Source organism: Schistocerca piceifrons, chromosome 3 (genome assembly GCF_021461385.2).
Source record: "Schistocerca piceifrons isolate TAMUIC-IGC-003096 chromosome 3, iqSchPice1.1, whole genome shotgun sequence".
NCBI classification, from domain to species: Eukaryota; Metazoa; Arthropoda; class Insecta; order Orthoptera; family Acrididae; genus Schistocerca; species Schistocerca piceifrons.
In genome coordinates this window covers 925,840,004-925,900,951 of record NC_060140.1, presented here as the reverse complement: position 1 = coordinate 925,900,951, position 60,948 = coordinate 925,840,004, and the positions used below count along the sequence as shown (strand labels likewise).

Sequence of the window (60,948 nt, the reverse complement as noted above, 5' to 3'; positions counted from 1 at the left end):
TTTCCCAAGTCCAACCCCTCATACGTGTCATGGGAGATGGGCAATGGTGTGAGTAGGGCTTTGCCTGTAGAGGTGAAATACAGTGGGGACTGTGTGTGTCCCAAAACCAGTATGATAGCTGTGATGGCCCTACAAGAATCCCAAAAAACTGATGGCCAATGGAGCTCTCGTGAAGTTACAATACGCTCAGCAAGCCAGTAGTGGATAACCCACTCACTTTCAACAATCACATATACAGCTGCTGCAGTGCGAAATTCATTATGGAATTATGAAGTTGGTCTACTAAAAGGCAGCAGAAGAATCGGTTAGCCTGATAATTAACTTTTCCTTGTTTCTCTCTGCCAATACTGCCAAGTCCTGCTTTGAAAAATGCGCCAGTATTCTGTACAAGGTAAAATAAAGCCCTTGGTGGAATATAAATATTGGAAAGGGTAAAGGTATGAACTCACTGTACAGTGATGTTGGGCTGTTAGCCACATAAACAAGACTGAGAATGTTGCTGAATTTTTGTACAAATCTTTCTTCAAAGTTGACAGAATAAAGATACACCTGCATTGCTATATTGTCCTGGCCATCCGTATTCTATCTTAGGCTACTTTCTCAGTTACTCTTGAAAAGACTGGAAGGAGTGAAGTGAGTCTGTAATTAGAGACAGTTTGCTTAACTCCAGTTTTATAGATGGGTGTTTACACATATTTAAGTCAGTCAGCAAATATACCTTGCTCACGTTGACTGACTACAATGATTATTTAAGTGTAATCCTATCAAGTCAGCAAAGAATTTTATTACTCTGGTAGAAACACTGTCATACCCAGCAGAATTACTACTTTTTAGTGATATGATAAATTTGGTAATCCCCTTATAGGTTGTATTTTTTTTTTAAATTAATTTCTGTGGTGGTGAACCCATTACCTGACAAAGCAAATATAATGCATTATTATTTTATCATTCATTAGTGGGTTCAACGATTGCTGCTACTTTAACGAAGCAGTCACTGAATGGTGGTACTGGAGTTTCAACTTCTGACTGCAGCTTGTCCTCTGAAGTATGTACAACTCTCTTTTCTTAGCACAATATACTTTAATCACTGTAGTTACCAATCCATTATCCTTAAGAATGTCCATTTTTAAACATGTTTAAGGGAAAAACAATATTTATAGCATTGTAGGAATATGTTTAAGAATGTGTGGTGTTTCCAATCTACGCTGTCTGGCTTATAGTCTCCTCCCAGCATTCTTCCCATAATTTCTCCAAACTCATTGTTAACCACACTTCGATACATTACTTTTTCTGTATCTGAGCCTAATTGGCCAGCAGATTTCATTGTTAACATTTGTCCGTCAGACCACCTCTGTAGCCAAATGGTTAGCATCACTGCCTTCAATATGGAATGAACTAGTTGAACTCCTTGTACCATCTCTGGTTTTTTCTATGTGAGGAGGAATAGGGTCTGCTCAGCCTCTTGAGAGCAAACAAGAAGCTCCTTGAATAAAGAAGCAGTGGCATCATCAGGATTCATCTACTGGCAGTAATGGCTGGAGGGACTGGTGACAAGCTGATCACTTTTGTCCCATGATCATAGATCACTCCTCATACTATCTTGTAGGCAACAGTTGGCCAATCAAGACAGGCCTAAGGCCTAACCATGAATGATGTTTATGTTTTATATTTGACCGTGGTGGCCAGATAAATCATTGGCTGTCACATTTACATCTAAATAACTGCAGGCACTTGGATGTCAAAACAGACTGCTACTGGCTGGTGCATTATGCCCTGCAATCCTCAAAGAGAATTTTACTTTACTGAAATATGCAAAGCTCGGCATCAACAATTTCAAATATCCTTAATCAGTATTATATGACAAGAAATCAACATTAAAGCCTAAAAACAATGATTCATTTGTTAAATCTGCTTAATTTTACTAAGACTGACTCCAACCTGTTAAATATGCATAACCTGACTAAAGTGGCTCTAGATGCTTTATGAGTCAAAATATTTCTTACTAGCGGCCCGTAAACTTTTACTACTAATAGCTTGAGTTTTACCCATCCATCCATGTGGTACAGCATTCAAAGAGCAGTTCATAACAATATTCATCAACCTGAAGGGCCTGGAACTTTGTCCATATTTTCACCTTCCTGTCCTCATACTGTTTCTATATTAGTACAGTATTAGCTTGTATATATCAAGACGTATCAGTTCAGTTTCAGTGATTCCCATTAATGTAATACTTCTGCTGATCTTCCACTGTCCTTTTCATTTTTGAATATAACAAGTTCTTACTTTTTATGATTGAGGCTTCAGGTGCTTTGATGGAAATTACAGAAGTGTCTCCTTTAATAAACATGGCTTTGTCAAAGAAAGAGTACGGTATTTTGTTTGTTAACTAGCCATTTCAACTGTAGCTAAATTTATTCTGCAGCTCTGTCTTTCAGATGAATTTACCCTAAAAAATGCCTTAAGAATGCATTGGGAATCACTGGGGCTTGATGGATACTGCATCAGTCAAAGTGGATACATCCGGTCATTAGCTATGCAAGAAGCCTTTTACCAGAATCATTTAGGTACAAATCATGCTATATATGAAGCTCCAAAGTCATTGGTCACAGGTATGTGGCAATGCACCTCTATTATGAGCAATTTTTAAGCCATTAATTAGCTAGCTCCACAAATCATTTCATCCAGGGCACATCAAAATTCTCAGAGAGACATATGACCTTCACACTAGTGATAGGAGCACCTGCAGTTTATCTAATGTAATCCTCAATTGAATAACTGAGACTATGGTCCAAACTGTTGCTTGCAACCCTGACTGTTATTACACTATCTACTGCACAAAAGTGTGTCAAGCCCAGGTAGTGTCACTGAGCCCTGCAGTATTAGGTACCTACAAATCTTGAAATATTCTTAGGATACTGAATACATATTTGATATTTTGGGAGTACAGTTGTTGATAAGGAACTCAGAAGGTCACAACATACCTGACAGGCTGTGAGAGAGCAGTTCAGTGCCATGTGCTATTTCTGAGGCATCTTCAACACTAGACTTGGGATTACTCCATACCACACTATATTACGCCCATATACGGATGACAGGTGTATGTGCATTAGTTGGGCTTCCGAAATCACTCTTAGAAAACTTGATGTATGTCAATATTTTAAATTGGCATGGGTGCTATCACATCCAGCCCCTCAAACATTCTTCTTAATGAACAAAATGAAATGCCATTTGACATGCGACAGCCTCATTTTGAATGAGCCACCTCTGCAAAAGATGTGGGACCTAACAGAGACTGATAACACTGACTCCTTCAGAAACTTCCTCTGATAACAGAGTTTTACTTTGAGATGAACCTACTGTATCAACAGACTGCTACTTCAAAAATTTTAGATTGCTTCCAAACAGTGTTTCAATGCACTATTCCTGCTTTCAACATCAGAGCGAACAATGGAACTGTTGCACCATCACCTACTCTGGAGTAATGAACTGCTTGGCACCAACGTAAGAAAACTACGTCATTGGGGTGGAGGTGCTGCCCTTGTTGAACGAGCACTATGAAGTAAGACAACATATTGAGAGTGGAAGGATACTCATTCAGTATGCTGACGCTGTAAAATATGCCTCTGAAAAGTAAAGGTGGGACATGCCTCAATGGTGGCAGCGAATGTGCCAACTTGGTTTGGTTTCTGAGCTACAGTGCTGTCAAGGGGAAAACACTAGCCAGTCCAGTGCCCATAAATACAACTTGAGACTGATCCTCTCTCTCTGATCTGCTCAGTTGTGCCATCATTATCCAGATGTGTATGTGATGCCGCCAACACATCACTAACTTCGAGATGAAGACCATTCGTAATACACAATGATGTAGCCAAGAACATATGCGGGACTTCCGCTCCAGAAGCTACCTGGCCGGAATATTGTAGGCAGACTATCTGGACTGGTGGCTGCCTGACTATCCTGTCACTGCAATCTGGTCAGAACAGCCCAATGTTGGCATATGCCTTCAAATTCAGCTGTGCTGGAAGTTATGGATTAAACAGTGTCCCCTCCAGCGGGTTTTCAGCAGAGCTGCTGTGGGTACCGGGTGCTGTACGCCACACGGTAGTCTTCGCTGGCCACGCACTGCATTTCTGTATGTCGTGTCCCTGCCACTATGCTGATGAGGGCTGCTGCTATGATAGTTTGCTAACAATGTCGCCGGACATCACACCGCCACAGCCTCACGACTGTGACTCTGAATGGAAACTGCTGCCAACATCCCGGTGTCAGACATGTCTGCAGCTTCAACAGCCACCACTTATGGAGGAGAAGGGATTTCTGACACCCCAACATTCTGAAATGAGAAGTGTTTACTGCAATGATAGATGCTGCCACTTGTCGAGAGGGTGCTCCGGCTCCGATACCAGCACCAGCTTTGTCTTGCAGTTTCAACAGTATGAGTGCGGTGAGTGGATTTTTATAATTTTTTAGCCTTTATGTTTTGTTCTAATACATGGTTACGATGGGAAGAATTGATGTGCATGCGAATCTGCATGTGCAATTTGTAAAACATGAAGGACCTGCGGATTTTATCACAGTTTAGGGGAAATTATTGGGAGCACTAATTACAACCAGTGAGATGCCAACCATGAATCTGTCGGGTCATGAGTTGCCTTGCACAGCACAGCACTAGTTATTTGTAGCATCTGCTGACATTTGGGCACAAAGCACATCAGTGTTCAGAATTGAAGTGGTTCGCTATTTGCTGTAAGGATTGAAAGCTTTTCTTCTTCTTGTTACACCTGCTTGCTTTTAGTGGTTAACTCCGAATTTTTGGTGTACTTTAAGTGTATCTTATTTTGGGAACAGAATTTGTATAAAAGCCAGGGTCACGATTCACAAGCAATGACGACTCACAAGGGAAACTCCCCATTGCACGCCCCTCAGATTTAGTGGTAAGATGGCCAGGTGGATAGCCTATCAAAAGCTAAACACAGATCGAGTATAAAAACAGGAAGATGGTGTTCTTTTTCACAAAATTATGAACTGAAATGTAGTCTAATTAAATTAGGTGATGCTGCGGGAATTAGATTAGGAAATGAGACACTTAAAGTACTAAATGAGTTTTGTTATTTGGGGAGCAAAATAACTGATGATGGTCGAAGTAGAGAGGATACAAAATGTAGACTGACAATGGCAAGGAAAGCGTTTCTGAAGAAGAGAAATTTGTTAACATCGAGTATACATTTAAGTGTTGGGAAGTCCTTTCTGAAAGTGTTTGTATGGAGTGTAGCCATGTATGGAAGTGAAATGTGAACAATAAATAGTTTGGACAAGAAGATAATAGAAGCTTTTGAAATGTGGTGCTACAGAAGAATGCTGAAGATTAGATGGGGACATCACATAACTAATGAGGAGGTATTGAACAGAATTGGAGAGAAGAGAAATTTGTGGCACAACTTGACTAGAAGAAGGGATCGTTTGGTAGGGCACATTCTGAGGCATCAAGGGATCACCAATTTAGTATTGGAGGGCAGTGTGGGATGTAAAAATCATAGAGGGAGACCAAGAGATGAATACACTAAACAGATCCAGAAAGATGTAGGTTGCAGTAGGTACTGGGAGATGAAGGTTGCACAGGATAGAGTAGCATGGAGAGCTGCATCAAACCAATCTCTGGACTGAAGACCACAACAGCAACAACATGAACTGTTCATCTGGTCACTGATGTGTCTGCTGTTCGCCATATTCAAATTTGCGTTTGCGTCATGGTGTAAAATCCATTTGCAACAGCGAGGTGTTAAGAAGCAACCTCCAAACGTACGTACCTCCTATTTGTTCTACACAAGTACCACATGTTATGAAGCTTGCATTCTGTTTTGGCAGTTTTGACCCTTGAATTCCTTTGTCGTAACATTGTTCACACCCATTTACTTGCTGTTTTCATTTCTGTGAGAGGTCTAAGTTACATCTCACCTGCTCTCACAATTCATCAAATTTACTTGCAACAGTAATATATTCGTACTACAAGACTCAAATTCTGTAACCAGTGTATAGTATGACAACTGCCAAGACTACAAAAGGAGAACAGACATGTCAATGACCAAATGACAGTTCGTGATTTTGTGGAGGGGGAAAAGAAGAAGGGCGGGGGTGGGGGGGTGGGGGGGCATGAGGGAGATTTCAACACGGACATCCTCCTTCACAGTCCAACACCGTGACCACACAACCACGATGCTGTGGTTTTTGTGATTTGCTTGATGTTGCACATCTTGGGCTTGGACTGTTCATTGTTCTATTTTGCTTCTTTTTTCACAGTCCAGTTCATCTTCTTCCTGTTTTCATGCTTGATCAATGTACAGTTTTTGACAGGCTATCCACTGGAGCACTTCACCACTGAATTTTAAGGGGGTCTGACATGGAGTTAACCTAGGCAGGAATGGATTTAATCTCTGGTGAAACAGTTAACTGAGCTGAGAGAGAGTAATGCTGCTTTACAAATACAGGTGGGCAGTTTGAGAGCAGAGAGCATGCTTAAACACAGCAAATTAGCTTAGATGGTAGAAACAAAAGCTTCATTTGATATACCCTCTCTTCCTTTGAATTGGACTTCAACTGGTCCAGTGACCCCTTTTCAGGTAAAGCAATTGAGGGTGTGTCAGCATTTATTGGTAACTTGCAAGCTGTCAATGATACTTTGTGACTGGTCAGACAAAGTCTGTTGTTTCCCCATGGCCCAATCAATAACTGAAGCGAAGACATACGTAATGTACCATGAAGTGTTGGATAAGACACATACATTTCAACAAGTGCTGAATAGGTCCTTCCAGCTCCACCATGAACACAACAGTAGCAGATATTTTTTGGGAACAGTTCAGTGGAATGTCCCAAAAATGGAACAAATCAGTGGAAATATTCTTGAATAGGATTAGTAAAAAAGAAAAAAAAAGCGCAAACTTAGGAGATAATGCAAAATGACAAAGCGGATGAAATTAATCTGCAAGAGATAGAACACAGAGCACTAGATGCATTTTTGAACAGGCTTCCACCCATTATGTCAAGGAGAGAAGGGATGGAGAGTCCAGAGCATTTGGCTGCTTCCCCTTTACAGTTACCACGTAACTTGAGGATATGAAGATATGGTACAGGATGTGTGGGCCACATTTCAAAGCAATGCTACGACTGCAGAGCAGTAAGACATCTTGTGCTGGATTGTCACAATAAGAAACAAACTGGACGACATCATGGTAAAGGTTCGTTAAACACCAATGGGAATTCCTCAACCGCAGTACAGCATTCCCAGTAAAGCACAATGCTACAAAGATGTACGCAGAGGTGGAGTGTTGCTTGGTGGGCATGGTAAATGGTACCAAACATAAGTTTTTAGCAGGGCACAGAGGCTCACATGTCGGTAACAAATCTGGACCAATAGGGTATGCGGTATAGGTTACACAGACTAGGGGACAATGATGTGGCATCATTGCGTTCAGCATTACCCAATTTCTGCACTGGAGCAAGAATACAGGTTTTCTCAAACTAGCATTATACAAAAATTTATCTTTCGCAGCACACTATCAAACACAGTGAGACAATTTTATGCATGAGAGAGACCACTGCAAATGATAAACTGTTGCAAGGTTCGCTGAGCATGAAGGTAAAACTGAGTAAACTATGTACATAGTCACTAAGGCTCAGTTCACATGATAAAGTAATAAAACACGTGGGAAAACTAATCTGTACAAGCATGGGTACTGACATATCTAACAATATTTTGTGTTTTTAGAATCATTGTAGTACAGTGACAAATTGAACTTCACATTGTTTTGTACGTAGGAGTGTGGCGCATGTGTGGGAAGTAAATGGAGACTACATGATTCTGGTTACTGTGGATAATTTTGGCTCCAAAGAAGTGGATCTGCTGAAACAATTATTTATTACCAATTTGGGTGTCCTGGTTGAGGATGATTTAGATAGGTCCAGTGGAGATCTCTGCCACAAGCTGTCAATGTATCTGCATTACATGGAAAAGTACAGCATTTGAAAGAGAAAGACCAGTAGGTATGAAAACATTATTGATTTGGTTCACAAATTTATTCAGTCTTAGTGGACCATTACCAGAGATCCCCATGACACAGCATAAACCACAAGAGGGGTTAATCCTTCTGCTTATGGGAAACCATACATAGTACCTCAACACCTGTGACCAATAATGGAGGAATTCGTTAATCAACAGTTAACAGATGGCATTATTGAAGAGACCAATAGTTCCCAGTGCAATCGTGCTCAAAATATCAGATGGGGAAAAGAAGCGCAGGATCTGCCGCTAATGCCGATATCACAATACAATAATAGTAATGGATTCACATCCTATACCGAATATAACAGAAATGCTAGACAACCTGTGTCAATGTAAGTACTTACCCATGATGGATTTAAAGCATGAGTATCACCTGTTGATCATACGTGAGCAAGTCACAAAGAGCAACTGATTACAGAATAGCTCAACAGGATGGATGGAGAATGTGGGAACAGGCATCGACCAGTAAGTGAGGAACTGTGTGCCAAGTGTACAACATGCTAATCTGAGTACTCAACGAATACTATTTCAGAGATTATTGGATACATCCATACCATTCAGAACTGTAGGAATGGATTCTGACACGTAACCGCTTTGTGTTAATCATCATAGACCACTTTTTACATTACATTGCGATCGTTGCCCAGGACTGAAAAGAGGTTGGTCATCCATAATTCCGAAGGTTTGGTATGTGTAGGATCTACTCAATGTTCACTCCCGAAAGAGTGATTGAGAAATTTTATGAACAGGGTCGGTCCAAGGGAATGAAAACGTCACAATTGCAGAATAGTGGAATAATAGTTAATGGTCCAACTTCTGATACAGCACGCACTATGTTCCATCTCCCAGTAATCATATCACTGGAACAACTACAATGAATCCCCCAACCCTCACTGTATTACCTGGAAAGATCAATGGACATGTTGCCATACCAGAGCATTACCTATTCAAACAACATGCTAAAGCCACACTTACTTCATTTACTGGATGAACTTACAGCCATACAGGAAGGTCATACCACTGAGCTAACATTCCATCATGTATGGCAGTACCACAAGTCGTGAATAAAGGCTGTTGTATCTTGGTTTATAGTACCATTAGGGTTCCGACTGTGCTTTGTGTAACTTACATCTACTTCAAGCGGAATATATCTTGTTTCCAGTGCACTAGTTGTCAACTGACTGGGTAACCTTAATGAACCGCACAGTTTACCCTAAGATAGAGAATGAAGAAGAGGAGATACTTGCATTCATTTTGTATTATTATGTCAACCTATAAAACATTTTAAGATATTGTTTGTACAGAAATGTGAACAGATACAAATCCAGAGGTGAGATTTCTTCGAAGAAGGAAGGAATGCTCTAACACATCCTAGTCTGGAGTAAAGAACTGCCTGACGCGAATGCAGGAAAATGATATCATTGAGATAGATGTTACCTTGTTGACCATGCACTATGAAGTGGTTCAAATGGCTCTGAGCACTATGCGACTTAACATCTGAGGTCATCAGTCGCCTAGAACTTAGAACTAATTAAACCTAACTAACCTAAGGACACCACACACATCCATGCCCGAGGCAGGATTCGAACCTGCGAACGTAGCGGTCGCTCGGCTCCAGACTGTAGTGCCTAGAACCGCACGGCCACTATGAAGTAAGATGACATGTGGAATGCAGGAGTACTTACTCAGTATTGTAAAATAGGCCTGCCACCGACATTGAAAAGTGAAGTTGAGGCACCTTTCAGCTACGACAGGGCACCAGAAAAACTGACCAGATAAGGAAACCAGGCTGTATGATATCACCATTGCTCAATGGTGGCAATTGAGCACGACAACTTGCTTTGGTTTTCAGGCTACAAAGCTGCCAAGAGGGAAAAACTAGCCAGCCTGGTGCACAGAAATATGACTGGAGACAGACACCCCCCCCCCCCCACCCACCCACACACGTGTGCTCAGTTATGCCTACCTGTTCACAGTCCGTATCCAGGTGTGGACAAGATGCTGAGGGATGCCATCAATGCCAATAAATAACTTCAAGACAAAGACCATTCACAGTACACAATGATGCAGCCAGTCACCTACTCTGGGTTTCAAATCTAGAAGTTACAGGCACCTGCCTGAGCAGAAGATTTTATGCAGACTACCTGGTGTCTTCACACTGGAGGCTCACCTGCTGGGTGGCTGGCACCCTGTCACAAAACCCAGGTCCTGGCAGACCACCTACTCACTGATCACTACCCAGTGCAGGCATACATCTTCGACGTCTATAATGATGACGCCTACTGTTTGAAAATGTCCTTCACAGTACTGTATTCTACAGCCCTAAGGCAGCAAAGCAGCCTAGGTGTGGCTGCCACTCTGTAGTTTAGTTGACATCAGTGGGCGACACTGCCTGCGCAAGCCATCTCCCTGGGACCCAGCCTCTGCGGCCTACTATGCTATCCCAGAGCAAACGCCCTCACCCTAGCAGCGATCTCACCTCTGTACTTAATGTGAATAAAGGATTAATTAATTCACAGATGTCTTATATGCAGTTGCAAAGGACGCGGTGCTTCAACCTGACCTAACAGACGACTGCTTCATCACTGTTGGTTTCACCTTCTGGCCCAATAGAACGAAGTGAGACGAATGGAAAATTGACCATTAAGGTACCTGAATGGTTTGATGCTACGACATATTTCAATATATGGCTCACAAAGCTGTCCAACTGTAGACAAAGAACTCATTACTGTAAGCACATTAAGCTTCCCACTCAGGAACTGATAATGACGGCTGAACCCATTGTTATCTTTGTGAAAGTCATAAAAGCCAGTCTGTTCAAAGGACCAAATTCATATTCTGCTTTAATACTTGTAAAGAAATGCTTCAATAACAAAAATAATAACCACTTGCTTTACTTAATACTGGCTACATCAGCTTTAAAACCAAAACAAATAGCATATCACACAAAACATTAAAACTCTCTGTGGAATTATCCGGACAAGCAAATCTGAATATGACAATTCTAGCAACTAATTTCCTTCACAACATCAAGATGCGTTTCACTTCAGGACAAAATCACCCGTTAAAAGGGCAGACATTGCACTGATACTGTATGTACTCTCCGCAATCAGCCTTCATACATGACAATTGTATGGCAATGATTTAATGATGGGAATTTGTACCAGCACCTTAACCACTCTGAAGCCCTACCTGCAACTGTGGTAAAACAAAATATTTTAGCTACCTTTTCGTTTAATGTCCCTGTATCACTGGGACAACTACTAGTCATACAATAAGCCCCCCCCCCCCCCCCCCCCCCGCAATGTTAAGACTTTGCCTGCAGCTAATGTCATCATCATACAGAACTCTTTAAACTGAGATGCAAAAGTCATGGGATAGTGGTATGCACATATACAGATGGCGGTAGTATTGCGTACACAAAGTATAAAAGGGCAGTGCATTGACGGAATTACGATTTGTATTCAGCTGATTCTTGTGAAAAGGTTTCCAACATGATTATGGCTGCATGACAGGAATTAACACAATGAAATTTTCACTCTGCAGCGGAGTGTGTACTGATACGAAACTTCCTGGCGGATTAAAACTGTGTGCGGTCCAAAACTCGAACTCGGGACACAGTTTTAATCTGCCAGGGAGTTTCAGGAATTAACAGACCTTAAAGGCAAAATGGTAGTTGGAGCTAGACACATGGGACATCCTATTTCGGAAATCAGTAGGGAACTCAATATTCCGAGATCTGCACTGTCATGAGCATGCTGAGAATACCAAATTGCAAGCATTACCTCTCACCACGGACACTTAATGATTGACAGCAGTGGCATTTGCATACAGTTGCTATTACAAACAAACAAGCAACAATGCATGAAATAACTACAGAAATCAATGTGGGACATTCGACAAAGTTATCTGATAGGAGAGTGAGTGTTAATGGGCTATGGCAGCAGACAACTGACACATCGCCTGCAGCACCTTTCCTGTAACCATGCTTATCAGCTGGATCCTAGACAACTGGAAAACAGTGGCCTGGCTGGACGAGTCCAGTTTTCAGTTTATAAGAGCTGATGGTAGGGTTCAAGTGTGACGCAGACCCCACGAAGTCATGGACTCAAGATGTCATCAAGGGATTTGTGAACACAGGGTTGTTGTAGTGAGATTGAAAATTGTAACCCCCAAATCCTCCAAAAATAAATTAAAAATATACCTATTCAAAAGAGCACATAAAAAATTCACTCAATGCCTTCCTGAGAGACAATCTCCACTCCTTCCAAGTGTAGACCAGATGTGGCTTGAATTCAAAGAAATAGTATTGGCAGTAATTACCCGCCAGGTTAGCCAAGTGTACTAATGCGCTGCTTCATGGACTCGGGTAGGCGCACTGGCACCGGATCGAATCCGCCCAGCGGATTAACGAGGGCCAGTATGCCGGCCAGCCTGGATGTGGTTTTTAGGCAGTTTTCCACATCACCCTAGGTGAATACTGGGCTGGTCCCCATGTTCCGCCTCAGTTACACGGCTTGCAGACAGCTGAACACTTTCGCACTATTCCACGGATTACACTAGTCGCAGACAGTTGAGGTACACTAATTCCTTCCTGGGGGGTACGGGGGTGGCGGCAGGAAGGGCATCCGGCAACCCCTTCAGCTAACATTGCCACATCCAATTAACCATGCTGACCCTACGTATCCGCGGGAAAAACGGCACAAGTAAAAGAAAGAAAAGAAAGTATTGGCAGCAATTGAGAGATTTATACCAAATAAATTAACAAACGATGGAGCTGATCCTCTTTGATACACAAAACAGGTCAGAACACTGTTCCAGAAACTACGAAACAAACATGTCAAATTAAAACAGATACAAAATCCCCAAGATTGGCGATCTTTTACAGAAGCTCGAAATTTAATGCAAACTTCAATGCGAGATGCTTACGATAGTTTCCGCAACGAAACTTTGTCTCGAAACCTGACAGAAAATCCTGAGAGATTCTGGTTGTATGTGACGTATGTAAGCGGCAAGAAACAATCAATGCCTTCTCTGCGTGATAGCAATGGAGATACTATTGAAGACAGTGCTCCCAAAGCAGAGTTACTAAACACAGCCTTCCGGAATGCCTTCACAACAGAAGGCTAAGTAAATATTCCAGAATTCGAACCAAGAACAGCTGCCAACATGAGTAATGTAGAAGTAAATATCCTCGGAGTTGTGAAGCAATTTAAATCACTTAATAAAAGCAAGTCTTCTGGTCCAGACTGAATTAGGTTCCTTTCAGAGTATGTTGACGCATTAGTTCCATATTTAACAATCATATAAAACTGTTCGCTCAACGAAAGCTCTGTACCCAAAGACTGCAAAGTTGCACAGGTCACATCAATAATCAAGCAAGGTAGTAGGAGTAATCCACTAAATTACAGGCCCATATCATTAACGTCAATACGCAGCAGGATTTTGAACATGTATTGTGTTCGAACATTATGAATTACCTCGAAGAAAATGGTCTGTTGACACATAGTCAACATGGATTTAGAAAACATCACGCTTGTGAAACACAACTAGCTTTTTATATGCATGAAGTGTCGAGTGCTATTATTTCTGGATTTCCGGAAAGCTTTTGGCACGGTACCACACAAGTGGCCTGTAGTGAAACTGGGTGCTTATGGAATATCGTCTCAGTTACGTGACTGGATATGTGATTTCCTCTCAGGGAGGTCACAGTTCATAGTAATTGACAGAAAGTCATCGAGTAAAACAGAAGAGATTTCTGGCATTCCCCAAGGTAGCGTTAGGGGCCCTTTGTTGTTCCTTATCTATATAAACAATTTATTGGCAGGACACTTACAAAATGTAACAGATCTACTAAGAAAACTGCCTACACTAGTCCGTCCTCTTTTAGAATACCACTGCACGGTGTGGGATCCTTACCAGATAAGATTGACGGGGCACATCGAAAAAGTTCAAAGAAGGGCAGCACATTTTGCATTATCGTGAAATATGAGAGTGTGTGTCACTGAAACGATACAAGATTTTGGCTGGACATCATTGTAACAAAGGCGTTTTTCGTTGTGACAGAATCTCCTCATGAAATTCCCATCATCAACTTTCTCCTCCAAATGCAAAAATATTTTGTTGACACTGACCTACATAGAGAGAAATGATCACCATGGTAAAATAAGGAAAATCAGGGCTCGTATGGAAAGATATCAGTGTTCATTCCTTCCGCACACTATACGAGATTAGAATAATAGAGAATTGTGAAGGTGGTTCGATGAACCCTCTGCCAGGCACTTAAATGTTATTTGCAGAGTATCCATGCAGATGTAGATGAAGGTGGTGTGCAAGATGGTGGTGGCTCCATAATGATGTGGACTGTGTTTATGTGGCATGGACTGGTCCAAATGAGCTGATCACTGATTGAAAATGGTTATGTTTGGCTACTTGGAGATCATTTGCAGCCATTCATGGACTTCATGTTCAGAAAAAAATTATGGATATTTTATGGAGGACAATGTGCCATGTCACCAGGCCACAATTGTTCACGATTGGTTTGACGATCATTCTGGACAATTCAAGTGAATGATTCGGCCACTCAGAACGCCTGACACTAATCCTCAAACATTTATAGCGCTTAATCGAGAGGTCAGATTGTGCACAAAATCCTTCACTGGCAACATTTCCATAATTATGGACAGCTAGAAAGGCAGCATGGCTCAATATTTCTGCAGGTTACTTCCAACTACTTGTCACGGCAAGTTGCTCAGCATGCTAAGCAAAAGGTCTGACTCAATAATAAGAGGTATTCCATGATGTTTGTCACCTCAGTGTATAAGAGCTTTTAATAGAAAGTTGTATATGTGTGAAGTCTTTTACAGTTTAAAAAAGGATTGTTTAGTAATTACTATTGTAACCGACACCACACATATAATACTAATATTTAAACCTTGATGGCATTTCATTTCATGATTTCTTCAGGTAGGATGCACCCTATATCTGACCTCTTGCAGAAATAATGGACGGGGGAGGGGGGGGGGGAGGGGGGCGGTGGACTACCATAGTAGTATCCGACAAGTTGGGAATTTGGGTTGGACAGGATGTGTGCTTGGATAGCTGAAACGGTTAATGTGACCGCTTGTGTAAAGTTGGAAATCCAAGTTTGAGCCTTGGGCCAAGGCAGAATTTCAAATGTCACCACTGAATGAAAATGCCCTCAAGCGGCTGACTTCGCTACTTCTCTTTCATCATTTTAATGATTGACTATTGTATATGTGTGTCTGAATTACATGTCTAAAGACCAAGATTAAATAAAACAAATAAATAAATCACCATACGGATTGCTTTGGAAATAACCTTACCTGATTGGGAGAAATGTGCTTCTGTTTCAAGCAGCGTAAAAGCTACGCCGCAAAGTGGGCACAATAAAACACGAGAGGAAACTAATGCTCCCATCATTCACACAGCTGAACTGTCTCCAACAACTTCAAGTACTCCAGTCAACAATTCATGTCCACATTAAAAGGATTTGAAAATGAAAGTATTTAAACAGAAACTTGTGAATGAATTATCTGACTACATGAAGCAGCAAGATGCAGTCTGTCATACTTGGCTTGCAAAATTTCTATTGCTGTAGAGTGTTATTTTCCAATAATGTGCTATAGATCAGTACAAACAGGAGGAACAAGGTTTTTTGATCATATATAAATCCCCTTATGTACGAGAGTTGCAAACAAACCTGCCTCGTGTTAAGATGTGGATCAAAATGTTATATCTATTCGGATTTTTTTTTTGTGATCACTATGTGAATGGAAAATCTTATTTGGAAATGTGAATATAGGTCTTGAAAACAAGAAAATCATTACTCGTGTGGTTACAGCAGAATGGAGCTCCAGCACATTTTGTCATTCAGGCAAACAAATTAACAATTCTGAGATTGCTGGATTGGTCATTGTTGTTCAGGAACGTCTCCCCCATTGTAATGGTTACCACAAAATCTGGACCTTATCAGATCAGAGAAATCATTATTAGGAATAAGAAAGTCCCATGTGGCTCAACATTAGTACAAGACTAATAAAGAATTGTGGAAGTCTTTTGAAGCGTTAATGACAATGAAGCTCTGCAAGGTGTTAAGGATGTATGAAGACCTCCACGATAGTTCTAAATAAAATCCTAATGAATACACAGTTTTTAATCTAAGTTCTGCAGTACAAACATTCTATGTGCATGAGGCCTTCTCAGACACATTGTGCGTATATCTACCCTTCAAATCTTCAGTACTATTCTGCAGCACATTTTAAAATCTCTTATTCTCTTCTTGTCATGTATGCATATGGTCCATGTTTCACTTGAGTATAAGGCTACAGTCCAAATATTTTAATAGACTTCATAATACTTTCGAGGCAGGTCACATCTTTACCCTACTACAAATCACGGAGAAGAGATTGGAAAGGAATCTAAGCAGTCATTCGGTCTACACAGATCTTGAGAAAGCATATGACAGTGCCAAAAATGTATATAAGAAGTATCACAAACCTCTACGAGTCTGCGGAATATATCATTAAAGTGAGGAAATATTTCGAGAGAGGCCTTCAGAATAACTAAAGAACTGAAAGATGCTGTCTCCAGACAGATATATGTATAGAAGGCACTGAATCTGTGGTGCAGCAACTTTATCGGCATGGGGATATAAGTAGGCAACCAGTACATGTACACACTTTTCTACACTGATGATCAGGTTGTTGCAGCATATGAAGTAGAGAATATACCGTACAGGCTTAGAAAGTTGTTGGAAGAGTTTAAAGAGTGGGGTTTGAAAATAAATTTTGGGAAGATGAAACATCTATGTTGTGGAGAGGAGAGAAATAATTTGGACATGGATGCTCATCATATTAAAGTGTACAAATAGTTCCAAGTACCTCGGTAGTATATTATCATGTGATGGAAAGCGTGACAGATACCTAACAACAGATCATGCAGCGATGGTCAGCTATCCAAAACTAGATCTTTTACTTTGGTCCTCAACCAGTTCAAACGTTAATATGTATGTACACAAATCCATCATGGAACCAATAACAAGCCACGGGGGTCAGTGACCGCTAGGAACTCACAGAAAGAAGGGAAAGAGAGGCAGAGCTTTAAAAATCAACCACCTGGGAAGAGTGTGTAGATGTGGCTTCATAGTGTTATGGACAGAACAGAAGGAAGATAGCATGGTATGAGCTTGTCAAAGGAATGGAAGAAGAAGAAGAAGAAGAAGAAGAAGAAGAAGAAGAAGATGATTATGACAAAATGATGAGGACAGTCCCCAGGCAGAGAAAATCCCCAACCCGGCCAGTAATCAAACCCGTGAGCCAGAGGCAGCAACACTAGCCACTAGAACACAAACTGCAGACAGAATGGGAGAGGGCAGATTGCCCAATGCAGTACTTTCATGACAACCTTCTGGAAGGAGGAAAAGAGGAAGGCCACAGAAAGGATTGCTAAGGGGTATTCAACAAGTGACGGAAAGAGAAAAGCAATAGAAGAGTATGTTCTTCTCCTTAACTCTTTTCAAGATAATACTCATCCCATTCCCCTGGTCTTCCAGTTATTAGCAAAACTAGTTCTCATTCATAAACATTAATTCCTTTTCCAAATTTTTCATATTTACTTTCACTGGTTACACAATGTAGAGACTGAAAAGATCGCGAGGGGGTTGACAAGCCTGTCTTGCTACCTCCTCAACTACTGCCTCTAACATTTAACTCTCTAAGCTCGTCATCTCCAATGGTAAGTGATAATTACCACTAAATATCCTAAAGCAACAATTGCCACAAATCATAAACCTTACATTTAACACCCAAAATAGTACAGGTCATACTGCCTCTCAACAAATAATCGGTCCAATATGAGTATTGGCTTGTTACAGCAAGATATCATTGTAAGTACCAGCTAATGAATACACATCATCAAGTAAGGTCATTCGATAGAGATACCTATCTTAATTCAAATGTTTGAGATTGCCACTGAAGGTACATGTCAATGATATTGACCCATTTCCTGGATGGGGAAGTTAACTGTAATATCTTCAAACTCTTGTAGCAGCTGTTTGCCCCACATTAAGAACACATTCTCAATATTGCAGAAGGTATCTGAATTTTGTGTGTGAATGGAGTAGATTGGCAACTAAAACTACATTACACATACAAGTGCTTGGGGGTGAGAGGGAAAGAGGAACATAAAACCTGCCTCTCTTTAAGTAGCTGATTTGATAGTATCACTACTTATAAAAAATAGTGTGCCACAACTGTAATTATTTTGATGCACTTACTCTTGTCATTTACTCCCACTGTTTGCAGTACGCATTAACTCCTTTAGATACAAGTCCAGAGTTACATCGTTTTTAGTACTTGGACACAAACTTAAAATCCCACATACACCTGGGCAACATAAGACTGGATCTCTAAAAAAATAAAATCTATCGTACAACTCTTCAGCACTGGTGCTGCTCGAAAGCAGCAGTTCTACACTTGTCACCTGGCTGTCATGTATTTGGTTGCCACTCTAGGCATCATTTATTGAGTGTCACTTTGGACACTTGACAAAAAAAGTGTGTATTCAGTCTCTGTCCCACATATTGTTCAGGCAGTGCTTCCAAATATGGATGGCTATACTGATTGTAAAGTTTTAAATTAATCGAGGGACCCAGAAAGTGAAGAGGAATGTGACATTACTTCAATGGGGACAAAATGACTAAAGTTCATCATATGAACAACAAGTGCTTCCCAGTGGTGAGAGATAAATACATCTACTTTACTACAGTCAGCTCCACCAAGATTTCTATTACCCAGAAACCATTGTGAAATACATGGTTCGACTTCATATCTACACAAACTACAAGAAGGCTAGTTTTAGTCGAAATCTAACACTCTAGTGTACTCAGTATTTTATTATTGGTGATCTTTAAAAAAAAAAAAGTGATTCATTGAACAACCTTTTTCACTAATCATAAATATTTTTTGGAACCTAATTTTTAATAAAAATAAATACTGAGGTTTTGACTTTCTTCAATAAAATTGTCAGACACACAAAGCACAAATGTTGTATACCCCACAGAACGTTAAAACATAAAAATATTATACCAATAATAAAAAGCCTGAGCATCGTGCAACAGCATTAAATATGATTTGCATATCATGTGTATAGTTATGTACAGGAATTTTTCAAAGTTTAACTGAGGGGTGTTCAAAGTTCTCAATTTCTATGTTATGCAAAACTGAGCAACACAACACTACAGCTATTTGAGTGTATTGGTGAACAATTAATAAAATATTTATTAAGATATTGACTTTTTGGGACAATATAAGTAAAACTGTGTAACTGAATGAACAAATTTTCACACACAAATGATGCAAGATACTTCCCATGTCACATTTATCAGCTTACCTCAAAAGTATTTTCTGGCATACCTGTTGCTGGATCAGTGGTCATCAAACTGTGCCCTGTGAGTGGTTGTTGTGGTCTTCAGTCCTGAGACTGGTTTGATGCAGCTCTCCCTGCTACTCTATTCTGTGCAAGCTTCATCATCTCCCAGTACCTACTGCAGCCTACATCCTTCTGAATCTGCTTAGTGTATTCATCTCTTGGTCTCCCTCTACAATTTTTACCCTCCAATACTAAACTGGTGATCCCTCGATGTCTCAGAACATGTCCTACCAACCAATCCCTTCTTCTAGTCAAGTTGTGCCACAACCTCGTCTTCTCCCCAATTATCCAGCCCAAAATCAAGTATTTGTGCTACCCGCAGATCTCTGCCTCATTTTATAATAATATGCATGTAGCAACTAACTAGTCAAATATAAAAACATCCAACAAATATTAAGAGCTTTGTAACCAGCTCAGTAAAAAGAAAGCAAATTCTTTTTGACATCTGTAATTTTAATTGACATTGGTGAATACAGTTGTGAGCTAAGTAAAGCTGACTGCTTATCTCAGGGGCAGAAAGGTAAGTAACACTGCCACTGCAGTGGCAGCGGATGTAGGAAGGGGGCTGTTTTCTTGTTTGCCTTCCAGTGGTGACAACTCGTGGGCATTTGTGCCTCATACCGATCAGCTGCTACTGTATAAAGTTCAAACGGAAGTAACATGGATTTGTAAATGTGCATTATAGACTGTCATCTTCAAATGCGGTACATGTCTGAGCACCCCCCCCCCCCCTCCCTCCAATTTTCTTTCATGAAAATTATTTAAAACTAGTGTGTAGGTTTTTCACTGAGTCACAGCTGGAACTTTTTAATGTCTATATACAAGTTGCCATTCATCATCCAAAATGTTAGATACACTCCATACCTCCAGGTCTAGCCCACCTCACCCCCCTCCCACCCCCAACGCGCATCCTTGCCTTTACTTGGTACTACTGCTCCATCCGATAATAATGCTGGTGATGTAGTTCTTGAGGTGTTTGACACAATTTGATTTAATGGAACAACTACACCAAAAGCTTCACAAACCACATTTCCTTTGCCCATTACTAAACAGTTCAAAAAAAACTTAATTTTAGTTTTGACAGACCTCTGCTGACATAGTTACTAGGCATTGCCAATTCAACTGAATGTACCTAAATTGACACTTTTGATGCTCCCGTTACCAAACTATGTCAAGGTAAACAAGTGTCAATATGCAATCCAAGAAAATTAGTACCAGCAATACATCACAACTGCAAATAGCAATCAATATATCACAAAGCTTTTTTTATCAGTTTTATTATACAATCTGCTAGTTAAGTCTCACTTGCTCAACAGCTGATAAAATAGTGTGGTTAAAGAATACAAAACAACTTTAAGACACTAACTCAACATTTCTCCTCCGAAGTTTAAGAGCTTTATAACATGTAAGAGAAATGAAAATTAACTTTTTTCTTTCAATTATATCAAGCAAGTATACAATCACTCAAAGTTATTTTTATTAAACTTTGATTTTGATTCTATTCACATACAATGAGAGTAAATTTTTATAGAACTGATGTTGCAAATGCACATCGAAATGTCCATGAAGACTGCTGCCGCTGCTTGGAGGATTCAGGGGTACAGCTACTGCAACATGAAATGCAAGAAGAAATTTTCAATACTGAATCAGAGGAATTATATAAAGTTAGTCTTACTTATTAGCTGTGCTCAAATTTCAAGACATGTGAACAAATTTACTTACTAACATTTATACACAAAGGACATATTAATAAGGCTTGGTGAGTTATAGTTCAGTAGGTTTCTGCTCTCCCAATAATGATACTAAATACAAATGCTAATATAAATATTGGCACATATCCAAACAGTTCTTAAGTGGCCCAAATTTCTACTTGTGCACCTTGACCACCTGTTTTCTTTCATTCCGCTGTTTGTCTTGTTGCATAACCATGTTAACACCATTTAAGTGCCCTACCAAAGATATCTAGTACATAATACCCCATTCTCACACTTTTATAAGCACTTATGACAAACATTTTTCGACAAACTGCAGTATTACTTTCCACTTAACAAAAACAGGCAAATGCAAGATCTTTTCAGTCTAATTTAATAGTCAGGATGACCATCATTCATTATAATTTGTGGGCAATGTCACATCAGTCTGCAGTTCTGGCAATACAAGTGATAGTGTCCTAGACTAAATTCTAATACACTGTTAGTGAAATGAAAAACAAAGCTTGCAGAGTATATTTATTCTCTGGGAGCCCTTAACATAAATAATGAAAATGAAAACAGAAGGAAAATTGTAGCTTGTTAAGGAGAAGTGTCATATTTCAATGAAGGGTGATCAAACAAATACAATGACAAAAAATAAGTGGAAGGGGCAAGGGGGACATGAAATAAAAATTCTACAAATCTCACCACTTATCTCAGTGCCGATAAGTGTCACATTTCAATTTGAGTCAACCCACAGGCGAGAGATGAGGGTTCAATAGCCAGCTGACATTGAAATATGCTTCACAATGGGGGTTAATAAGAGTATAAACAATGAAGGGGTGATAAGATGATGATCCCTGTCCCTGTCCACATTTTCTTGCCTGGGGAACTTTGGCTGGATTTCTTTGTGTGCTTCCTTTCAATCTGAAACAAAAATATGTTTCTATCTTTTTTAGAGCTGCTTTTGCTAGACTACCAAAACAATGCCATCCTTAGGCCTAAGCACTATGCACACTTCATTATCTTAAGCATCCGGACACCTACTAATGGAAATTAATAGGAGGGATGTCCACACTTCCCCTTTATGATGGCTTGACCTCTGTGGAGACACTTTCAATTAGGTGTCTGAATGAGCTTGAAATGGCAGCCCATTATCCTTCAACAGCTGACGCAGAGCTGTCTGTAACAATGTTGACATTCTCACATGCCAAAAACATTCTTGTGTGTGTTCAGGTAAGTCCATTTCAAGATTGTTACTGTCCACAAAAGATTGCCACACATATGCTGCTTTATGAAAGGCTCCACTGTCATGTTAGCACAATCAATCTCCAAACTGTTACTATAATGTACGAAGTACACAAAGCTGTAAAATGTGTCCACTGCTTCTGCATTCATATTTTTTTTAAAAAACACCCCCGTACTGTACGACCACGACCACCACCACCACCACCACCACCACCACCACCACCACCACCACCACCTCCGTATTTCACTCTTGGAACTACATACTATGGAAGGCAACTTCCTCAAAGCATTCTATAAAACCCTAACTCTTCCATCTGGTTGCCTCATGACACATCGCAATTAACCACAGCAAATTACTTTTTTTCAGTCGTCCATCATCTCGAGCACCGTTCAGCACTGGCTACAAATGTGTGGCTCTGAGGAGCTACTTCACCACTTTCTCATTCATTTAAGTCCCTGTGCTCAATCACTGCGATATCTGGACTGCCAGTAGCAGTCTTAACTCTTGAGCGATTCCTTCCACTTACTTCAAGTGACTTTTTACAACCACCCTCTGCATTGTCCGACAGTCCCTGTACATCAGTGCATGAGGTCTAGCTGGTCTAGTTTTAGCTGTGGTTGTTCCTTCAAATTTCCACCTCACAACCACATAACTAATGGCCGACTTTGGCAGCTTTACAAGGACTGAAATGTCCCTGATGGATTTGTTACTCTTAGGTAGCATCCAATCATAGTGCGCTTTCAAAAGGCACTGAGCTCTCCTGAGTGATACATTCTACTGTTACTGTTTCTCCACTGATAACACAGTATTCTGCACCTCCTTTGATAATGGCGAGTACACTTCTCTTGGCACATGGTTGTCAGTTCCGTATCACATGGGCGCATTTGGATAGTATTTAATAAATAGTAAACGAGAGTAACATGGGCAATTTTTCTGAAACTCATTCTGGACAAGCTGCACAGATCAGGCGAAGCAAGCTATTTTTTATGTACATCCTCCTGACTGAAGGTTTGAGGGACTTTGACCATTCACTTACGTAACAAAATGGAACACCTACAGCCGTGCCTTTGATGTTATTTATGGCTACAGTTGGTAGCTGATGGCTGGAGAGAGAACATCATCGTTACCGTCAACAGAAACCAGTATACAGGTGCCCCACTGATGGGTTTGTGTCCAGCATTGGAGTTAACACCCTCCCCCCCCCCCCACCCCCCATTCCGGTTAAGGCCTGAAGGTGGTGTACTAAATCACCAAAACTGGTAGCCAGATAGTAAATAATGTCAAAAGAACAGTGGTAGGTGTTACATTTTATTACAAAAGCAAGGTATGCCCTGCATACATGCTCGGAGGGCAACTAGCACGGAGGGTGCCACCTCCACTTCCCTTTTGCATTGCCAGCAAAAAATTTTCTTCATAACAAGCATCAAAGCAAAATTAGAAGAGACTGACTAAACACACATGCAAGCAGAAATTAAAATCACAGTGAAATCAAAAGAGCATTCATCAATGTTTATTATAGTGTTATTTCACTATAGTAGGCTAATGTTTCATTGGTATGCAACTTGCAGCAACTGGAGAAGAAACTACAGTGGCCAAAACCATCAGATTTATACATACTCATAACTAGCGAACGAACATATCTCGGGAAAATGTGAACCTCATAATTTTTCCAAGGCTATACTTAAAAAGAAGGAAACAGAAATTAAGACTGGCATTAAAAAACCAGTCTACTCTTGGGTCATTTGAGGTGGACCAGAAATTCAGATGGAGCAAAGATGGAGAAGGAAACCTGATATGCCTTTTTTGAAGTATCCACCCTGGGCCTAAATCTAAGAACCAATAATAAACTCAAGTCCGGATGGCTAGACATGTGATTTGAAACACTTTCCTTTTGAACTGTCTAGTGCTTTAATTGTTGAGCAGCTTTGCTCACAACGAAAAAAAGAAAATCAGATGAATGTGAATATTAATGAGTAAAGCACTGTGCAAACTGAACTATGAAAGATTAAAATTTCCAATGAGTCCCCTCATAACTATCAGCTTCAAGAAAATTTGAAGATATTTTAAACAGGCAAGCTATCTGTTGGGAACTCACAGCACATCTTCAAGGTACTCATTAAGATGGCTGCACGTTACACTGTACAAATAATGGCAAAGTCTGCATAACCCTTACGTAGAGGCATTACTTTCTTTGATGACACAGAGAACTGTGAATGATGTTCCTTCTATGAGTTGCCTTGTCCAAAAATCTGAGCATTGTATGCACACAAATTTTTACATCAGTTACTGACAAAAGACAATTTATCATCAGGTATACTAGAAGGTTGCTGTATGTAAGACAGTTTATCACGAGGAAAACTATAAGTACACCGTATGTAGTTTGTCCCTCAGTTTCCAAACAGAAGCTATTTGCGTAACACGGCACGCTCACCATTTTGCTACAAAAACTACTTAAAAGCTTCTATTTATCTCCACAGTTGCAGCACCTTTGAGATAACTCACAGCATGTGTGTTACAACAACCCTCTCTGCAATTTGTAGCTAAACTTCTGTATTTGTATAGACAAAAGGCTAGCTGTGGTAGCACCTTTTTCAAATTATCTAACTAGTGTTGAATCCTCACAGATGATGTGCCTCTTGGAATTAAACAGAGTTTGTCGAGATATTAATTCCGAAAAAAATTAAAGGGAACTGATTTCTAGTGGTATATGGAGTATGGAATATGCAGCAGTTTCCAAGGTGGTTGTTAGGCTGAGACCCAAGTGCACATTTCAAATTAATGTGCATCTGATTCCATCTGTCTGCTTTTGCTTTTGTTCGCGTTTGTTGGCATGTGTATGTAGTGACGTCATTATTTTGTATATATTCAAAATAGCCGTTTCTGCCATACTGATGGTGTCATGGGTCAAAGCAGACAGGTGGAATCTGACACTTCTGTAATGCCCTGAAACAAACAGCAATGACTTTCACAATCACTGTCCCTCACATCTGATGTTCCTTTTGGAATGTCAACATTTCTATATCATGTCTTACATATTTATATTTCATACCTTCCTACAAACAATGTCACATTCACCAGTTCCAAAATAATTCACTCAGCGGTTCTGCCATGTTGTGCAGTAGTCAACATGTCTAGTAACAGGTACATAATATCCTCCCCCCCCCTTCCACATACTGCAAGTAGATTATGTACCATAAATGAATAAAAAATGCACCAAAACTCAGATTAGTCTCATGTGTAATGCAGCTTTTTTGAATTTACCTTAAGGTATTAATTACATAAAATGTGAAGTGCAGTAAATATGAAGAGAATGTAAACCTGGGAACTGCTTCAGACCATTTATTTTGTATTCACATAAAGTGGTTTCACTAAATCACAACCAAACTGATAGCTTATAACCTCCCCTACACTGCAGCCAAAACCAAGATATCAGTAGGACACACTAAAGAACTAAATGTCGCATCTAATAATTAGAGGGAGGACTGCAATAACTACTGTCTACCATTACAGACAGCCTTTCAAACCCATCAATACAATTTTTAATTCATAACTACTTAATATTCTGCCTTGCTAAGGGTCGACAGAAGCGTCCGATACCAAGCGTCGGTTTTGACCCGTGACGTAAGGGTGTTGTGTGTGACGTCATGACGGCGCAGAGTTTGGTTTGAGTGTGGCTGTCTCCAGTTCTGTTTTATCTATTTTATTTACTTTTCTGATCTGTTCGTTCTATCTCGTGAGATTTTTTTTTAAATTTAAAAACACTTATTACTTATTTTAATTATCTGTTTCATCCAATTTCTGTTTTAGTTTATTATATTTATCTTTCTGATCTGTTCATTCTATCCCGTGAGATTTTTTTAAAAAAGACAAAAAACACTAATCAGCTACTGAAGCATCTTTATCTTCTATGCGTTGCAGGGGTTACGACCCCTGGGGAGGTGGGTGGGTATTCACGCATGGCTGTCTTCACTTACACGTTGTAGCTACGCAAGGGGTCTAAATTTGTTTACATTTAGTTTGCCCCCCACCTAAAACACCCCATTTCCCGCGCTTGTCCCGTTAAGTGTCATTAGGCTTCTTGTGGAAAGTGTGTGTGTTTGTTTTTGTTTCCACCATATTTGTGACGTCATGGGCCAAAGCAGACGGGCAGGATCGGACGCTTCCGTATTTCTCTTTCTAAAATGCAATGCCATTTGCCAATTTAAATGTCCTTCATAACGTCTAATCTTAGTCATTTCCTACTACAATGGAAAACAATTTAACAAAACCAACTATGTTAATTATTTCATTTACCATGTACACCACAATAAAATAATTTTAAGAGATTTTATGATTTTCAATTAAGAATGTACTAGGCTAATCATAATCCAACAAATGATACAGGATGCACGGACTAATATACACATTAACCAATATCCTTCAGACAACACTGTTTCTGGTTGCAACTATACACCATAATGTAACTTCCAACGACATTATCTTCACTGCTTGCAAATGCAGAAACCATTCAATTTTAAACTTTCCACCACACACAAACACGAAGTTCAGTATACTGTTACTGCGTCTTGAGTAACTCAACAGAAAAAACCAACTGACACTGTTGTAAACTCATTTTCCTAAATTTACTTTGATACAGACTAAGATGTTCACTCCAACCAACAATCTTAGCAGTTGTGAATTGAGAAAAACTGAAACACATTTAGTGTCCCCCATAGTTATTAAGGATTGTATCCTTAAAATATTTGTTTAAAAGTTAAACCGAAGAGACTACGCCACTCAGATCTAAGTATCAAGTAGCGTTTCTGGGACCGAAAAGGCCATGACTAAATTCTAACAATTATTGAACTGTAGCTACACTTAAAAGTCAACTCTACAGGTAATGCAAATAAACAGTCACCGTATACACGCTATTCTATATTTCTAAGCATTTAATGTAAAAAATTACATGCAAAGATAGTGGTTCCAGGAAAATCATAACAGTAACACTAACTACGAGACAATAGCAACAAACGAATAATTTCGAAGTTAAATAGAGAAGAATTTAAAAAAAAATTAAGAATACCTCTTCACGGCAAAATAACTGAGCCTTCAGATTCTTCAATTCTCCTTGTCCTTGTTTGTTGCTTCCGCCTTATTTTCTTTGGATTTTTCTTCCTGTTTTCCGTCACTTGCGGATCCATCTGCGTCCTTCCCCTTGGATTTATCTGATATTACTGCAACCTCTTCCTTACTTGCCTCGTCGAAGTTCTCAACAAGTTCAGGAACTTCGTCGTCTTCTTCAATGCTAGCTTTGCCGCCTGCAGCACTGTTTGCCACACTCGATGCCAGGCGCTTTAATTGAGTCAAACCTTCAGTGCCCAACTGACTTAGAATACCCGGTAACATTTCTGTAATTTGCTTTGTTTCTCCAAGGCCAGTGATGGCAAATGTATTGGCCGCTAAAGACGCTTGGGCTTTAGGATTATTAAAGTGAATTACAGTACCGTCATCCTTGATCATATTTACTTCTTCGATGCCCGGTATAGTATTTACTGAAAGCTTCTTCAACGAACTTTGCAACTTCTTGTCATCAGTAGCTGCGGTTGCATGAACAACCTTCTTCTTCCTTCGCGGTGTGCCTTTCCCTCCAATCCGCACCTGGGCCTGTAGTTTCTTCAACTTTTCTTGGTTCATTTCTGCTGCCTTAACTGCAACAAGACGTAAACTTATTTCACTAACACTTCAGAGAAAATGTCAAAAGAAGATACGCTGCGCGCCGTTACTGCGTACACTCGATGTATACCTTTTTACACACGTGCTCTCACACAAAACCAATTCATGAAGAAAATGGATGCCGGCAGGATTGCCAAAGCAACTCGTTCACAAAGTAAGCAACGTAAGCTGCAATGCATTACAAGATGCGTGATATCGGTCTACGAATCATTTTTGGTTTAGCAAATATGATAGTAAATGTGTTACAACAAACAACTTACCCACATATGATTAACACGTACACAAACAATTACTGTGCGTCCATACAGTTGAAATACGGACTACTACTTCGGAACCATTGGCGTTGCGATCGATCTCACCGGAAGTAACCTACAAGGAGCATAGCGACGCAGTGGTCACAACAAACATTTCGTACAAAGAACAATCACGCCAGCGACTAATTTGTGGGCAATTATTCGTCATTCGTCTGACGATATAGATCTGTTTGTAAATAATAATATATACGAATGAGTGCTACTACTTACTGATTATAAGACCCATTTTGAAAACACATACTGATATTCTACACACTACATATTTTGCGAGTTCAAATTTGTAATGCTTTTGGTTGTTCCTCTAAATTTAAGAGATATATCGAAGTCGTGAAAAACGGGTTCCTTAACATTCCAAGTAGGAGATGAAGTATCTCAATAATATTCTGGTTGATAAAAAATAGTAATTGACAAGCTAAGACCCATCCTAAGTTACTTTTTTATGTTGCTTGAGATTTAAAATAGAGAAGAATATGACTTCTCTATACATATCCATAATGCTTTTTTTATTACTAGTTGGATATAAAGTATGCGTTTTAGCAGTTGGCACCACTGACAGAATTGTCTGTAACCTCAGCTCAAAGCATAACTGCGAGATGTGACAGTAATGTGTCAGTTGTGATGGGTGTTGCGAGTGGAGGTTAAAGAACCCATGTTTTGTTGTTGTTGTTCATGATGTTGTTATGTTATGCGCGCTGCCGTTTGTAAATATTAGAAACAAAAGAGATTAAATGACAAGCAATAATGTGAGAACGAAGGTTTTATTTTACAAGCCTAAGAAGTTATAATATGCCGTCTAAATCCATTCCGTTAACAAGTAGTAACGACATAGGATCGCAAATTCGATATAGTGTGACATCCCGCGTCTTTACCGCCTGTGATGTGCTGCCTTGCTCTGCTGCGAGTTGTTCTAGGAAGGAAAGCAGTTTTGGTCCCCTGAAAAACTCTTTAGCGAAAATGGACCAGTCCTTCCAATATGTTAACAAGGTGTTTCATAATGTCAGTGACAATTCAAGAAGTCAGAGTCTGCCTGACTGTTTAGACACCGTAAAGAAACCTTCGTTTCTAACCCAGGACCACAATCATGTGAGCAGCGAAGTGCTCTCATCTGAAAATGCTAATGTTGCTGCGAGTACATTAAAGCCAGATATCCTAAAATCGAATGAAGCTTGGTTCAGGACTTGGCCAGAGAGAGGAACTGAAAAGATTGGTGTCAGCACTACGACCGAGTCTCTCTCGCAGCCAGAGCAGCAAAACGAAATCCTGCACACTGACTTGCCCAGTTCGAACATCTCAACAGGTGAAGGATCTGCAGTAGTCCATAAGGATAGAAACTGCCAGCACAGCGCTGTAACAACGTCCAGTGTCTTATGTCTGGTACCTAATGGCTGCATTGATAGTGTAGACAATATGCATGAGAATGTAAGCTGTCGAACAGTCCCTGTAACAAACGCATATTCCACTTTTTGTAGTGCAAACAGTTGTGAGATTTCAGACGCAAGTGCATCAGCAGCATCTGTTCCATTAACACAAATGTTGCAGTCTATACCACTGGCATATAGTCCAGTAACTAGACAGTTGCATATAATATGTACAGGTGAAAGTCAAAAGAAAGAAAATTATGTTCACACTTCGCCCGTGAAACAGTGTTGTCATTCAGATTATGAAGCTAACATCTGCCGCCCAAAAACAGTGGCAGGAGGGTGTAATTGTGAAACAAAAATAAAAAATGAACTTAATGTGGATCGTGAGGACACAGTAAGCTTTGAATCACCATGTAGTACTCTTCAACGGTTGGGAACGTACGAAAATTGCCAGTCACATACAGATGCTAGTTCTTTTTCTAGTATAGTTTCCAGTTTAAGTGACGCTTCGCCTTCTATGAATGAAGACAACAGTGCAGTGGACGAGGAATCAAGAATTCATAGTGGAGCAGATCACGAGAGTCTCAGTTCAAGTGAATTAAGTGCATGTGAAGAAACTGGCCCAGCAAAATTCAAACGAAAGGGGATTTCCAGCTTTTTTAGCAGGTAAGTGACATCAAGTTTATGAATTGCTCTTTAAGTGCTAAAGACTTCAAATTAGCCATAATTAGCACCTTATTATTGTTGTAACTAGTATAGTTTCCACAACGGTTTGCTTCGGTAACACTGCGTCATGCGCCACAAGAGAGAGAAGGAACATCATTTACACAAGGAAAACGGAAAAATATTTGTACTTCTATGGTTTGTCATCGTAAATATTGGGGAGTGTAAACGATGAACTTTGCTACTTAAGTGCATGTAATTATTCTTTAAGACTGTGGTTCTGTGATATAATATTCATACTTTTTCACAATGAAAATGACAGCAAATCGTTCAACAATACGTACCACAAAAATCGACTTACGTTTTCTTCGCGAATCGTTGTTAAGTGCAGCAGTAGTTATTTCCTTTCTATCGAGTTTATTCGGCAAATAGTTTCCAAAAATCTGAGGCTTATCGTTGTTCTAAGGAATTTGTATGAAGGTGAAACCAAAGTCTCTCTCTCTTTCCCAAACTTGTTTTCACTTTTATGGACATGCATAATCTAAACAAGACATAATCAGTGTCCTGATGTATTATGACAGTGACTCTGTAGCACGGGTTCGCAGATGCTGTAAATGTAGTGTATAAGAATTCCGAACGGCGGAATGAGATGATCTGACGTCTATTCACTGTAGATGTTGCAGTGAGGGAAGTTGTAGCTTGTACTGTATAGCTCACTTTTTTATTGGCTCTACATCAAATAAATGGATCGATCATTCATGAATCATTTATACCGATTGTTCTGAAGGCGACTGTTTCTGTATTCTACTAGTGTTTGTTTCATTCTCTGTTTGCGTCTGAGAATGTGACAATCTACGCTTCCAGCAGTGCCTGTTCAAATATATGAATTTTTACTGCACTGGTGTTTTTTTAGTAGTTGAAGAGAAACTATTGGAGGTGTCACTCTGATGTCGATCTGTTTAGCTTCATGAGCACTGGCAATTTCAAACACGTGGATTTTTACCCTTTAAAAATCGCCTCCCTCTAGCCCCTCCTATTTGGAGTTTAAGTTGCCATAAAAGCAGGAAGCCACCGGGGAAAAGTGTAACGAAATCCCAGCAGCTCAAGTGTGATCATTTTAATAGCAAAATTTTGACCGCCGGAGACGACCAAACATTGACGGTATTCTACCAAATCATCAATATTTACACTGAAGAGCCAAAAGTCTGGTACATCTGCCTAATATCGTGTAGGGCCCCCGCGAGCACGCAGAAGTGCCGCAACTCGATGTGGCATGGACTCGACTAATTAGTGCTGGAGGGAATTGACACCATGCGTCCTGCAGGGCTGCCCATAAATCCGTAAGTGTACGAGGGGCTGGAGATCTCTTCTGAACAGCACTTTCCTAGACATGCCAGATATGCTCGATAAAGTTCATGTCTGGGGAGTTTGGTGGCCAGGAGAAGTGTTTAAACTCAGAATATTGTGTTCCTGGAGTCAGTCTGGAGCAATTCTGGATCTGTGGGGTGTCGCATTGTCCTGCTGGAATTGCCCAAGTCCATCGGAATGCACATGAATGGATGCAGGGGATCAGATAGGATATTTCATACGTGTCACCTGTCAGAGTCGCATCTAGACGTATCAGGGATCCCATATCACTCCATCTGCACACACCACACACGTTACAGATTCTCCACCAGCTTGAACAGTCCCCTGCTGACATGCAGGGTCCATGGATTCGTGAGGTTGCCTCCATACCCGTACACATCCATCTGCTCAATAAATTTGAAACGAGATTCGTCTGACCAGGCAGTATGTTTTCAGTCATCAACAATCCAATGTCATTGTTGACGGGCACAGGCGAGGCATAAAATTTTGTGTTGCGTAGTCATCAAGGGTACACGAGTGGGCGTTCAGCTCCGAAAGCCCATATCGATGATGTTTTGTAGAATGGTTCGCACGCTGATACTTGGTGATGGCCCAACATTGAAATCTGCAGCAATTTGCAGAAGGGTTGCACTTCTGTCACGTTGAACGATTCTCCTCAGCCGTCGTTGGTCCCATTTTTGCAGGATCTTTTTCTGGCCGCAGCGATGTTGGAGATTCGATCTTTACAGGATTCCTGATATTCACGGTATACTTGTGAAATGGTGGTACGGAAAATCCCCACTTCATCGCTGCCTCAGAGACGCAGTGTCCCATCACTCATGCGCTGACTATAACACTGCGTTCAAACTCAGCTAAATCTTGATAACTTGCCATTGTAGCAGCAGTATGCGATCTAACAACTGTGTCAGACACTTGTCTTACATAGGTGTTGCCAAATGCAGCGCCGTATTATGCCCGTTAACGTATCTCTGTATTTGAGTACGCGTGCCTAAACCTGTTTCTTTGGTGCTTCAGTGTGTAACAGCCTTTTGTCAAACAACTCCTTAGTTAGCTAGTGGGCCACACGGGTTAGCCAAGTGGTCTGAGTCGCCTGATCACGGTTCGAGCAACTTCCCCCATCAGTGGTTCGAGTCCTCTCTTGGGCATGGGTGTGTGTGTTGTCCTTAGCGTAAGTTAGTTTAAGTTAGATTAAGTAGTGTGTAAGCCTAGGGACTGATTGACCTTCGCAGTTTGGTCCCATAGGAACGTACCACAAATTAGCGAGTGGGTTGTGATTGTTGTCCACAGGCAAGTACGTATAGGCCATGCAACATACTACAACAAATGTGTAGTGGCTATTGTTGGTGGTTCTTGATACCAAGATCTTCAGCTTGGTTGCCGGCGAAAGCCTCGGGCCTTTTTTTAATACAAACTTTACGCTGGGGGACACATATCCTCGTAGGGTCAAATGAAAATCCGCTATTTGAAAGCAGCAACAGTGACATGTAAGATGCAGAAGTGGCATCAGATCGAGAGGCTCACCTCGCTGTAAGATGAATAACACATATACCAGCAAATGCTAGGCGGTACCTTACATTGAGATCAGAGCTAAGCAGTAAAACAATATCCAGGGCGCTCTCTTGCTGTCTGCCCCTGAGTACTTTAGGTGTGAGCCCTGAGAGTACCAATGTGGAAAAGTACTACTTCCAGTTATGTGATCTTTTGGACACTGATTAGACGGCGAAATCTGTATCAGCTATAGACTGACATCCTCACAGGAGTGACTTGAACGTGATTTAATGAGGTGTTCGGGAACATAGACTTTGGGCAGATCAGTGGCACTAAACGGTGTTGGCAGTTCTCTGTGAAGAGGCAACCCCAGTTCCCGGAAACCATTGTCCAAGAAACAAAAATATGAATACATTCTCAGAGCTGACCGAGGTTTGTGGGAAGGTGACTTCAGTTATCAGGTGATTTCTGGAACTCGAAATGCGCTCCCAAACGTTTCCAATTGGGAAATCTTCTGAGAAGCTACAATCTCGATCCGATTTAGCTGATAGTGAAGTTGTACAACAGCCCACCCTCCACTATTGGGCAGGGAATGAAAGATGGGAAAAAAAGCCAGCGCATCGCTTATACCAGTGGTAATGGAGCCTGGAAGGAAGTAGAGAATGGATAGAACGCTTTGGCTTGAGGTGAAATAAAGACCAACACTTGATAAAAACTTAAAGTTGGTGACCAGATATGTATCACCTCATATCTATTACAAATATAGTTCCATCTTTTGTAATTTAACAGCTCCCCCATGTGGTTAACATGCAGATTTCTATCCTTTGCTGTTGCCCACACCTTGATTATAAATACATCGAAATAACATTTTCTTTACATTTTTTTCTGCCATCGTCTTTAGAGACTGCAGCAACATTATGTACACCTGGGCCGATGACATATGTTTATTTTCTTAGCAGCAGAACAATTATATGGCTTCGCACCGGGTCTAGTTTGTGGGTGTGATGCACATCTGAGGCACAAATTAAAATTTTGTATTCAAGTTTTCTTCCGGTAAGGACTTCAGAATTGCTGTATGGAGCTAGTGTTCGATCATCCGTCCAAATAAATGTCACAAACGTTCCCCGAAGAAGCCGCATTTGATTTTTACCTTCGTCATGGTCAGTTCTATAATGAAGTCTTCGACAAGGAGGTCTAAAGACTGTGTCATGAGGCGATTTTTGTCGCTGCTACCTGAATAATCGCTCCGTGTGACAACGTACTCCCTGCTACTGACGCGACTAGCAGCAACTAAAAACTAGCGGTGACTGGAATGGAGCATGTTGAGTTCTATTAGTCATGTGAGCTAGTCGCAGCTACCGAGCGCAGATGTCTTCTCGTCTGACAGCTCAGTCGCTAGACGCTCTCTTGTTATCAGACGTAGCGGTCAACTAATTTTGTTTGTTCATTGGGTTTATTTTGTTTATGTTTCTTTGCCGCCACGACACAGAAGTGGAAAGTAAATGTGTGCCAGTGGCCAGGCAACGATGTCTTGAATTTTTTTTTTATGTTTATCCGAAATATGAAGGGCTGTGGGACACAAGCAACAATAATTCCATGAAGAAGAATGCACAGCAAAATGTTCTCTAAGATAAAAAATAAAACACACACACACTACCAAGGAATTATGCGAATGGCATGGAAATTGGTGGATGTGATGTGCATGTACAGACAACCAAATAATACAGTTTTAGAAAAATTGGATGGTTCATTGAAGAGAAAGAGCTTTACAAATTGAGCAAGTCAGTGACGCATTGGTCCATCTGTGGTCCTTATGCATGCGGTTATTGGGCTTTGCATTGATTGACAGAGAAGTTGGATGCCCTCCTGAGGGACGCCATGCCAAATTCTGTCGAATTTGCGCGTTAGATCGTCAAAGTCCCTAGCAGATTGGAGGGCCCTGCCCATAATGGTCCAAACGTTCTCAGTTGGGGAGAGATCCAGCGACCTTGCTGGCCAAGGTAGGGTCTTCCAAACACAAAGACAAACAGGAGAAACTTTCACCATTTGTGGGCGGGCATTATCTTACTGAAATTGCGCAGGTCGCACCAGTGTTTAAGAAGGGTAGTAAGAGTAATCCATCGAACTACAGACCTATATCATTGACGTCGGTTTGCTGTAGGGTTTTGGAGCATATACTACACTCCTGGAAATTGAAATAAGAACACCGTGAATTCATTGTCCCAGGAAGGGGAAACTTTATTGACACATTCCTGGGGTCAGATACATCACATGATCACACTGACAGAACCACAGGCACATAGACACAGGCAACAGAGCATGCACAATGTCGGCACTAGTACAGTGTATATCCACCTTTCGCAGCAATGCAGGCTGCTATTCTCCCATGGAGACGATCGTAGAGATGCTGGATGTAGTCCTGTGGAACGGCTTGCCATGCCATTTCCACCTGGCGCCTCAGTTGGACCAGCGTTCGTGCTGGACGTGCAGACCGCGTGAGACGACGCTTCATCCAGTCCCAAACATGCTCAATGGGGGACAGATCCGGAGATCTTGCTGGCCAGGGTAGTTGACTTACACCTTCTAGAGCACGTTGGGTGGCACGGGATACATGCGGACGTGCATTGTCCTGTTGGAACAGCAAGTTCCATTGCCGGTCTAGGAATGGTAGAACGATGGGTTCGATGACGGTTTGGATGTACCGTGCACTATTCAGTGTCCCCTCGACGATCACCAGTGTTGTACGGCCAGTGTAGGAGATCGCTCCCCACACCATGATGCCGGGTGTTGGCCCTGTGTGCCTCGGTCGTATGCAGTCCTGATTGTGGCGCTCACCTGCACGGCGCCAAACACGCATACGACCATCATTGGCACCAAGGCAGAAGCGACTCTCATCGCTGAAGACGACACGTCTCCATTCGTCCCTCCATTCACGCCTGTCGCGACACCACTGGAGGCGGGCTGCACGATGTTGGGGCGTGAGCGGAAGACGGTCTAACGGTGTGCGGGACCGTAGCCCAGCTTCATGGAGACGGTTGCGAATGGTCCTCGCCGATACCCCAGGAGCAACAGTGTCCCTAATTTGCTGGGAAGTGGCGGTGCGGTCCCCTACGGCACTGCGCAGGATCCTACGGTCTTGGCGTGCATCCGTGCGTCGCTGCGGTCCGGTCCCAGGTCGACGGGCACGTGCACCTTCCGCCGACCACTGGCGACAACATCGATGTACTGTGGAGACCTCACGCCCCACGTGTTGAGCAATTCGGCGGTACGTCCACCCGGCCTCCCGCATGCCCACTATACGCCCTCGCTCAAAGTCCGTCAACTGCACATACGGTTCACGTCCACGCTGTCGCGGCATGCTACCAGTGTTAAAGACTGCGATGGAGCTCCGTATGCCACGGCAAACTGGCTGACACTGACGGCGGCGGTGCACAAATGCTGCGCAGCTAGCGCCATTCGACGGCCAACACCGCGGTTCCTGGTGTGTCCGCTGTGCCGTGCGTGTGATGATTGCTTGTACAGCCCTCTCGCAGTGTCCGGAGCAAGTATGGTGGGTCTGACACACCGGTGTCAATGTGTTCTTTTTTCCATTTCCAGGAGTGTATATTCAAACATAATGAATCACCTCGAGGGGAACGATGTATTGATACGTAATCAGCATGGTTTCAGGAAACATCGTTCTTGTGCAACGCAGCTAGCTATCGACAGGGGATCTCAAGTTGATTCCGTATTTCTAGATTTTCGGAAAGCTTTTGACACCGTTCATCACAAGCGACTTCTAATCAAGCTGCGGGCCTATGGGGTATCGTCTCAGTTGTGCTTGTGATTTCCTGTCAGGAAGGTCGCAGTTCGTAGTAATAGACGGCAAATCATCGAGTAAAACTGAAGTGATATCAGGTGTTCCTCAGGGAAGCGTCCTGGGACCTCTGCTGTTCCTGATCTATATAAATGACCTGGGTGACAATCTGAGCAGTTCTCTTAGGTTGTTCGCAGATGATGCTGTAATTTACCGTCTAGTAAGGTCATCCGAAGACCAGTATCAGTTGCAAAGCGATTTAGAAAAGATTGCTGTATGGTGTGGCAGGTGGCAGTTGACGCTAAATAACGAAAAGTGTGAGGTGATCCACATGAGTTCCAAAAGAAATCCGTTGGAATTCGATTACTCGATAAATAGTACAATTCTCAAGGTTGTCAATTCAACTAAGTACCTGGGTGTAAAAATTACGAACAACTTAAGTTGGAAAGACCACATAGATAATATTGTGGGGAAGGCGAGCCAAAGGTTGCGTTTCATTGGCAGGACACTTAGAAGATGCAACAAGTCCACTAAAGAGACGGCTTACACTACACTCGTTCGTCCTCTGTTAGAATATTGCTGCGCGGTGTGGGATCCTTACCATGTGGGATTGACCGAGGGCATCGAAAGGGTGCAAAAAAGGGCAGCTCGTTTTGTATTATCGCGTAATAGGGGAGAGAGTGTGGCAGATATGATACGCGAGTTGGGATGGAAGTCATGAAAGCAAATACGTTTTTCGTCGCGGCGAGATCTGTTTACGAAATTTCAGTCACCAACTTTCTCTTCCGAATGCGAACATATTTTGTTGAGCCCAACCTACATAGGTAGGAATGATCATCAAAATTAAATAAGAGAAATCAGAGCTCGAACAGAAAGGTGTAGTGTTCGTTTTTCCCGCGCGCTGTTCGGGAGTGGAATGGTAGGGAGATAGTATGATTGTGAAACTTCCTGGCAGATTAAAACTGTGTGCCCGACCGAGACTCGAACTCGGGACCTTTGCCTTTCGCGGGCAAGTGCTCTACCAACTGAGCTACCGAAGCACGACTCACGCCCGGTACTCACAGCTTTACTTCTGCCAGTATCTCGTCTCCTACCTTCCAAACTTTACAGAAGCTCTCCTGCGAACCTTGCAGAACTAGCACTCCTGAAAGAAAGGATATAGCGGAGACATGGCTTAGCCACAGCCTGGGGGATGTTTCCAGAATGAGATTTTCACTCTGCAGCGGAGTGTGCGCTGATATGAAACTTCCTGGCAGATTAAAACTGTGTGCCCGACCGAGACTCGAACTCGGGACCTTTGCCTTTCGCGGGCAAGTGCTCTACCAACTGAGCTACCGAAGCACGACTCACGCCCGGTACTCACAGCTTTACTTCTGCCAGTATCTCGTCTCCTACCTTCCAAACTTTACAGAAGCTCTCCTGCGAACCTAGCAGAACTAGCACTCCTGAAAGAAAGGATATAGCGGAGACATGGCTTAGCCACAGCCTGGGGGATGTTTCCAGAATGAGATTTTCACTCTGCAGCGGAGTGTGCGCTGATATGAAACTTCCTGGCAGATTAAAACTGTGTGCCCGACCGAGACTCGAACTCGGGACCTTTGCCTTTCGCGGGCAAGTGCTCTACCAACTGAGCTACCGAAGCACGACTCACGCCCGGTACTCACAGCTTTACTTCTGCCAGTATCTCGTCTCCTACCTTCCAAACTTTACAGAAGCTCTCCTGCGAACCTAGCAGAACTAGCACTCCTGAAAGAAAGGATATAGCGGAGACATGGCTTAGCCACAGCCTGGGGGATGTTTCCAGAATGAGATTTTCACTCTGCAGCGGAGTGTGCGCTGATATGAAACTTCCTGGCAGATTAAAACTGTGTGCCCGACCGAGACTCGAACTCGGGACCTTTGCCTTTCGCGGGCAAGTGCTCTACCAACTGAGCTACCGAAGCACGACTCACGCCCGGTACTCACAGCTTTACTTCTGCCAGTATCTCGTCTCCTACCTTCCAAACTTTACAGAAGCTCTCCTGCGAACCTTGCAGAACTAGCACTCCTGAAAGAAAGGATATTGCGGAGACATGGCTTAGCCACAGCCTGGGGGATGTTTCCAGAATGAGATTTTCACTCTGCAGCGGAGTGTGCGCTGATATGAAACTTCCTGGAAGATTAAAACTGTGTGCCCGACCGAGACTCGAACTCGGGACCTTTGCCTTTCGCGGGCAAGTGCTCTACCAACTGCAAGGTTCGCAGGAGAGCTTCTGTAAAGTTTGGAAGGTAGGAGACGAGATACTGGCAGAAGTAAAGCTGTGAGTACCGGGCGTGAGTCGTGCTTCGGTAGCTCAGTTGGTAGAGCACTTGCCCGCGAAAGGCAAAGGTCCCGAGTTCGAGTCTCGGTCGGGCACACAGTTTTAATCTGCCAGGAAGTTTCATATCAGCGCACACTCCGCTGCAGAGTGAAAATCTCATTCCAGTATGATTGTGGTTCGATGAACCCGCTGCCAAGCACTTAAATGTGAATTGCAGAGTAATCATGTAGATGTAGATGTAGAAATGTAAGCCCGGGGTGGCTTGACACGAAGGGCAACAAAACGCGGTGTAGAATACCATCGACGCACGCTATGCTCTATGAGTGACAACCAAAGGAGTCCTGCTTTGAAAAGAAATGGCACCCCAAAACATCACTCCGGGTCGTCGGGTCGTATGGCGAACGACAGTCAGGTTGGTATCCTACCGCTGTCCGGAGCATCTCCAGAGATGTCGTCAGCCTGAAACTCATTGACTGATGTGGAATTGTCTTCAGTGAAGAGTCGTGCTTCGAGTTGAACCCCGATGACCAGCGAAGTGGTGGTCTAATGCGACAATTTGACAGTATTTGGCATGATATCCCACAGGAGGACATCCAACTACTTTGTCAATTAGTGCCAAGCCAAATAACTGCTTGCATAAGGGCCAGTGGTGGACCAACGCATTATTGACTTGATCAGTTTGTGAAGCCCCGTTGAATAAATCATCCAATTTTTATTTGGTTGCCTACACATGTACGTCACACACATCTACCGATTTCTTTCCCTTTCAGGTAACTCCTTCACTTTGAGTAATGGTTTTATTATTATTTTTATTTACTTTTAGTGTGTAGTTGTAGCAGATAACTTTCAGAACTGAATGAAATTGGACTGAACATCCCCTCTGAGGAACATCTGAGAAAAAATTAACAACATTAAGGACAAAATGAATTAAAGTAAGTGAAGAAATCCTTGAAAATTGGCAAGGGAGCAGAAAATGTATATAATCCCAAATTAATTTGGTTCAATGAAGCACAAGCCAAGCGAACGAGTCGTTTCAGAACTGTATGGATTGGTTTGTTCGACATAACAAACGAGGAATGAGGTTTTAACGGCACTCTGCTAGCTGCTACCAACTGATACAAACCAGCAACTCCGTGTGACCAGGCAGTAGCGGCTGCATGGAGTGGTGACCACGAGTTGTGGCGGCCTCGAGTGGTAGCAGCGACAAATGTCGCTCCGCGTGACACAGGCGTAACTATAGCAAGAGTGAAAATGAAATTGTCCGCTTGATCACATTTACGTCGGCTTAAAAAATATTACCCTATGTGTAATAATATTTTCTGTTATTACAGTAATGTTTCCAGTTATCTCGCTATACAGTCGTGAGCAGGTTAACTTCCTAAGCCCTGAGCTTTTTAGATTTTATGCATGAGAAGTTTATGTTTGTGGTCACTGTCTTGTTCTTATGCAAAATTAGACTAAAATCCTAATAAAAAAATAATATTGTGATCCATTCAAATGACATGTAGGCTATATGCTACGTAAAGACTTGTGTACGATTTTTATCCTGACAATGACATGCTGTCAGGGATTCCTTTGTTATATTATTTCATTTATAAACAATCATCTCAAATACAGAAATGCTTTTATGTAAGTACTACTAAACGTTATTTTATTATTGTGTATGAAAATACTGTCAGAAAATTTTTCATATGAAGGGATTTCAAAAAGTAAGTGACACATTATTATTGTGGGCCAAATAACTTTTATTGAATGCTGCACTAAACCCAAAAATGACACAGATACATGACATTATTTTTCAACATATTCATCAGGCCTGTATAAACAATGATCAGAATGTACTAACAGTTGTTCAGTTTTTCGATTATAGTAATCTTGTCCATGGTTGTGGAGACATTTGAGTCTGCTGTGTGAATCTGTTCATCGTCTGAACTCTGCAATGAGTTCTCTGATTGCTTGGACATCATCTTCTGAGGTCTAAGCCGATGACTTTTTCACCACAGATAGACGAGACGCTGTATTTTATCCATGTTCTGCAATATAGATGGTTTACCCATCAAGAATCGTACTGTCTCGCGTACTTCAACATTGGAGAAGGTTTCTGGTTGCCGCGCCGTTCGCCCCCACACTGCTATGCAAGCATTATCAGTACCACGCCAGAACTGTGTCTGCAGGACACCCAGAACATGAACTCTCTTAAGAGAGTGCACCACTCTTGTAGTGCAATGATCGTAACGTGGGACAACATGTGTAACTGATTTTCTGAAGTTCCTACAGACATGGTCCATTTTGCATTTTTTATGGAACTTTAAAAAAAAAGTATTTCGGTGAAACAATTGCACAATTGTGAGACCCTTAGATGCAGACAACCCACATTTGAAACAATTTTTTCTGAGTTTTATTCATTAACTCAGGTAAATGGATGGCACAGAACATCCTTGCTGTTGGTGATGGTTCAGGCTTTGGTGCTCTGGTGCACTTCCTTATTGTAAATACATCATCATTGTCGTCATATGCCGCCTCTTCTTCATTCTCTCATTGTTTTCTGTCCTGTTAATGTGAAAACGTAGGTCGTTGCCAAATGTACACCCAGAGCTACATTGAAAAAACTCTATCGCTGTATTGTTGTGATGAAATAAACAATCACTCATTCAATAATGTGTGGCATATATTATTATATTACCGCTTTTTCTAAAAACATTCTCGTTCAAAATCATTAAAAACAAGCATAAATCACATTTATTTCTCGAAACCATGCTAGCACTTCCATAAACAGCTTTCTTCAATCAGATCCCCTCCTGCGGGTCTGGGGGTTAGAATAGGCCTGAGATATTCCTGCCTGTTGTGAGAGGTAACTGAAAGGAGTCTCACACGTTTTGGCCTTTATGTGATGGTTCCCTGTAGGTTTTTCAAAAGTTTCCCCAAGAGCCAGCCAATTGGGGAAGGGTGCCTTACATTGTGCATCGTGTCCATCGTGCGCTGAGACCTTACGCATCTGTCATCGATGTGGATCTGCTCTTTCGCTAAATGTGGATCTGCTCTTTCGCTAATTCTCCAGCTGTTGGGTAAGGTCACCCTCCTGGGTGCGTTTCCTTCCAACCACTGCGTATTATCGTTTTCTGCGCTGACGATGATAATGGACTTGTTTGCTCATTTGCACCTGATATCCAGCACGGTAGCCAGTCCATTGTGGTGAGGCCGCCATGTACCCTGTTGTTGTAACTACACAGGGATCGCTCTGCTGATACCTGCAGCATTAACTCCCCACATATGCCAAGGAGTCGATGCCTGTCGCCCTGCGACATCGGAACTCCCGGCAATGGCCATCCTGCCAGGTGGCCTTTGCTGCGGCTGGGTGGTGCTCGTGGGGAGGGCCCCTGGTCAGAGTGGGTGGCATCAGGGCAGGTGACACGCCATAAAGTGTAGTACATCATCTCTTGCTGGTGGTCCACCACCAGCAGTCTCTAAGTAATCAAGGTCCAACTTCAATGCAAAGAAATACAACCCCAAATTGTTTCACTCCCTGGCCACACCAAGGGAGGAAAGCCAGTGTAAGGATGGCAGCGAAGCTTATTCGCCCCAGTACCTCACATGTACGAGAGTTGGTGGAGAATATTTCATGTCAATGAAGTCTCAGTTTTTTGTGGAGCATTTAGAGGACAAGTTTGGGGAGGTGGAGTGCTTGTTCAAAATGCGCTCCGGTCAGTCTTGATAAAAACAGCATCCTCTTCCCAGTCATGGGCATTAATCGCTTGTGACAAGTTGGGAGATGTTTCTGTTACCATCACGCCCCATAACAGCTTAAATATGGTCCAGGGTATTATATTCCACAAGGACCTTCTTTTGCAGTCTGACGACGAGCTGCGCACCAATTTAGAGCGGCAATGTGTTAATTTTATCCGGCACATCCATCGGGTTCGAGGGACAATCAAGTTGCCACCGGTGCCTTCATCTTGGCCTTTGAGGGTGACATATTACCCGAGAATGTCAAGGTGATGGTTTACCGCTGTGATGTCAAGCTTATTTGTTTTCAAGCAACATATTATTCCCTTCAACGTAGCTCCCTTCGGCAGCTATACACTGAAGGTGTATGCTCCCAGTCCCGGTAGCAGTGCTGAAAGGCTTCTACTGGGAGAACGTCTAACATGTCGGTCACATCCTTCTGGATGTTCTCCAGAGTCCTAAAATGACATCCTTTTGAGAAGTTTTTCAATTTCGGGAAAAAAAGTATCACAAGGATCCAGATCAGGTGACTAGAGAGGTTGTGGAACAACAAGAATGCCTTTTGAGGTCAAAATTCTATGCTGTAAATGGCTTTGTGACATGAGGCGTTGTCATGATGCAGCATCCACTTGTCTGCAATGCCCGATCTCACTCGATTCATCCTTTTCCTGAGCCTTTCGAGGACATCGTTTGACAGTTTGTCTTGGACTGGTTTGATCCCACAATAGCATGTGCACATTCGACGGTTTCGTCTGTTTTTTAGTTTGAAGGTCTTCCATAGTGCAGTTCATCTTCAACGTGTTCTCGGCCTTCCAAAAATGATTTGTGCGAGCGAAAAACGTGTGCTCTTGATAAGGAATGTTCCCCATAGGCCTTTTTAGACGTCACGCTCGTGGATTTCCTAAGTTTATCACAAAATTTGATTGTCTAACGTTGCTCTAAATTCCGCTGTTTCATTTTCGTAACAGACAACAAAAACTCAACTTCCCTGATGGCCATCTCAAAAATTATGTTATGGGTGTACGGAGCTGAAACTCGGACTGAGCATATGGAAGGCATGAACACAGCGGTCTACACAAACAAGCAACACAGCATTGCCAGATTACTCGCAGTGTTGTCAGTCTTATTACCTTTCTCACACATCTCGTATGTTGGTGGTTGGGAGAGAGTGGATTGGAGAGCTGAAAAAGTATAGGTAGTTCGAAAAATCCATTGTGTGTTCACATTTATACAGTTGTGGATTATGAATGGAGGAAACAACGACATCTCCCAATCGCGCGTAATAATCATCCTGGGGATAGCGATCCGTTGTTTCTGTATCTGCAACATCAACAAAATTTAGAGGAAGCTTTCTATGAAGTTGACTGCAATACTCTTTGAAATTTTGAAGGTAGGGGAGATAAAGTACAGGGGCAGATTGTACAGGAACCAGACTGCAGTATGAGAGTAGAAGGACATGGAAGGAGAGCAGAGTCGAGAAGGGAATGAGACAGGATTGCAGCCTATCCCAAATGTTATTCAGTCTATACACTGAGCAGGCCTTCAGGGGGAGGAAATAAAAACTTTGATGTTTGTCAGTGACATTGTCATTCTGTCAGAGACGGCAAAGGACTTCGAGGGACATATGAAGTGAATAGATAGTGCAAGGGTAATGGAATGTAATCGAACTAAATCAGTCGATACTTAGGGAATTCGATTAGAAATTGAGTCACTAGAAGTAGGAGAAGAATTTTGCTATTTGGACACCAGAATAACGGACGTTGGCCGAACTAATACCGTGTCTGACCTCTTTTTCCTCAGCGTAGTGCAGCATCTCGACGTAGAGTGGACTTCAAGTCGTTGGAAGTCCCCTGCAGAAATATTGAGCCATGCTGCCCCTATAGCCTTCCGTAATTGCGAAAATGTTGCTGGTGCAGGATTTTGTGCACGAACTGATCTCTCGAATATGTCCCATAAATGTTCGATGGGATTCATGTTGGGCGATCTGGATGGCCAGATTATTTGCTCAAATTGGCCAGAATGTTTTTCAAACCAGTTGCGAACAATTATGGCCTGGTGTCATGGTGCATTGTCATCCATAAAAATTCCATCGTTGTTTCGGAGCATGAAGTCTATGAATTGCTACAAATGGTCTTCAAGTAGCTGAACATCCAGAAGATCCAGTCCATTCTAGGCAGGCGCAGCCTACACCGTTATGGAGCCACAATCAGCTTGCACGGTGCCTTGTTGAAACTTGGGTCCATGTCCTCATGAGATCTGCGCCGCCCTCAAACTCTACCATCAGCTCTTAACAACTGAAATTGGGACTCATCTGACCAGACCACGGTTTTCGGTTGTCTAAGGTCCAACCAATGTGGTCATGAGCCCAGGAAAGGCACTGCAGGCGATGTCTTCCTGTTAGCAAAGGCATTCGTGTCGGTCATGTGCTGCCATAGCCCATTAACGACAGATTTCATCACGCTGTCCTAATGGATACGTTCGTCGTACTTCTCACATTGATTTCTGTGATTCTTTCACGCAGTGTTGCTTGTCTGTTAGCACTGACGCCACTACGCAAACGCTGCTGCTCTCGGTCGTTAAGTGAAGGCCATCGGTCACTGTGCTGTCTGTGGTAAGAGGTAATGCCTGAAATTTGGCATCTTCGGCACATTCTGGACGCTGCACCGAGCGGAATACTGAATTCCCTAACGATTTTCGAAATGGAATGTGCCGTATGTCTAGCTCCCACTACCGTTTCACATTCAGTGTCTTACAATTCCATCGTGCGGCCATAATCACGTGAGAAACCTTTTGATATGAATCAACCGACTACAAATGACAGTTCTGCCTATACGCTGCCCTTTTATACTTTGTATACATGGTACCACCGCCATTTGTATATGTGGATGTCACTATCTCGTGACTTCTGTCATCTCAATGCAAAATGCAGACTGTAATGGTAAAGACGAAATGTGTTTACACTGAATATAACTTTAAGTGTTTGGAAGTCTTTTCTGAAGGCATTTGTCTGGTGTTTAACTTTATGTGGACGTGAAACGACGATGATAAACAGTTCAGACAAGGGGAGGATTCAAGCTTTTGAGCTGTGGCGCTTAACAGGAATACTGAACAGTACGCGAGCAGATCAGCAGATCGGATACTATTGAAGTACTGAATCGAAATGGGAAGAAAACAAGAGTGTTGCACGACTTGACTAGCAAAAGGGTTGTTCGATGGGATAGAGCCTGAGACATAATGATCCACTTGGTAATGGATGAAAATGTGAGAGATTGCAAACTGTAGAACAAGACTTGACTACAGTGAGCAGGTTCAAATGAATGTCGGCTTCATTAGTTATGCAGAGGGGGGTTGTTTTGGGGAGGAGACCAGACAGCGAGGTCATCGGTCAGTTATGCAGAGGTTTAGAGACTTGCGCTAGATAGACTAGCATGAAGAGCTCGTCAAACCAGTCTTTGGACTGATGACCAATCACAGCAGCAACAGCATCAGGACATATGCCATGCGATCCTGCCACGAAACTTTACCAGATCCAACCCTCCATCATTTCGTGATGATGGTGCAGACTTTCAAGGGTAATGGAGAAAGGTTTCAAGGGTAATGGAGAAAGGTAAATGTATCAGTTTGAGGTAAAGGACCCTGGTCTGGATATAGTTCCGATACCTCTGACAATGGATTACATGCACCAGTCCTGGTGTTGCTAGGATTGTAGCACGTACATGTAGAGGTTGGGATAATAACGTAACAAATCCAAAGCAGATGGCGTACTGTGTACTGACACGAGCAGTCCTGGTGTACAGTGTCTGTACCGTAGTAGACTGCAGTCTATTTTTAGAAGTTTAAGCAATAATGTCAATCAGTCCTCACCAAATGGAGTTGTACCAAGTGAAGGTACTTGCGGACATGAGCAAGCAAATGGTAGCAGTAGAGAAGCGGAAATGTTGTACAGGACCAAATACGTTGAAGACATCCGACTCACACCATGTTTCAAAGACTCTTCCAGCGATAAGTGAAATGGGCAGTTGGTGCCAAAGGACAAAGACTGACGGGGACGACGAACTACACAGACTCCTGCCTTAGAATATGCTGTGCTTGCTCAAGTGGACGAGGCACCTGCAATCATCAGTTGAATAGTTGCAAGTGAAATGAGTGTTTCACAGAGTACTGTGTGGCGAGCGTAACGGGAAATGCAGCTACAGACATAATGTCCACGGGAAGTTCATGCTTTGACTCCCGCTGACTTCTAACCTCGTGTCGTGTTCAGCCAGTGGTTGTTGCAGCACCTTGCAGTCGATCCTCATTTTCATGCATATGTACTTTTCATGGATTAAGCCTGTTTCACCAGAGACGAAATGCTAAATAATCGCAATTGTCATGTTTGGGCTAATGAGAATCCCCACGCTACAGTTCTGAAGAATCTTCAGCACAGATTACCAGTCAATGTATGGTCAGGCATGGTCATTGATTACATGCTTGATCAGTTTCTTCTTCCCCCTTGCTTAAATGCGCCATTGTACACTGTGTTTATCAGAGACGTACTACTCAGGTTTGTGGGACATATCCCACTTGTTATTCGAATGTGTTTCCAACATGATGGAGCCCCATCTCACTTTGGACTGAAGGTTCGTTGACACCTGTGTCAGACGCTCCCTGAAAAGTGAGTAGGCGGAGGAAGACTTGTTTCGTAGCCAGCACGTTCACTTGATCTCGCCCCACTTGATTTCTTATCCATGTGAAAGGTCTGGTGTACAAGACGCCTGTCGAGACTGAAGATGATCTGGCAAGAATTCTCACTGCCTGTATCAAGAGTTGAAACGACACCGAGGATATTGGAACGGTTATGACAGAACTTCGTGCGATAATGCTATGCCCGCATTGACGCTGGGGAGGGGGAGCCATTTTGAACAAATGAACAAATTTTGTAAATGTAGAAGGATATTCAGTACGTCATGATCATGGTTCGGAAGTGGGGCCCTTAATTTGAGCGCTGCTTGAGGCAGTAGATTTTCGTTTATAATTTACGACTCTATCATTTCCAGACTAATATATTTACCCTTCTCCATCATTTCTGAAAGTATGTAACATCATAAAGAAATCGCCCTGTGTAACAGACGTTGACATACCGCTAGGGCGACATGATGAGCCTTACACGGTTTATGTTTTGTATATTGGCCCTAATGATCTCGGGTCAGATAGTATGCGTGGGATATGGACCTACCACTGGAATGGCCATCTTCCAGTTATGCAAAATTGCCTATAGAGTCTGGGATACCTTACCATATCGCGACAGACGATTAGCGTATGTGACCTTTCAGAATGGCTACTCTCGTCGTGCCGGCTCTGTATTGGGTGCAGTACTAGTTGCCACCAGTTTTGTGGTTTATAACTACCTCGAAACGCAGAGGTAAACTCCTATGTGTGTTCTTCGGTGTGTACTTCCTTGATATTAGTAGTAAGGTGGAAGTTCTTGGAGCAGCTCATAACATTGACGGAAGAAGACTGAAAACACATTGCTATTTGTCTCTTGCCCACCACCATTCCATACGTCATTCCTTCTCCCACAACCGCGAAAAGTGCCTAAGTAGACGTAATGTAATTGGAAACATTATTACGTGTATTGACTTTAAGGTAATGCAGGGGGCAAACTTCAGTTGGCAACCTTCAGTTCGATGGCAGGATGCTGGGAAAATTAGTCAGTCTACATCTGAGACTGCATACAAATAGTTCGTGCATTCCGTCTTACGATACTGCTCAAGTGTGTGAGACTCAGTTCAGATGGGACTAATACAGGATATGGAACTATACAAACAAGTGCAGTACGAAGGTTCACAGATTTGGTTCTCGCGTGGAAGAACGGCACGAAGAAGCTGAAAGAACTGAACTGGCAGTCGCTTGGAGACAGACGCAATTATCCACGAAACCTTACTTACAGAGTTTCAAGAACCAATATTAAGTGAAAAATCTAGAAGTATTCTCCAGCCTCCAACGTATATACACTATGTGATAAAAAGTATCCGGACACCTGGCTGAATATGACTTACAAGTTGGTGGCGCCCTCCATCGTTAATGCTGGAATTCAATATGGTGTTGGCCCACCTTTAGCATTGATGACAGCTTCCACTCTCGCAGGCATCCGTTCAGTCAGGCGCTGGAAGGTTTCTTGGAGAATGGCTGTCTTGTAACCACTCCGCCACAAGCCGTGCATTATGAACAGGTGCTCGATCGTGTTGAACGATGCAGTCGCCATCCCCGAATTGCTCTTCAACATTGGGGAGCAAGAAGGTGCTTAAAACACCTATGTAGGCCTGTGCTGTGACAGTGCCACGCAAAACAACAAGGGGTGCAAGCCCCCTCCATGAGAAACACAACCACACCATAACACCACCGCCTCCGAATTTTACTGTTGGCATTACACACGCTGACATATGACTTTCACCAGTCATCGCCATACCCACACTGTGCCATCGGATCGCCACATTGTGTACCGTGATTCGTCACTCCACACAATATTTTTCCACTGTTCAGTCGTCCAATGTTTACGCTCCTTACACCAAGCGAGGCGTCGTTTGGCACTTACCGGCGTGATGTGTGGCTTGTGAGCAGCCGCTCGACCATGACATCCAAGTTTTCTCACCTCCTGCCTAACTGTCATAGTACTTGCAGTGGATCCTGATGCAGTTTGGAATTCTTGTGTAATGGTCTGGACAGATGTGTACCTATTACACATTGCGACCCTCTTCAACTCTCGGCTGTCTATGTCAGTCAACAGACGAGGCCGGCCTGTACGCTTTTGTGCTGTACGTGTCCCTTCACGTTTCCACTTCACTATCGCATCGGAAACAGTGGACCTAGGGATGTTTAGGAGTACGGAAATCTCGCTTACGGACGTGTGACACAAGTGACACCCAATTACCTGAGCACGTTCGAAGTCCTTGAGTTCCGCGGAGCGGCCCATTCTGCTCTCTCACGATGTCTGATGACTACTGGGGTCGCTGATATGTGGCAGTATAATGCACCCAATATGAAAAACGTGTGTTTTTGGAGGTGTCCGGATACTTTTGATCACATAGGAACCGCAACGACGCGATTAGCAGCGCGCTCAGTGCATTCAAGCTGTCATTTTTCCTGCGCACTATTCGTAATTTGAAAGGAAAGAAACCACAACATGTACAACGTCACGTGCCCTCTGGCATACACTTCACAGTGGTTTGCAAAGTGTGTGTGTGTGTGTGTGTGTGTGTGTGTGTGTGTGTGGAAGTCATTGTCCAATGAAAATGTTGACGAGCATGATTGGCAACAGGCAGCGCAAGGGAGAGATTTAGGCCAACGTGCGCAGAATCAGCGTAACTCGAACTGTCTGCTTTGAGCGGCAGTTGCCGTAGATTGCAGTGTCGGCAAGTTTCGCGCAAATGACGTGGGTGTACGGTACGTATGGAGTTACGCAGGGAGATACCAGACAAGGTGAAGGCTGCACGGAATGGCAGTTTCGCAACTTGCGAGGCTGCACTGCGTCATGGTGAGAACCAGCTGTTGTCAAGAACGCCTTAGTAGTGCTCATGCAGCGCTGCGACTACACCAGTTCTTCACGAAATGAAAAAAATGAACGATCAAACGCAAAATTTTGCTTGTGGAGTTATCCAAATTATCTGTTTTACGTTGTTCAGATTACGCGATAAATCACACAAATTTAAAGGTTGCCGATTCAGTTAAATACACCGGGACTACAACTATGAAAAACTTAAATCGCATATAAAATATTGCGCGGAAGGCGAACGAAAGATAATGTTTTTTTTGGCAGAACACGTAGATGAAGATGATGATCATGATGAAGTCCTATACTCCGAGGAGCGTTCGGGACGATGCGGGAGACCCGCATCGCTGTTCTAGGCTAGGTCCTAGTGGAGGTGGTTTGCCATTGCCTTCCTCCGACTGTAATGGGGATGAATGATGATGGTGAAGACGACACAACTCAGTCATCTTGAGGCAGGAAAAATCCCTGACCCCGCCGGGAATCGAACCCGGGACCCTGTGCGAGAACGCTGCCGCAAGACCACGAGCTGATGATGCAACAAATTTACTAACAAGGGGAGGCCGCCAATTGTGAAATTCAGGTTCGATTCATACTGCGCATAATAAAAGCTCATGGCCAGAGGTGCAATGTGGCAAAGCACCAAGATGCACTTCTCAGCCGTTGTCGAGAAAATCGACAGTTAAAAGAAACCGTTGCTGTCAAATACACTCTACGATTAATAGTTTTCCACAGCGTCGTGGCGCAGCGGTAAGCGCTCGGGTTCGTAATCCGAAGGTCGCCGGATCGAATCTCGCGCCATGCAACTTTTTTTATTAGTATTTGTTTTTTGTAATTCAAATATATATACATATTAAATTCCCGGCAATCAGTTGGAACAATTATGCATATAATAAGTTGTTGAAAGTCGTTAGTCGTGGAAAAACTGGCGACTTCGAACTTGATTATGTTTTCCGCAAACAAAGTTGTATTTCACAAATGTTATTAATTGCCTTATTGTCTTCATAATGTTTACCACGTGTAGTTAACGGAAGACGTAGAAACGATATTCCGAAGCGAATACGTATAGTGTAAGTCAAACGTTCGAATTAGAATAGAGACCCCACGATATATATATATATATATATATATATATATATATATATATATATATATATATATATTTGAATTACAAAAAACAAATAGTAAAAAAAAAAAAAGTTGCATGGCGCGAGATTCGATCCGGCGACCTTCGGATTACGAACCCGAGCGCTTACCCTTGCGCCACGACGCTGTGGAAAATTATTAATCGTAGAGAGTATTTCACCGCAACGGTTTCTTTTAACCCTCGATTTTCTCGACAACGGCTGAGAAGTGCATCTTGGTGCTTTGCCACATTACACCTCTGGCCATGAGCTTTTATTATGCGCAGTATGAATCGAATCTGAATTTCACAATTGGCGGCCTCCCCTTGTAAGAGACAGCCTACACGTCTTCTGGAGTATTGTTGCGAGATCCTTACCGGATGTGACTGACAGAGGATATCCAGAAGATTAAAAAAAGAGCAGCTCATTTTGCATTATCGCAAAAGAGTGAAGAGAGTGTCACGGTATGTTACGTGAGTTAGGGTATCAACCATTAAAACAAACGCGGTTTTCGATGCAGCGAAATCTTTACAAATTATAATCACTAACTTTCTCCTCCGAATTCCAAACCCTTTTGGAATTTCCCAGCTACACATGCAGATGACTTATAAGTGAATATCTACATCCATACACAACGAACCAACGTGAAGTGCATGGCATAGGGTACTTCTCATTGTACCGGTGATTAGGCCTTCTTCCCGTTCCATTCAAATATGGAAAACGGGAAGAACGATTGCTTAAATGCCCTTGTGCGCACTGTAATTGTGTAATCTGGTCCTCACTATTCCTTCGGGAGCGACACATTGGGGGTTGTAGTATATTCCTAGAGTCATTGCGTTCAGTCCGGAACCACGCGACTGCTACGGTCGCAGGTTCGAATCCTGCCTCGGGCATGGATGTTTGTGATGTCCTTAGGTTAGTTAGGTTTAAGTAGTTCTAAGTTCTAGGGGACTGATGACCACAGATGTTACGTCCCATAGTGCTCAGAGCCATTTTGAACCTAGAGTCATCATTTATTTCTGGCTCTTGAAACTTGTTTTTCCAGCATGTCCTTGACGCTCTTCCTAAGAGTCAAACGAACCTGAGACCATTCGTGCTGCCCTTATCTGTATACGTTCTGTATCCCATCGCTTGTTTAATTCTGTTTGGTACGGGTTCCTCACATTTGGGCAATATTCTAGGATGGGTAGTATAAGAGTCATTTGCACAAGTATCCTACTAAAGAGCCGACGTCTGCTACCTGTTTTACCTACGACTCAGCCTATATGATTGTTCCACTTCATATCCGTAGGAACTGTAACACCTATGTCTTTGTATGAGTTGACTGATTCCAACTGTAACTCACTGATATTGTAGTCATAATTATCTTTGTGAAGAATATAATTTTACTTTTCTGAACGTCTGAACGAGTCACCAGTCTTTGCATCACTTTGAAATCTTATCAAGCTCTGACTGAACAATTGTGCAAACTTTCCAGACATACTTCATAATAGGTAACCGCATTATGCAAAGAGGTTGTCATTACTGTCAATATTGTCGCCAAGGTCAGTATTATACAACATGGATAGTAAGGGTTTCAACACACTTCTTTGGGGCACACCTGAAGTTACATGTATACCTATCGATGACTCGCCATGCAAGATATCACGCTGCGGCCACCCTATTAAAATATCCTCAATCCAGTCAGAAATTTCGCGTCATACCCCATACGATCGTATTTTCGGTAATAAGCGTAAGTATAATACACATCAACGTGCCTCTGAAATGCACGCTTGGAATAATAGAATGTGAAGCTTACTGGTGAAGCATCTGTTACACCCCTGTTGTAAATAACGCGTGCAAGAATGTACGCGAATGATTTTGAATTCAGAATTGTATTTTGTCAATGGGTCATAGTGTAATGCATGCATTGAAACAGACAGTCGTCGCTTTGAATAGTTGGAGTGAGCTTAATTGTAACCATAAAGTATAACTGGGTTGTTTTAGTAAAAAGTATACATTTCCGTCAGTTCTTTATCACTTCTTCCAGATTATAAGTACGAATGACAGTCATAAAGTTTCAAGTATCACCTCGAAAAAATCAAACCGCGAACGTGAGACTTAGTGACGTTGCTAGTCCTTCTCTGCGTATTCACCCTCCAATGTGACACGATATTCCCAATGCTGGATGATTTGGCGGAAACTGTGGTTGTTGAAAATCACATCCTCGACATTCTGTGAACGACTGCCACACAATTGTTTCTCCATCTGTGATAGGTTTTTGAATAGATCTTGAGGATATGTATTTTTGTGAAAACCAGAAGCGCATGATTTTAACACCTTTATTCCAGTTACTAGTTTCGACAGAATCGTGCTGTCAACTTCACTTTATGAAAAGAAGATAGGTAATCGGTAATCTGCAAGGTCTTAAAATCAAATCTTGACTTTCACAAAAAAATGTCTATATCAACAGATATCGTCCCGACAACATATGTATGTCATATAGATCTTCAGAACATGAAGTGGATTACGGAAATATGTAGTGTGCTATTTATAAAAGGATTACTGGAGTTCATATCTTCATAATTAACAAAGGTACTTGAAAGGCAATCAGTGTGGTTAATGTCCCCCTGCTAGCAGAACAACATTTGCTTGAGATACGTTTTTGTTTTTATTATTTGGATCTGGACAATATAATATTTGGAGTAACGCCAATGAAAATGAAATGGCACCCGAAGAAAACGAAATGCAAATTTTAGAGTGCCTTCGGCGTCGAAACCGTCAGAGAGGTAATACACATCAATGAATCTTTCCGACGGATTAAAACCGTGTGTGGGTCCGAGATTCGAACTCAGGGCCTTTGCTTTCGCGGACATTTGCTCTATCGACTGAGCTATCCAAACCCAACTCTCGACCCGCCCTCACAGCTTTACTTCCGCCAGAACCTCATTTCCTAGCTTCTAAAGGTCTCGAGTTTGAGGCTTGGTCCGGCACAGAGTTTTAATCTGCCACGAAGTTTCATAACAGCCCTCTCTCTGCTGGAGAGTGGAAAACTCAAAGCATAATGTTTTGCGGCATAATGACTGGACCATTATATTTTCGAGCATGCAGTCGTAATAATTTCCGTTCTTTCACAGGTACTTCGGCCACATACCTTTCGGCTATCTTCAGTCGCATATATATGTAATCAACTAGATCTGGGTTATATGGAGATAAACAAGATGGCGCACGAAAAGCCGGCCCCAAGTACACAGTTCTCGCCAATTACACACGAATTGTTGCCTGCCACGAGCAGGTACTATAATAAATAGATATACGTGTAACAACTAGGCTATGAAGAACTGACAAATAAACTAATGCAAGCAACAGCTTCGAAACAATAGATAATTGGCGAGCGGCAATGAGCTGTCTAGTACTCGGGGCCCGTTTTTCGTACGCTATCCTGTGCAAGTTCGTGGTCTAGCGGTAGCGTCTCTTGCTGTTAATCAAAACATTGCGGGTTGGAAACCAGCCATTGTTCAAATTTTGAATAAAATTCATCAGTAATGGCGTCTGAAGACTCCCAGTCTAAGGTGTAACCCTCGTTCAGCTAATGGCCTTTTCAGTGAAGACGGAGGAACGGACGGAGTATCAGGGCAATAATCTCTTGCCCTTGGGGAGGATAACTATCCTAAAAGGCGGAAAAATCAGCAATGATCAACGGCATGAAAAAGCACTAGGCAATGTAAACCGCTGCATTAAAGTCACGCTTAGTATAACCACAGGACATGTGGCCTGTAATTGAAAGTGTCATGATGATCTTCACTGGCAAAAAATTCTCGATTAGTCCTCCGTTCGAGGAGAGGACTCCCAACGAGGAGGTAAATCTGAGAGACAGATTGAGCGACCAACGAAAGTTTTACATACTAACAGTCGGAGCGTGAAATGTCAGAAGTTTTAATGTGGCATGGTAGCTAGAAAATCTGAAAAGGCTCAGTCTAGATGTAGTGGGGGTCAATGTATAGAAGGATTTCTGATCAGACGGATATAGGGTAACGTCAACAGCAGAAAAAATGGCATAACGAGTGTATGATTCGTTATGAACAGGAAAGTATGGCAGAGAGTTACTGCGAACATTTCAGTGATGGGGTTGTTCTCATCAGAATTGACAGCAAACGATCGCCAACAACAATAGTTCAGGTATACATGCCAACATCACAGACAGAAGATGAGGAAATAGAGAAAGTACTTGAGGTTATTGAACGGCCAGTTCAGTATGTAAACGGAAATGATAAACTAATAATCATGAGGGATGGAACGCGATAATAGTGGAAGGAATAGAAGAAGAGTTACGGGAGAATACGTACTTGGTAGTAGGAATGAGAGAGAAAAAGACTAATCGAGTTCTGCAGTAAATTTGAGTTAGTAATAGCAAATACACCGCTCAAAAATCACGAGAGGAGGTGGTATAATTGGAAACCTGGAGATTCCAGTTGGATTACAGCTAACACTGCCGTACCGTTACTTCCGATTAAAAAACCTTTATTGCGATATAATTAATGATTTGTTAGCATATATTCATCAGAAAAAAACAGACATGCAAATATGTTGATGAATAAATTGGAATACATTAGTGCAGAATGCTAGTTTGAGAATTGTTGTTACAATCAGTAGAAAAATTGTTTATTACTCATCCTGTTGTGGCGTAATATCGGCGATCCCTGTCGTTGTCTTAATAACGTCTGATTAACTGTTATAAAACATCATAGCTTATTTCCATTAGCGCAGACAGTCAACTACCTGTTCCAGCGTTATGAACTTCCCTAAGATGAGTCTTTTACTTGACATTATCGTTAAGTCATTTCAGATGCGATTTCCGTACACGACGCAAATTTAATTCATAGTATCGTACACAATTCTTAAAACATAGTCTGTTCAGCGCGTTCCAAACGAAGACTTACTTACTCCAGTTCCAAATCAACATTGTCCTACTTGAAAGCGAGTCAATGACTGTCTAATTCCTTGGTACGAGACACCAACGATATATTTTACAGCATGAAAATCTCATCCTTTCGAAACCATCAAATAATAAAATTAAATTTTGTACTTTTTTCTGCGTTGTTGAGTTAACATTTAGCCAGAAAACATGACTCTGCGTATTTTGAAACGAAATTTTTGTAACCAATTATTGTAAAATGTAAATTGTGGACAAACGGAACAAGTAGAATTGATTGGATAATTAATTTTTTTAAAGTCATGGATGAAAATGGAATTCCAAAATATTATAGAAAACATGAAAAAGAAAGAAATTTAAATATATGTCCCCACATAATACATCGACCCCCATAGACACTTTTAGAACATCAGATTTGCAATTTCAGTTAAAAAATAGCTGAAAAAGGACGGAGTCGCAGTTTTCGTCATTGAAGATAGGTATCGTAATCTACTATTGAACCAAGGTCCTATAAGACAGATTCGTTATATTCATCGTGAGTAGAGAGAGATCCCAAATCGGAGATTTGATTATAAGGCCTACGCAAGAGGCATATATTCGAGTAGTACTCGTGTCACAATTCAGTAATGTTAAAGAGCAGGCTGAATTTTAATGGATTAGATCGGTAGAGTCAATGTGCAAATAAATAGGATGATGAAGCAAAAAGGAATGATGAGACGCGCTTGAAGTTCTCTGAGGCTGTGGGTACTGCAGCAATGAATACTTCAGTAGGTGGTCGAGTCGAAGAGGATTGGTCATCTTTAACAAAGACTCTCACAGAAGTTGGATAGAAAAACATAGGTACAAGAAAGATAACTGAGAAGAAACTTTGGGTAACGGTAGAAATACTTCAGTTTATCGACGAAAGAAGGAAGTACAAAAAAAAGTTCAAGAAAATTCAGGAATCCGGAAATAATAGTCACTTGGGAATGAAATAAAAAGGAAGTGCAAAGGAGCTAAGGCGAAATGGCTGCAGTAAAAATGTGAAGAAATCAGAAAAGAAATGGTCGTCTGAAGGACTGATTCCGATTTTAGAAAAAACATCCTTCGGTGAAGTTAAAAGCAAGGATGGTAACATTAAGAGTGCAATGGTAATTGCACAGTTAAGCGCAGAGGGGAGAGCGAATAAGTAGAAAGAGTACCTTGAAGGCTTGTCACTTCTCCGGAGGTAAGGTCTTGTCTGCTGACGTGACTGGGGAAAAAATAGGAGTCAGTATCGAAGACATAGGTGATCCTGTATTAGAGTAAAAATTTAATAAATCTTGTGCTGTGCCAGCCTGCCCTGTCGAGTGAAATTTGTAAGTGCGACCATCGTTTAATGCGATTTAATGTTGTACCGTACTTTGCTGGCAATAACTGTGTTATCGAACAACAATTACATTCCACTCAGTTGTAATAAAACGCAACACGTACACCAGAAAAAAATGAATGCTTTAAGAAATAATGTGCGAAAGAGCGCCTGATAAACTTCACTAATTTTAGTAATAAGTATAACAATTTGTAGCAAAGATGATAATCGTTTCTCCTTATTCTTTTTCTTTAGTATTGGACATTCAGAATTCGTTACGCTTATTACTATTCAATGGATTTGTCACTATAGATTTAAACGTATCCCTGTTAGGCAAAAAGTTTTAAATTCTCAAAAATGACGTCTACTCAGCGAATGATTACACCAAGTAACATCACGATTACAGCTAACAGTCACTATTAATTCATTGCATACCTTACAACAGTTTTTCTCATTTCACGATTCACGTAAAAACACTTTACGATAAATCTACCTTATTAGTTTACATTCAGAATACTTGATCGAATATGGATAACCACTTCGTAAGTTATCAATATCTGTTGTTAATAAACAAAGGCATTGAAATTACTTTCCTATAAACTCTGTACCTTCATAGAAGCCATGTCTCCTTCTAGTAAATTGATTAATTTTCGTATTATATTATTAAGTGGCTTGAATACTTCGTAGAGGCGCTCAGATTTTGTGACTGCAAATTATCTCTTTGTCTTTCGTTTCTACCAACGATGTTAATAGTATATTTCGCTACTTCAGTTTATTTAAACCAATAATACCAATGGACGCTGAGTGCGTGTTATGAAAAAAATGGGAAAATTCAATTGATTTCCTGATTCAGGATTAATCATCGTAAAAAAACCTTGGTTGTGATATCCCTCGAGATATTATATTTTCTCCATATGAACCCGTTAGTCGTAATTAAAGAACTCGTACAAATTTCTGTCTAGTGTGTCACTTCACGACGAACGCACACGAAACATATCGCTGTAAACAGTTGAAACAATAATACTGCCTTGGGGTTTTTCATTTCTACCAAGTCCGGTATTTTTGTGGTCATGCGTTGTTTTCGCAATTAAGCTCAGTATTTTACAATAGATAGTGACCGAGTGCCAACAGAGCAATTTAATTCCCTCTATCGGAATCGAAAGAACAACAAAAATCCTAAGTGTCACCGCAATTTTACGCCAACCAAGGTCAGTTCATAAATAAAGCTAAGTCTCTTCAGGCGTTGACAATTTGCGAATTCCGCTAATGAACTCAAAGTTAAAAACGGCACTTGTCACTCCTTCAGTCACCAAATCACAGCGTAGACACCTGCAATTTCCTAATATGGTTACAAATTTCAAGAGAAATATATAGTCACAGCCAGGGAACATCACCGCTATACCACTATTCAACGCTTTTTGTAGTCTCTCGTCATAAAGTTTGCTGATTTCCTCATTGGCAGCGAATGTTATATCAAATACAACGATCACTTACACACCTCCAGACGTTACCTTGCTCGAGTAATCCCAAACCACCAACAATCATTAAACCAAAAGAGAGCTCACCCTCAATTTCCTTTGAGTGGGACAACCGCTTCACTAGCTTTACTTTAAAGTTAACAGGTCGGATCCTCCGTCCAACCAATCCTCAATAGCAATCAAAATTCCAAAGCCATCGAAAATCAATAATATCTGCAGAAACTGAACCTTTTGTATTAATCTGCTTATTCGCATCAGCGCTTCATGGAATTAGAGAAAATTTACAGTAGGCAAATTCGTTCCTAGCGTGTTAACAGTGACTTTTATACACGTAGTTAGACTTACCGCTCCTGAACAGCGCTTGGCCCAAGTCCTTCGCCCAGGGCGATCGGCAGTGTGTAATGGTCAAGAAAGAACTATCTCTTAATGTTGATTACGTTAAGGCGGCCCCACACGTAACAACACGCTTGGCAAGCGTGCTTGCCCAAGCACGCTTGAGAATGTGTGGGATAAATTTGCGCAAGCATCAGGACTGTACAAACAGCTTGATGCTGGATCGAATTTCGATTATTCATGCTTTTGCAAGGGTGTGTGTACTTGAACGTCTATACCAAGGATAGGGAGTCTTGTGCAAGCATTTGTCAGTGATTTGGTTTCATTTAATTTTTTTCTTGTCCTCTTAAATTACATTCTGTACAGTGGTTGTACTGTATTGTAGGTCACGTCAAAGAACGCAGTATTACGTGAAGAGAGGGAGTATAAAATCAACAGTACTGTGAGATAGTTTCAATTGCGTGTTTACCACGAGTAGCTAATACGGGAATAATGTTTTCGTTCCGTTAACCATTCTTTACTTCCCGTATCATGTTTTATATGCTTGGCAAGTATGCAGTTACGTGTGCGGCCGCCTTAAGGAACCATACTTTTAGACGAACATGCGTCGATACTGCAGTTTTACAATAATCACTTCGTTGTATTGGATGGCTGTCAGTCAATCTTGTAGTGGCCAGAACGCAGCACCAGTAAACGATCTCTGGACTTCGCAGTTGCCTTCTCACAAGCTCTCTGCATTGCTGCGTCGTTTTTTTTAGCAGCCTTCCCGGTACTGATTTCTATTACAGAATTTAGTACAAGTTACAAGTGCATAAACAGTTATCCGTGTACGGTTTTGCAATTTTGAATTAACTTCATTCATAATTTACGATCATTTACATGACTTTGCAAAGTTGCGGAGGCGACAAGTTCACCAAAAACAAATTTCAGACATTTTGACACAGTACATCCACTTGCGATCAAATACGAAGGGCGTTTGAAAAGTCCGTGCAAAGTCCGAGAGGTGGCACCACCGGCGCGTATCGAGGTTATCTTTAGTTAACAGCATCTTTGGAAAGAACTTACACCAAGCTTCAG

At 41.9% G+C, this 60,948-nt stretch overlaps 1 protein-coding gene across 4 annotated transcripts; it reads right to left on the bottom strand.

Annotated features, from left to right (window-relative positions):
* Positions 1–20,962: 20,962 nt before the first annotated feature.
* On the bottom strand, positions 20,963–28,553 carry LOC124789852 (transcription factor BTF3 homolog 4-like). Of its 4 annotated transcripts, none has more exons than XM_047257362.1 (3): positions 28,420–28,553; positions 27,510–28,134; positions 20,963–21,114 (listed from the first exon to the last, which is right to left on the bottom strand). In XM_047257362.1, exon 2 carries the CDS (start codon positions 28,118–28,120, stop codon positions 27,545–27,547), a length of 576 nt encoding a protein of 191 aa, XP_047113318.1. In that variant the 5' UTR covers positions 28,121–28,134; positions 28,420–28,553; the 3' UTR covers positions 20,963–21,114; positions 27,510–27,544. The 4 variants fall into 4 exon arrangements, with proteins under 4 accessions (XP_047113318.1, XP_047113317.1, XP_047113321.1 ...); XM_047257361.1 differs by lacking the exon at positions 28,420–28,553 and adding an exon at positions 28,230–28,333 and having other exon boundaries at positions 27,510–28,151; XM_047257365.1 differs by lacking the exon at positions 28,420–28,553 and adding an exon at positions 28,230–28,333 and having other exon boundaries at positions 20,963–21,111; positions 27,510–28,151.
* Positions 28,554–60,948: the final 32,395 nt, after the last annotated feature.

Bases quoted from the DNA above. Each gene is read 5' to 3' on its own strand.
- LOC124789852 (XM_047257362.1), bottom strand. From the start codon at position 28,120: ATGAACCAAGAAAAGTTGAAGAAACTACAGGCCCAGGTGCGGATTGGA.